This window comes from Zootoca vivipara, chromosome 15, assembly GCF_963506605.1.
Source record: "Zootoca vivipara chromosome 15, rZooViv1.1, whole genome shotgun sequence".
NCBI lineage: Eukaryota > Metazoa > Chordata > Lepidosauria > Squamata > Lacertidae > Zootoca > Zootoca vivipara.
This window is the reverse complement of record NC_083290.1, coordinates 16,548,872-16,602,407: the sequence shown is the minus strand read 5'-3', so window position 1 is coordinate 16,602,407 and position 53,536 is coordinate 16,548,872. Positions and strand designations below refer to the sequence as shown.

The following is a 53,536-nucleotide window of genomic DNA, read 5'->3' as shown; positions in this document are numbered from 1 at the left end:
GCTTAAAGAAACATACATAGTCGTCCCCTGCATTTTCTCCCCACAACAACCCTGTGAGGTAGGCTAGGCTGAGAGGCAGTGACTGGCCCCCAAAGTCACACCCAGGGAGCTTCATGGATATTTGAACCATGGTCTCCCAACTCCTAGCTGACACTCTAAACCAAGCATCCCCAAACTTCAGCCCTCCAGATGTTTTGGACTACAATTCCCATCTTCCCCAACCACTGGTCCTGTTAGATAGGGATCATGGGAGTTGTAGGCCAAAACATCTGGAGGGCCGCAGTTTGGGGGTGCCTGCTCTAAACACACACACACACACACCCTTGCAGTCCAGCCTGCAATCTTGGAGCTGAGAGGTTGCCATCGTGTTCTGCGGCATATGAAGACCAGGCCACAGAGCCCTCCAGCTCTTTTGGACCACCTGACCCAGCCAGCACAGCTGTAGCTGTGAATTGTGCATTGCACAGGATTGGGCTAAATGACTCTTTGGGTCCATTCAGCTCTACAATTATATAATCCTATGAGATACAGTGGTACCTCTACTTACGAATTTAATGCGTTCCGAACACACATTTGTAAGTCGAAAAAAATTGGAAGTCAAATCCCATAGGAATGCATTCGTAAAATTCGTAAGTCGAAGCAACCCTATCTAAAAATTTGTAAGTAGAAAAAATTCCATCTAAACCGCATCCAAGATGGTGGACGGAGCTCCATTCGTAAGTAGAAACATTCGTAAGTAGAGTTATTTGTAAGTAGAGGTACCACTGTACTGGGACCAATTGGAGTACACAGCCATGCTGCCCAGGGGCTGATGGGAGTTGTAGTCCAAAAGAGCAGGAGGGCACCCGGCTGCCCTAGATTATTGTGGCTTTGCCTTGCCTTCTGGGTTCGGGATCCTTGCTTTCTCTTCCTCCCTCTTCCCTCCTCTGCATAAGCTTGCTGGCTCCTCACAGAGCACTGCCTGGTGGTAGCTCTTTGAAACTTGAACCCCTCCCAGCCTCTCTGTCCATCTATTTCTGTGAAATTCCAGAGGAAGATAAATTTGTCTCCCAAGGATCAATCTGAACAAGTTCTTCCACCTCAGCTATAGCTCCCTCGCTATGAGCGTAATGGATGCAGCTCAAGCTGGGGCAGGTGCAGGCATTTCTGGAGGGGCAAAGCTCCTCCCTAGAGGCAGGTTTTGGCCGTTAGGGGCCGTTAGGAGTGCAATCACAGGCATTCATTCAGGGGCTGGCTTGACTGGGGTCCCCACAGCCCATCCCACCAACTTTATCCATCTGCCCAACTCTTGCCCACCAAGCCAGGCTCTTTTGGATGGTGGGGCTCCTCCTTCCCCTGCAGACTCAACAAATCTTTGGCATCAATCTCTGTTGGCCAAGTGTAAGTCATAGGAACCAGCCTTGTGCTGAGTCAGACTTGTGCTGAGTCAGAATGAGACTACCCTGGCTGGCAGCAATGGCTCTCCATTGAGGCAGAGGTCCTTTGGCCAACCCTACCTGGAGATGCTGCCAGGGACTGAACCTGGGACCTTCTGCATGCGAAACAGCTTCTCTGCCACTGGGTTGCTGCCAATCCCTGTTAAGTCAGGAAGGCAGGCAGGGGGTGTAGCCAGCGGGCTGGCCAAAAAAGGCAGATGGACAGGGTGGGGTGGCTTTTCTCTGCTTTATATCCTGTCTCAGATGGGACATTTGAAGGCCTTGCAGCACAAAGTGATTGCAGGTTTGTTCCAATGGATATGTAACATGCAGGGGTCCTCCCGCATTATCATCACCTCTTTGGATGCCTGGCCCAGAGTCCTCTCCCCCCTTGTTGTTGTTGGCATCCATCTGTCTTGAGAGACAATGAAGTGTGCCTCCGGGGGGTGGTCAAACCGCTGCATTACCAGCACTGAAGTGACCTCCCTGGGGTACAGTGTATACTGCTGGATGACAAGACCCCCCCCCCTCTTGGCCTCACTGATGTGGTCTAAAGGAAGTCAGAGCAATATGTTTGGCGCTAGCTTGGCTGCAGGAGTTGCCAGAAGTAGGCATGCAAGACACCATCTTAGGGACTCCACTGTATTTGTTACTCCTTAGCCTTTTGTTCTCCCGAAGGCATCCCGAAAGGTAGGTTTAGGACCAGAGTTTTCCTTCTCCTAGATGAGCTACCTTCCCAGGTTGACAAGCCCCATCTTCTCCTCACTTCACAGCACATTCAGACGCCACCTTCTTGGCCATTGGGCCCACTATTGGTCTCGTCGTTCAGTGTTCTAAAGCCTGTCTTCGCATGCAGAGGAAGCCCCAAACTTCCAAGGATTTGTGACCCATTCGCTATCCTCCCTCCCCTGGTTTAGCTGGTCAGTCAAAACCGTTCCTGGGGTGTGCCCCCTGTCTCACTCTGACAGCTTTTAGGAGCCACAGGCAAGGGCAAGGTGGGGACCAAACTATCCCAGAAGAAGCACAAAGTGTCCCCTAGCAGAGGTACTACCCCACCCCTAGCACCCCACCCTCTTACTCATATGTGCTCTTTCTTCCTGGCATTCTGTTGCTTGTCACTCTCTGCTCTCATTGGAAAACATGGGAAGCTGTCTTATACTGAGTTAGACCCTTGGAGCCTTTCTTGCTCAGCATTGTCTGCACTGACTGGCAGCAGCTTTCCAAGGTCTCTTTCAGCCCTATCTGGAAATGCTATCAGGGAGATTGAAGCTCCTGTATGCAAGGCAGCTGAGCTACAGCCTTTCCATCCTTTGGTTATGGCCTCCTGGTACCTCTTCTGGCCATGCCACCTTGCTTCTGCTTGTACTGTGCTATTGCCTCCCTCTTTTCCTTCCTCCCACCAACATTCCTCAGGACACTGTCAAAAGGGGGCAAAGAGCAGGGCTGGATAACACAAGGGCCTCAATCTGCAGGCTTGCTGGAGGCAAATGGAAGAGCCTCGGCCTCCTTCCTCTCAGCTCCAAAGATGGCTGTGCCGGGATGCCTCCCGGTCCAATCCTCCCTCCTTTCCTTGTGCAGGTTTCTAAGCCCAACTGGCAGGGAGGAAGTGAGCTGCTGCACAGGTGCCAGGAACCACAGTCTCCCAGCTTCCTGAGATATAGCCTTGCCTGCGTCTGCTGCCCCTTCCATCCCAAAAGGACTCTGGGCAGGCTCCCCATCCGAGTTCTATGCCTCCTTTCTTCTGTCTATTGATATTGGAATCCCTTCCAGGGCTGCGAAGAAAGGTGATCTGTCCCTCCACCGAGAGCATTTTGCCTTTCCCCAAAAGACTTCCAGACCTGGCGAAGGGAGGGTTGCCGATGGGAAAGGGGCCATTTCAGCAGGCAAGCAACCAGGCTGCTCCCCTGAGATGGGTTGTACATGCAGCCAGGACCCTCTCTAGAGCAGTGTCTCCCAACCAGTGTGCCTCCAGATGTTTTGGGACTACAACTCCCATCATCCCTAGCTATCAAGACCAGTGGTCAGGAATGATGGGAGTTGTAGTCCCAAAACATCTGGAGGCACACTGGTTGGGAAACACTGCTCTAGAGCACCTTTTCCCAACCTGAAGTTCTCCAGATACGACTGCAATCCTATCAGCCCTAATGCAATGATTTACCTGTGGAGCAGTTATATGGCAAGGAGCTTCATCCATCCTGCACTCATCCTGACTTGCTTGCAAGGTGCTTATATGTGTCCCTGTTTGTCCCATACTTTTTAAAGTTCCCAGTACATGCTTGATGGTCTGGAGGCAACCTTTGTCTTCAGAGGTTGAACTGGTTTCTGGGGCTTTGAGCCAGGAAGAAAATCTGCTTCTGGAAACAGCCTCTGAATGGTGAGATAGAGATGGACGATGACATGAAAAGCAAGTGTGTAAAAGAAGGAGTGTCAGCAAGTGGGGCTGGTCACACTCGGTCCCAGGTACAGCCCTGGAGCCCTTGCTGCCCCTGTTTTCCCTGCAAGCCCCGCAGCTCATCCACAGGGCCAGCTTCCTTCTGAGATGGCTCCTGCCTAAGGATAGGGCAACTCACATAGGAGCAGAGCTAGTTAACATTTGGAGCCAGATGAGAAGGGTTAGTAGCCTGGCAGCAAGCAAGGGAGGGGAGCCAGCAACCTCCCTCAGCCTTGGGCTCCTACTTCCCCCCCCCCAGTGCATTTGGGGAGCAGCCCCTTTGAAAGGGTCCCAAGGAGATGTGTTGCATATGAATGATGGTCCACCACTCTGTGCCTCGCCTGATAGCCTGGCTTGCGAGTTTAAAAGCGCGCATTGACTCTGAAAGCCACATGATTACTCTTCGCCAAGCCTTGGTGCCTCTGGCCAAGAGCAACAGTTTTACATATTAAAGCTGAATTAAATTAAAAGGCATGCATTTTGTGTTTGTGTGTCGTCAGGAGCCTGTTAACTCTTGCCTGCCTCAGCGACGCACAACTTTCAGAGAGGGGCAGAGAAGGCTGGTCTCCGGCAGCTAGAACATCAAAGACTAGTGAAAGCGCTTCCTCACTCCAGTCAGTGGAAGTTTATGCCATTGTTACATGCATGGCAGCCTCCAGAGCGAATAGAGGTTTTCAGGGGTCCCAGCACATTCCCCAGGGTGGATTCCTTTGAATGGTGTCACTGGAGAGACTTGCAGTATTTCTGTGATGCAGTCCAGCAGCTTCCTAGGGAAACATCCAATAGCCTCAGAGAACCTGTCAGGACACTGTGGCTCCAGAACTGCTTGTCTGCTGCCCTCTTCAATATACACATAGGCAACTCAGAATCATAGAATTGGAAAGGATCCTAAGGGTCATCTAGTCCAACCCCCTGCAATGCAGCACTTCAGGAATACCATCTCCACAGCGGAAGGGGAAAGACAGACCTTACATATTTTGCCATGCTTGAAACATCTTTATTTATTTAGTTCCTCTGGCAATATGCTGCTCTGGCTTATTAGTTTATTAATCACATTTATATCTCACTTTTTCTCCCCCTCCCAAAAGGTCAAGGTGGTGCACCTGATTCTCTCCCCCATTTTATCCTCACAACAACCCTGTGAGGTAGGCTTCAGCCCAGAGACAGTGATTGGCCTGTGAGTTTCATGCTGAGTGGAGATTTGAACCTGGGTCTCCCACGTTCAGCCCCAGATGTGGATGGGCTCTTATAAGTTCCATTCGCTCCAGCATGGCCCAAGGGTGATGGGAAGTTTTGCAGTCCAGCAGCATCTGCAGGGAACCAAGTTAGCTACCCCTGCTCAAACCACAGCATGCTCCCAGGCTTTGAAACTCCCTCCCTAGCAAAGTCAGACTGGTTTCCTCCTTGCTGTCCTTCTGCCAGCAAGTGAAGACAGGCCTTTGGGAACTGACTGGTTTTTTTAAGGAAAGGGCTTTTAATACCACTGCTCTGCTTCTATTCTCTGCATTTTAATTTTTAAATCACTTTAATTCTATTAGAGTTTAATTACTTTTTAATGGTTATCTTTCATACGTGCTTAGCTTTTAGTATTTCTTCTGTGTTGCTTTAAGGCACCTTGAGTCCCTGTCAGTGGAAAAGGAATACAGTAGTAGTAATAATAATAATAATAATAATAATAATAATAATAATAATAATGGTTTTCCAATTCCCCCTCCTGAAAAAAAATAGTGTTTATCTTTGCAATATCATCTTCATTACATGAAGTGTTTTCTGACCCACTTTTTCCAGCGGGACAGAATACTGTAGCTTTATCCATCCCACCTGATCCATGGGATGGCGCCATCTTTGAATCTGACTGGTGAAAGTGAGAGAAAGGCAGGTCCTCAGTTGCTCCCCAGCATCAGGTGTCCTAGGTGCTTTCAAAAGACTCACCCTGCCCACCTGTGCACCTGCCAGCCCCTTTACTCAGCTCCCTGCTTGACTTGCAGATTTCTGAATAAACAGCTTATAACAAAAGGTGTCCTTGGTCTCCATTGTCCTCTCTCTTCAAGGAAATTGCATTCCCCTGAACTGAGATGTTGCCTTTTGTGTGTGTCTGTGGAGTGGACGCCACAGGATCTCCAACAGCTGCCATAGTCACTCAACCAGGCTTTGAAATCAGCATAGCCGGACTATTTCTCTGGGATCCGTCCAACAGGCAGAGATTTGCTGCTGGTAGCCAGTTCTTCTTAGAAGAGAACATGCGCAGGCAATGAAAGGGATGCCGCCTCTCTCTTCCCCTGTGGGAGATCCACTTACTGTATTTTTGTGGTACTTTTAAATATGCCATTTCAGACAGAAGTAGTGGCACAAGGCAAACGGACCTCTAGACTTTCTGCCACCTGTGGAAATTTTGAAGGTTGGTGACACAGCCTACAAGGGGCTTGTGGGACCCAGACTAAAACGATCCAGCTTCTGCCATCTCACCGAAATGGTGAGGCAAAGGGGATCTCGCAGCCTCACAATTTTGGATTTTAGGCCACCTCTGAGATTTTCTGGTGAGGCTGGACCAGGGAGGCACCTGAAAAATCAGTGTGATGATGGGGATGGCTGAAACCAGTTTCCCCAACCCCAGCATTTTGGATTACATTTCAGTTTAGCATTAACCTACCAAGTTAAATATTTGGTGCCCTGTTTCTCCCCTTTGAAGGGACCCAGGTGGCGCTGTGGTTAAACCACTGAGCCTAGGGCTTGCTGATCAGAAGGTCGGCGGTTCGAATCCCTGTGACGGGGTGAGCTCCCGTTGCTTGGTCCCAGCTCCTGCCAACCTAGCAGTTCGAAAGCACATCAAAATGCAAGTAGATAAATAGGAACCGCAACAGCGGGAAGGTAAACGGCGTTTCCATGTGCTGCTCTGGTTTGCCAGAAGCGGCTTTGTCATGCTGGCCACATGACCTGGAAGCTGTACGCTGGCTCCCTCGGCCAATAATGCGAGATGAGCGCGCAACCCCAGAGTCGGTCACGACTGGACCTAATGGTCAGGGGTCCCTTTACCTTTACCTTCTCCCCTTTATGTATTTGTAAAGGTCCAGATTTCAGCATGGGTAGTCAAATAGTCAGCCTGGATAGCTCCATTGGTTAGAGCGTGGAGCTGATAATGCCAAGGTTGCAGGTTCAATCCCCATATGGGACAGCTGAGCTATAACTTGGATTAGGGCTGCCATACGCCTGGATTTTCCCAGACATTACCAGGATTTCAAAGGCGGGGTTGACGTTGGGGGGGGGTGGTTCCGAAAGGTGGCACCTTGATTTGGATCTTAGGCATTTCAATTTAAAAACCATGGTCTTTTGGCTCAACAACTTTGGGAGTTGTCTTTAAAAAGCTCAACAACTTTCAGGGTGTCCTAAAATACGTCAACCCTAGCTTGGATGTCACCCCACTATGGAACTCTTTGCTGCAGGGGGCAGTGATGGCCACTAACTTAAAAAGAGGATTTGACAAATTCATGGAGGAGAGGGCTATTGATGGCTATTAGCCATGATGGCTGTTAGGGGTGCCAACTTGAATAAAATAAGGGGGGCCAAGTAAGCCCTGTCCCACATAATCACATGATGCAGCACACACGTGCTATTTGAATGGCAATGCCCACCAACTGGGGGGGGGCTGACCCCCTCAAATATTTCGTGGGGGGGGAGGGTGAAGGGACCTCAGCCTCTAGGTCCCACTGCATCATACATGGAATCATAGAATCATAGAGTTGGAAGAGACCACAAGGGCCATCCAGTCCAACCCCCTGCCAAGCAGGAAACACCATCAAAGCATTCTTGACATATGGCTGTCAAGCCTCTGCTTAAAGACCTCCAAAGAAGGAGACTCCACCACACACCTTGGCAGCAAATTCCACTGCCGAACAGCTCTTACTGTCAGCAAGTTCTTCCTAATGTTTAGGTGGAATCTTCTTTCTTGTAGTTTGAATCCATTGCTCCGTGTCCGCTACTCTGGAGCAGCAGAAAACAACCTCCCAAATAGTAACCCTGTGCACATGGCATTGTGTTCCCTTTTCATGCACCCATGAGTTCCACAGGCCAGTGTCGCTTTCGGCCTGACACCGACTCAGGAGAGATCCAAGAGCAAGGACACTGAATCCCTGGAATGACAGGAGCCACGGGGGGACCATCTGTGTCATGAGCTGGGTGCAAAAGTCCCCCATATCACAGAAGTAGGGCTCTCCTAACCACCCCCTCAATCAATGCAGCTGTGTTGGGAGGGGGAGTTGCCCGTTTTTGCTGGATTATTTGTGTCTAAGAGGAGGAGGAGGAGGCCTGTTAGGGGCAGGCTGGTGATTAAATATTCTGTTTATGATCAGCTTTTGCTGAGCAGATCCCAGCATCTCCCTGGTTCTTGCCTACGTGTGACACATACATAATAGTCCCAGGCACTTAAACAGAGGCTGTTTCATCTTCAAAGCCGTTTTCTAAAGATGCCCTAATACATTAAACATGCCCACCCCCCCTCCCCTTCCCATGGAAAGAGGAACAGCCCTCTGCTTGTCTCCAGCTGTCCTTCTGATGCAGTCTTCTGCTTCCTGCTTAAAAAAGGATCCCAGAGAAAGACAGATCTATTTTGCTGCTTCAAGAGTTCTCAGAAGGATCCTTGGGCTCACTTAAAGCCTATGGGGCTGCTTTAAAGGGGCCTGTAGAAGCAAAGATTAAGTGAGTTTTTTTGTAGAAGGAATTAAGTGGTATATAAATTCGGTTAATTAAATAAAGACCTAGGATGGCTTTTGACATGACAGCTGCACCCAAGGAGGTGCTTTTGGGTTTAATTCTTGTGCACAAGTTTGCAAGTCTAGATAGCAAGCAGGGATTTGAATGGCATTCCTGACCGCTTTGTTGCGCAAAATTCCCTGCTGCATTATCTGTGCCCCTTGGGGCAGATCTCTCTAGGTTTCTGCCACCACTAGGGGGCTGCCCACCATCTCACCCCTAACACTCCCTGGTTAGCCCCCTAACCTTGCCTCCAACTCTAGGGAAGAAATGGTTCCTGTCACTGTTTGACTTACACCCGTGTAGTGGGACTGCTTTATTTCAGGGTCCAAGGTGGCATTTTCCTGTTTGATGCAGAACCACAAATGCCAAACAGACCCCTCCCTAGGTCAAGGGGTGCAAAGTTCCCATGCCTGGCTCCATCATTTGGGCACCCAGGAGAGAGAAAACCTCACAAGCGCAACTCTCCCTGGGAGTAAACAGAGAAGCCAACTCACAATTTGCTCGTCGTTTCTCATGGCACAACTGGCCAGTTGCTCAAGGAGAGGGCTGTCCTTGGATTAGGAGTACAAAAACTTCAGCCACTTCCAAAAATTAACTGGGAGCCTCGTGGAACCACCTTGGGGGGCGCCCTTAGAGACATACACACACATACCCCACACACTCATACACAAACTGAATCTGGTGCTTTTCGAGACAGGGAGAAGAGAGGGAAGGCGGGGGGGGGGGTCGATAGTGCGGGCTGAGCTTCACACTCTGCGTCGACCTGGCCATGTCTTCGCTCTGCCACTCACACGATGCCGCTTCACATGTAAGGCTCCCGCTCCAATGACTCTCCCCACCCTTGGCAGCAGCAGAAAGGAAGAAATAACATAGGCTGGCAGGGGCAGGGCAGAGTGCAAGCCGGCTTGAAGAAGCCGACAGCGCCTCTGAGCCCGCGCAGAGCGCCGGCCCGGCAGGGCTTGCTGGGAGGCGCGCTGCAACTTGGCTGCCCGAGCCACTGCCGCCTCCCGCTCCTCCTCCTGCGCTCCGCCCCGCCCCGCGCGGGGTGTGTCCCGCCGGCGCCGGGCCCGCCTCCCGAGGGTGTAGCGGCGCTGCTGGCGCGGCGGAGGCGCCCACGAGCGGAGCGCCGGCCGTGTGGGCACACGGGGAGCTGGTGACGCGCCATGCGGTGGCGGTGATCGGGAGCGGCGGCCGGCTCCGTGGTGGTGGTCGTCGCCGCCGCGAGGCATGGCCGGGCTGCTGCTGCCGCTGCGAGTCCTGCTGGCGATGTTGGTGGCGGCGTCCCCGGGCGCCCGGGCGCTGGAGCTGCTGGGCGGCGCGGGCGTCGGGGCGTACGACGCGTCGGAGCGGCTGGGCGGCGGTCGCGGCTCGGGGCGCTGCCAGGCCATCGAGATCCCGATGTGTCAGGGGATCGGCTACAACCTGACGCGCATGCCGAACCTGCTGGGGCACGAGCACCAGGGCGAGGCGGCGCTCAAGCTGCACGAGTTCGCGCCGCTGGTGGCTTACGGCTGCCACGGCCACCTGCTCTTCTTCCTGTGCTCGCTCTACGCGCCCATGTGCACCGACCAGGTGTCCAGCAGCATCCCGGCCTGCCGGCCCATGTGCGAGCAGGCGCGCCAGCGCTGCGCGCCTATCATGGCGCACTTCCACTTCGGCTGGCCCGAGGCGCTCGACTGCGACCGCCTGCCCACCAAGCACGACCCGCACGCCTTGTGCATGGAGGCGCCCGAGAACGCCACTGCCGAGCCCCAGCGCGGAGCTGGCATGCTCCCGGTGGCCCCTCGCCCGGCCCGGCCCGCCGTCGAGGGGAGGCCCCCTCCGGCAGGCAGCCCGCCCGGCTCGGCTCCGGGAGGCCCGTGCGCCAACGGCGACAAGTTCCAGTTCGTGGCCAAGAGCGCGTCGTGCGCCCCGCGCTGCTCACCGGGAGTGGACGTGTACTGGGCGCGTCGCGACAAGGACTTCGCCTTCATCTGGATGGCCGTGTGGGCCACGCTCTGCTTCGCCTCCACCGCCTTCACAGTGCTGACTTTCCTGCTGGAGCCCCAGCGCTTCCAGTACCCGGAGCGGCCCATCATCTTCCTCTCCATGTGCTACAACGTCTACTCGGTGGCCTTCCTCATCCGCTCGGTGGCCGGTGCAGAGGCCATTGCGTGCGACCGTGAGGACGGGCAGCTCTACGTCATCCAGGAGGGCCTGGAGAGCACTGGCTGCACCCTGGTCTTCCTCCTGCTCTATTACTTCGGCATGGCCTCATCCCTCTGGTGGGTGGTGCTCACCTTGACCTGGTTCCTGGCGGCGGGGAAGAAGTGGGGCCATGAGGCCATCGAGGCGCACAGCAGCTACTTCCACCTGGCCGCCTGGGGGGTCCCCGCCATGAAGACCATCGTCATCCTCACCATGCGCAAGGTGGCTGGCGATGAGCTGACGGGCCTCTGCTATGTGGCCAGCCTGGATGTGGCTGCCCTAACAGGCTTTGTCCTCATCCCGCTGTCTTGCTACCTGGTAGTGGGCACCTCCTTCATCCTGACAGGCTTCGTCGCCCTCTTCCACATCCGCAAGATCATGAAGACGGGAGGCACCAACACGGAGAAGCTGGAGAAGCTGATGGTCAAGATCGGGGTCTTCTCCATCCTCTATACCGTCCCGGCCACCTGTGTCATCGTCTGCTACTTCTACGAGCGCCTCAACGTGGAGTATTGGACTCTCCGGGCCTTGGAACACGGGTGCCTGCCTTTCCCCGGGCGTCGCAGCCTAGACTGTGCCCTGGAGGCCTCCGTGCCCACTGTGGCCATCTTCATGCTCAAGATCTTCATGTCCCTGGTGGTGGGCATCACCAGTGGGGTCTGGGTGTGGAGCTCCAAGACCCTGCAGACCTGGCAGAACCTCTGCAACCGGAAACTGGGGGTCAGGACTAGAGGGAAGCCCTGCAGCGGGGTGACTTGTACGGGCACCCACTGCCACTACAAGGTGCCTGCTGTGGTGCTGCACATGACCAAGACGGACCCTTACCTGGACAACCCTACGCACGTCTGAGGCAGGTTGGGGCCTCCAGGAAACAGCCATGCACATAGTTTGTAGCAGGTCAAGGAGCAAGGAGCTCCCGAGAATGTCTTGGTGGGGGGAGATGATGGGAGGCAGAAGGAGTGGCTGTCTGTGGCCATCTAGGGAGGGCAGGGGAGCATCTTTGTTACGCTGTGGGTCTGAAAAGAGCAGCTAATGGAAGCCCCCCCCTTCCCTCCCTCCAACCCACCCACCCCAATCATATATATATCTACGCTTCCCAGCCTTGCGGGATGGACACCTCCGTTGCCAAAACCCAGCCAACTATTTCAGTGTTTCGTTTCGGAGGCGAGATGGGAGAGAGCATTTGTCCAAGTTTATTTAATTCTGTAATTTATTTTAGATTTTTTTTTATAAAGAAATCCATTAGCTGAAAGAAATGGAAAAAGCGGGAGTGGGGGGGGGAGAGAGAGAAAGAAAGAAAGAATCCCCAATAAAACCTGGCTGTGTTATTTCAACTGAGGTCGATGCTGTTTGCAGGAATTCAGGAGGCTTTGGGAACAGCTGTTCCAAACGCAGCATGGAGGGGAGGTGGGGGATGAAGAGAGTTTTTTTGGGGGGGGGAGCCTGGATGTCTGCAAGAAGGAGAGCAGCGGGGTAAATCCTCTCACAGCTGGCCTCAGCTTTAGGCCTTGCCACCAGTGTGGGGAGATGGCTAGTCTGCCTTGGGGAGGCCTCCCTGTCCCCCCCCCCCCAGCACCACCGCCTGCCCAGTTGGGGAGCTTGTACAAGTTGTTTCGAGCAGCCAAGGCCAAGGACGGGAGGCTGTCAAAATATTTTTAGCCTGGCTGGAGAGTGACAAAACTGAGCTGGCTGTGCCAAGGCTGTGCGAGTCATCATCCAGCAGCAGCAGCACCCCCCCTTTCTCTCCCTCGGAGTCCCCAGCGGCTGCCCATGCTGTGACCTTCAGCCTCCTCTGCCGCTGAGATCCAGGAAGGGGGTGGCTGCCAGGGGCTTGGGGAGAGGCGACTGCCTCCAGTGCCCTTTGGGGTCCGGCCAACCGACAAGCCGGCCTCCAGAGAAGCTGTGTTGCATTGGCCCAGGACATTTCAGAGGTTTTGGGCTTGGTGAAATGTCTCAAAGGCTCCAGGGAAACTAGGAGAGTGTGGGTCGCCAGCCCCCACCTCCATATAGTGCCGGGTTGTGGTTGTAGTGGCGAAGCAGTGGCTTCCCACACACCCGGCTGCCACACCATTGCAGATGGGTTTGGCCCCTTCTTGCTGAAACGCCACCCAAAGCCCCCTTTCCCCTTCCACTCCCCCAGGCCCCCATCCCTGCCTCTCACTACAGCAGGAGGGCAGGGAGCTCCCACTCCCCCTTCCCCAGGGAGGCTCTGGCCAGTAGCCAAGAAGAAGCCAGCTGCTGAGCGAGCCAGGGGGCCTTGTGGGGTGGGGGTTGCAGCGATCATTTGGCAGCAGCCAGTGGGGCTGGGGTGGAGGGCAGCCTTTGAGCAAAGGCCCCTTGCTCTGCCTGGCTGCCTGGGTCAGCTGCTCAGCTCCCAGTGCTGGTTTTGGCGCCCTCCAGCCCCGCCTGGAGCCAGGCCTTCCTGCAGATGAATAATCCTTTCCACCCTGGCTCCCCTCCCATCCAGGTGACTGGCCTTGGCGCCTCCAGCTCACTAGAGTCTTCTCTGGCGCTGCTAAGGGCACCAGCAGGCCTGAGGAAAGGAGAAGCCCGCAAAACCATCTGCCATAATAAATTGGTTAGTCTTTTAAGACACTGTTGTTTTTGAGGCCCTCGCCAATGCTGGGTTCCCCAACTTCCACCTGAGGGGAAGGCTCTAGAAATTGGGGTTCCGGCCCCCTTGAGTGATGAAACTGGGGGGGGGGAATGGGACCTTTGCAGGCTAATTCTGGCTCCAGACTCCTTTGCCCAGGGATGCTTAGCCACCAGCTAGAGGGGTAAAAGAGAGCTGGGCAGCCGTGTGTGTACAGAAACATGTGTTACTACATCAGAACTTTCCAAACTTTTCATGTTGGTGGCACACTTTTAAGACATGCATCATTTTGCAACACAGAAACTTGGTTTTACTAGCAAGCCGGAGGTTAAACTAACTCCATTCCAACCCCAGGAGGAGCATGGGGAGCGTTCACACGACACACTGCAGCCAACCCACTAACGTGTCACGTGCCACACAGTTTGGAAAGCTCTGGTCTGCATGGTTGAGATCTTGTACAAATAGGAGAAATGGGTGCAGGGAGTGATTTTTCCACCCTCTCCCATAGTACTAGATGCCAGGGTTCCCTGTGAAATTGATTGGAAGTCAAACACCCCCCCCCCCCCCCCGCTATGATGGTTACCGGCTTAGTTAGCTTGAAAAAGAGGATAGACGAATTCATGGAAGAGAAGAGGTTTGCTAGTAATAGGCTCCTGCTGGTCTGGGTGTATAAACAGAACCTCCAGATGCAGAGGCAGTCTACCAGGGTATTGCCTGTTGCACCAGGGGAGGCACCAGCAGAGGAAAGTTGTTGTTCTCATGTCCTGCTTGTAAGCCTCTGACTGGCCTAGATGAACCTGGGCCTGATCTGGCAGCTGAAACCACTTTGATGCAGGTACTGGATCATGCCAAGCCCTCCAGTCTTATTAGCACAGTCGCATCACCAGTCTGGTGATGCGAGGAGGGCTAGTTGGTATCCTTCAGGCGCCCAATTTGGCCCAGGGGCTACCTGTTGCTGACCCCTTTCCATGGTGGGCACTGAATGAACCAGGTGCCTGAGCTTCTTGCCTGTGGAAGATGGTCGCAAGCTAACAGCTTTCCCATCTGTTTGGGAGCGTATCCTGGAGTAAAGTGCAAGGTGGAGTTGGTTGAGGCAGTCTCCTGGGAAAAGGAGCTACTCAGAGCAGACTTCAGCAACCTGGAGCCCTCCAGTTCCTTTTGGGTTACGGCTGCTATCGCCTCTGGGGTCATAATACAGCTGTGCTGCCTGGGGCTGATGGGAACTGTAGTCCAAAACATCTGGAAGGCACCTGGTTGGCGAAACCTGATGTGGAGCCCGGCTGCCAAGAGACGCCAGAAGGGTTTTTGACCCCAGAGAGGAGCTTCCATGCTACCTGTGGCGACTGTTGCTCACACACACCTGCCCTTGCCAGCTGTAGGAAATGCCACTTGGCTAACCAGCTCTCTTCCTGGGTTAGGGGTGCAACACTTGGCAACCTGCCGAGGGACACCCGTCCTTCTGCTCTGGGTAAAAAGGTAAAGGGACCCCTGACCATTAGGTCCAGTCGTGACCGACTCTGGGGTTGCGACGCTCATCTTGCTTTACTGGCCGAGGGAGCCGGCGTACAGCTTCCAGGTTATGTGGCCAGCATGACAAAGCCGCTTCTGGCGAACCAGAGCAGCACACAGAAACACCGTTTACCTTCCCGCTGGAGCGGTACCTATTTATCTACTTGCACTTTGACGTGCATTTGAACTGCTAGGTTGGCAGGAGCTGGGACCAAGCAACAGGAGCTCACCCCGAACCGCCGACCTTCTGATCGGCAAGCCTTAGGCTCAGTGGTCTAACCCACAGCGCCACCTACATCCTGCTCTGGGTAGGAAAGAGCAAAGTGCTGCCAGGAAGGAAGGTCCACTGGGGGGCGGTTCCAGTGACACCTGCAGAGAGTGGCCTTCCTGGGCAGCACCAGGAAGGGCACCCAGGTGGTGGCAGCTGCAAGCGAGCATGTGACTCCTTGCTAAGCCAGTGACGAGAGCTTTTAATGGTGTCAACCTGGAGATGGGCTTCCAACAGGGGTGTTCCGCCCCACAATGCATGTGCACAGATGCTCTGGATGTGTGTTGCATCCTCAGTTGTCATGCCTTGCCCAAGGCACGCACTGTGACAGCAAAAACAGACTTCCCTCTTCCCTCAAGTGGTCCCAGATGTGGTGGCAACAGCGGGGTGGGGTGGGGGGAGTTCCGTTGGATTTCTTGCCACCCAAGGGAGCCATAAGCACTTGACTCTGCCTTGTGCTCCTCAACCTCTGAATAATAATAATAATATTTATTATTTATACCCATCCATCTGGACTATGAATCCCATCTGAGACTTTGGAGTGTTGTACTAGTTTAATTTCACGGCCGAGGAGACTTGCCTTAGTGTTCCAAAGTTAGTAAATTAACAAGCTGACCCTTTGTCTGTTTACACTGACTGTCAGCAGCTCTCCAGGGTGGTGGGGAGCAGGGCTTGATTTCTTTAATAAATTTTAAAAGTGGCACCAGAGGGCAAAGGCTTCACAGGGACTGTGTCATCCCTTCAGTAAGAGGATGCAAGGCAGAGGCAATTAGAAGGCGCTCTAGACAACTTTCTTCATTGCACAATGTTTGTTTTTTTTAGATCAACTTCTCTAGCCGGTGGGTGACAAAGTAGCGGGAAATTATGTCAAGTGGGTTCTAGGGCACACATGGTGAATCCAAGCTTGGGCACAACTTTCCTAGAGAGAGGACCTCTGCTTGAAATATGAGACTTATCAGACCAGGGGTTCCCAAAGTGTGGTCTGCAGACCACCAGTGGGCCGTGGTGTGTCTATGGGTGTGTGGTTTGAAGACAGGAGAGGGCCCTTCCAGTGTGCTGAATATTCATTTGGCTTTTCAGTTGTATTTTTATTATTTGTTCTATTGCATTTTGAATTTTGCTGCAACAGGCAGAAAAATAAGTGGTCTAGCAAGACCCTTAGCAATTTCCAAGTGGTCGGGGGCATTTGGCCACCACTGATCTAGATAGATGGCTAGACAAGGGCTGAGCTGAAACAAGAGGGGCTTCTCAAACATCCTTAATCTCCGTGAAAAATTCTTTCCCACGCCGGTTTTTTTGGGGTGTATGTGTTGCAAAATAGGGTGAGATTCCAGAGACAGAGCATACAGTCAGCGTTGCACTCTGATTTTGCTATACAGGCCACCGTGTGGCCAATGCTAGGTGGCACAGGTCTTGTGTTGCATTTGATCCTTTTGATCGTCTCAGAAATAAGCTCCTGCTTAGAAATAAAATGTCAAAGCTACAAATTCAGGGAGTGGGGAGCAAGCAGTGTGCAGTGCAGCACGTGAAAAAGGGAGGTAGGAGGTGCTGCAGGGAACCTTTTCACTCTGCATACCCCTCACCCAACACTTTTGCTGCTGCAAGCAAAGCAGAGGAAGAAAGGAACACACTTGTGCATGTATATGACCAGTTATACAAATTGGGGCTTCTTTAGCTGGAGAAATGTAGACTTGGAAGCAAAAGTTCAAAGACTGGTGGGGAAGCCTACCTCTAAATTGTGGAGGGCTCACTTGCCGGATCCCTCAGCCTGCAGCACAAAGCCCCTTTTGGCTCAGACCAGATGGGGCAATTCCTATCCTCCGTGCCCCAGCCACCCATGCAAGCAATACAGTTGCTGGGATTTTGAAGCAGTTTATTCTTGAAAAACCCAACAGGTGCTTGTTTCTCATAATCAGCCAGTTCCTAGGGCCCTTCTGTATGTAAAGCACTTCCTGTAAACACCTCTGTGCTGTAGGCCACAACTTTCCCCATTTAGCAGAAACGAAGTTATAGATGTCTATGGGAGAGGCAGGAACTGAACCCAAGCCCCTCAGGAGCCAGATCTCGCAACTTGACCGCAGTGCCTTGATCCCATAGACTCCAAGCAATCAGAGGAGTTTTCCCAGAGGGGGTCTGGCTTCCCTAGACTAAAACCACTAAGTTCCTTCTAGCCCAGAAAACACAGAAACATCACATCACTTTAATGCTTTAATGGGCATGCCAAGATATTTATTCAAACACCTGGGACAGTTTTGAAGATTAGATTAACCCAAAAGCAAGGTGGCTCGTGTGAAGAAGCCAAGCTGCGAACAAGAGGGGCAGCTACCTTCTCTGGGCCCATGAGGGAGTGATGCTAATTGGTAATGAGCAAGAAATTAATTGAATAAATCTTTTTTTTAAAAAAAATGATTGTGGTCTGGCAGATTTGTTTAAATATCACGTTTAGCATTTGAAGATGTAACATTTCCAGTTTAAAAGAGCTTCCCGTATTAACAGGCAGCTGGTGATATAAGCGGAGCGTTGTTTTCAGGTTGGCTGTGAGATGGTTTGAGGCTGAGGCCAGGCAATCCAATCAGTATAATGGGAGGTCAGATCTTGGGCATCAGCTCCTGTGCTCAGGCATGGCACAAGCCAAGCCTTGCAACTTACAAAGCACCCCGTTATGAGTTGAGGGTCAGATGCTCAAGCTGTACAGCTGATACATCTCAACCCTACAAGGCTACTGATCTCTAGAGTTTACACTGAAGACATTTAAGCAAAACGCCAAGAACCAGGTCCCTCATTTCATACCAAGTAATCCTGACAGAGAAGGGAGGATGGGTGGCGCTGTGGTCTAAAAACCACTGAGCCTAAGGCTTGCTGATCGGAAGGTCGGCGGTTCAAATCCCAGCGAAAGCACGTCAAAATGCAAGTAGATAGATACTGCTCCTGCGGGAAGGTAAACAGCATTTCCATGTGCTGCTCTGGTTTTGCCAGAAGTGGCTTAGTCATGCTGGCCACATGACCGGGAAGCTGTCTACGGACAAACGCTGGATCCCTTGAATGGCCTATTTGTGCTTTGGCAGCCACAAGCACAAGCTCTCTTTCCGCCCACCTCCCTCTGTGACCCCTGAAAGCAGCTGGATATCGAAGCCTGGAGAGAAGATGGTTTGCGTGTAGAGACTGCTTCCACTAGAGATGCTACCTAGAAATGGGGCTAGCACCAAGTAGCTTCTCTCTTAAACACACACACCCTGCTAGCATGAGAGGCTCCACCAATGCTGCTCACCCCACCCATCAAGCTTAATTCTTCATCAGAGTGGGACACTAACTTCCCTTGGGGCTCTCCTGGGTGGTGGGTCCTGGGCTGCACTAGCAATTCCTGGAAGTGGTGCTTCTGGAAGACCTGGTGGTCTCTGCCCTGCGATAAGACAAGGTGATGAAGGGATGGGTGGGAGGCACAGCTCCTTTCTGCCTTAAGCTTCTGAATCAACCTATTTGGGGACTCAGCTGTTAATTTTGTGCTTTTGTATGCAAACTTACAGTAGCCCAGCCAAAGGCAGCTCCTTGATGCAGCAGGCAGCCCTGTGGCGCAGGGACCAGCGAGCAAATTGGATGGCTATCTGCTAGGGATTATTTAGTTGTGATTGCTGCCTTAACTAGGTGACCCTTCCAATGCCACATGTCTATGCTTTGCCATTGAGAGCCCCTCTCCAAGCTTCTGGTTTGAGAAAGCTGGGTTTGCACAAAAGACCTTCATTGCAGCTAGAAGAGAGGCAGCTAATCAGGGCCCTACCATGACTCACAGCCCTCCTCATTCCTGACCGCTGGGTGAGGCTGGGAGTTGGGAACACAACAGGTTCCCCATCCCCAAGGCAGAACATTTCCTTAGAACCATCCCAGCCAAGGAAGAGAAGGGAGGCAGAGGCCACAGGCTTCATCAAGTAAAGATATGCTGGAGTAAAGACACCACCCTACTCTCACCAGCCAGGCTCCAAATTTCATTTCGCTTAGTTTCTCAGACCCTAGAAAGACCAGTAAATACAGGCAGGAAGAAAAACAAGCCTTGCTTTTAATATTTCCAATTTATTACAAGTACAGCCCTTAGCAGAATTCCCCCCTCCCCCAACAAACAACCTTTTCTTTAAAAAAATGTAGTCCAAAAATGTTTCATCGTGTAGAGGTTGGAAAGGGATGGGGTTGGTAGGACTTGATAAAAACAAAAAACTAAAGGGCAGAAAGTGGGAAGGTTGCAAGTGATGCCAGAGGTGTGTCTGTCAGTGCTAGAGCCCAGGCTGGAGTCCTCAGCACCACACTCTCCCATGCCTCAGGAAAAGCAAAAGGTGGCCAGGGAGGGCCCATTTCTAGGAGAGCGAGTATTCCTTGTTTGCAATCCCACAGCCTTGAATTCAAAGGTTGTGGGGAAATAAATGCTGCTCGAAATGGATGAAGGTCAAAACAGAAGACTGTGTGGGGAGCATCTTTGTGAGGTGGCCAAGGCAGAAAAGAGCTGCCTCTCCACCTGGGTGATTATTGTGCAAAGGAGACCCTCCTTTGACCCAATCCGGATTCCAACATCAGGAAAGGGGAGACGAACGAGGCAGGCTGGATGGGGTATGGCTAGGAAAAGAGGGAAGAGCGAAGCTATGAAGTGTACAACCCCAATGGGTTCCCTGGGCCAACTCCCAGCTACTTTATCTAAGAAAAAACAAGTGGTTTATAGAGGGGGCCAGGAGGAAGGAATATAAAGCAAACACATCCTCATATAAACTGTACAGTACATGTCAGAGCAAAGACAACTGTATCTTACAAGGCGTTTTGTACAAGGTCACTGCTGGAAACAAGAATCTTAACTAGAGAAAAAAAATGAAGGTTAAAAGTCAAAGAACCAGCGTTCCTCCTGCCAAACTCTGCAGGATTTACCACACTCTGTTCCTGGGGCAGGGGAGAACGGAGGGTGGGGAGAGCAACTTTCCCTCTGCTGCATCCAAAATAAGGAGGCTGGAGAGAGACAAGCACCCCCAAAGCTGGTCTGCACAGAGATGCTGGTGAAAAAAAGGGGGAGTCACTCTGGAAAAGTAAGTGCTTGCCCGCCCTCCAAGGTGGCGGCTTCTTCTGCTCAAGGGGGCTGGTCAAGAAAGACAATCGGTCAGCCTATGGGGTTGGGCATCCGAAGTGGAGCGTGGCAGCCTGGACCTGTCCCTGGCTGCCAGGACTGCAGAAGAGAAGGTGGTGACCATTCTGGTTCAGGAGACCCTCGTCCCATCCCCTGCTGTGCCCAGGCTAGAGGGGACTCCCTCCACTTATCCCCCTGGCCCTCCGGCCTCCTAAAAACCTGCAAGAATTGCCTGTGCTGCTGCTGAGGAATTACTGAGCCATCTTTCCCAGTCGAGGGCTGATCAAATGCTTTCAGGAAGTTGCTGAGAGTTAAGCTGGAGCGAGCTGAGGGAAAGCCAGGTGACCCCCCGCCGCCCCCCAGCTCCCTTCGCTGCAGGCTGCACAAAGCCGGCTCCAACCGCATCCCGTCCGGAACGTGGAGGGAGGGCGGCCCTTCATTTCTTCCTCTTCCGCCCCCTCGAGTACTCCAGTGCCTCGGGGTCGCTGTCCCCATCTGCCTCCTCAAGTCCCTGGCTGGGTGGGGCCAGAGGCCGCTTGCGTTTCCTTCGCGAGTACATGTGGCCAGGGAGGTGTTTGTGCATCATGTCAATCAAGCACTGTTCCGTCTTCTCCAGGCAAGAGAGGACATGGCTGCCATTCTGGTTGTACTGCTCAGCGTTGGCGAAAACCTGCTTGATGTCAGAAAGGAAATCCTGCACCGAGCGGTAGCTGCCGCACGAGCACTTGCTTTGCATGGTCTGGAAGTCCATGGGGCTGCTGATCACCTCAAAGTAATCCTCCGCCTCCTCAGTGGTCACCGGCTCCCTGCCAAGGAAGGCCATGGGGTTAGTGGGCAGCTAGGGCAGCACTTGCATCAGCCCAGAGGCTGCCTTGGCCTGACCCTCGCCTGCCACTCCTCCCTGTTTCTACTGTCCAAGTGGTCAGAGACTAACACTCCCTGAAAAAGTCCCCATCAAGGCACAAGAGGCACAGAAAGCAACCCTCTCTCTCTCCCCCCCCCCCAAGACCATGAGCCTAATTCTTTTGAAAAAGCCAAGAATCTCCATGCACCTGTGAGGCACTGAAAAGACACTGCACAGAATGCTGGTTATTTGTAGCTCCTGACCGGGGGGGGGGGCTGGATTACAAAGGAACTCCCCTTGGATCACCAGTTATTCTGTTTGACATGATACCCACTCTGTGATGACTTATTGTTTCTACCCAATTTGCGCAGGTAGTATCTTCCAGTGTTTCAGTACACACCCAGTGTGGAGTGTGGAAAAAGTGAATTCCATTTTGGGGATCATCAGGAAAGGAACTGAAAATACAATTGGCCGTATCACAAGGCCACTGTACAAGCTGAGGGTTGCAACTGCACTTTTAATATTGTGGACCGTTCTGGTTGCCTCACCCCAGTTTGGTTGCTGGTTTTTGGACCTTTGCCTGCCTTACCTGTAGGGCATGTAAAGGTCCAAAAACCAGCAACCAAACTGGTAAAGAGGATGCAGCAATTCCCCTATGAAAAAAGGCTCCAGTGTTTGGAGCTTTTTGGTTTAGAAAGGCTGGAGACCGGGCTGAGGTATATCAAATTATGTACAGTGTGAAGAGTTTTTCTCCCACTCATGCAATACTGGAGCTCAGCGGGGCCATCCACAGAGCTGAATGCTTGGAGATTTGGGACAGACAAAAGAAAGGACTTCACACAGCACATTGCTGAAGCAGCGCAACTTATCACTGTCACAAAATACAGCAATAGCCACCAACTGGGGCAGCTTTAAGAGAGAACTAGGCAAGTTTGTGGAGGAAGGCTGTCAATTGTTCCCAGCCACAAGGGCTAGGTACTAACTCCAGTGTTGGACACTAACCCGGAAGATGCCATTTCACTGAGCGTCAGACAACCCTGCCCTTCTGAATGGAAGGAATAGATGGCAGGAGGGCCCTTCCAGAGTGACTCCAAGTGAAACAGCCGGAACACAGATTCAAGGGGGAAGAGCTGGAGCCTGGCAGGGTGTGGGGTAGGTTCTGTGCGGGGCTCAGCGAGGGGCCCTTCCCTCCCGGGGCCTCACCTGAAAGGCCAGCTGAAGCGATACTTGACAAGCTTGTTGAGGATTTCTTCGCACTTCTGCAGCTCCAGGTTCTGCCGGCGAGATATCTTCTTTGTTGGGTACATCTGGGAGAAGACAGGAGGTGGTGAGAGAGCTCCCCTGAGGCTGACCAGAATAAACCTCCTCCCTCCCCATCCAGCCCAGCACACACCCCTGGAAGCCAAGGGAGCCAGCAGATGCTGTAGGGCACACGCCAAGCGACCCCGACTGAGAAGAGCAGGTGCGCCTGTGGGGAGGAGCAGCTCGGCAAAGCCTCCCAAGGGAGAGCAGGTGGGCAGGGACAGTCAAGATCATGGTACAAAGCGAGCGACACTCAGGACTTCCAAGGCCCACCAGCAATAAAGCCCCAAACAAACGGGGTGGCTGCCAGAGCTTTGATGGGGCAGCCAAGGAACGTGTCCCCCACCCCTACAAGCCGCCAGCTTGAATTTCAGGAGCCCTGCCCAAAAGAGAGCCAGCCGGATCGCTTTCCAGGCAGCCCCACTCCTCCCCAGGGGGCAGCAGGCGTCTTCAAAGAGCTTCAAAAGCAGCCAAGGGATCAGTGAGGAGGGAAACCGTGACCCGCCCAGCAGCACACAGCCTGCAGCAGGAGGGGACGCAGCAGGCTGTGGAAGGAACCCAGTGGCCAGCTTTGGGATGCCAAAGAGCAGCTGAGTGCCCTGCTGTGCTGGAGGGAGGAAAGCAAGGTCCAAGGTCAGCCCTCCACACACAACAAGGGACTGGAGGGGCAGCAGGGCCAGCCAAAGAGAAGAGGAAGCAGCTGGCAGTGAAAGGAAAGCCTGGCCCTTGGAGAACCAGCGGATGAACTGTCCTAGGTGGAGAGTGTTGCTCCTTCGAGATCTCAGGTTGGGAGGAGGCAAAGAGAGCAGCACGACCCACATGAGCCCATAAGCTGCACTCTGCAACACGCTCCCTGGAAGTGGCCACTAACGGATGCAGAGACAATCCACAAAAGCTGGCAGGCAGTAGCAGCCACTCAAGACACTACCAAGGAGGGTGGGGTGGGAGGGAGAGAATGAAGGCCTACAATCTTCTTTGAAATGTCAAGTGAAACGCAAGCTGGTTGAATTATGCTCAGGGACAGGCAACCTGGGCAACAAATGTCCTCCTTAGGGAGACATCTGAAGGGATGCAAGTGCTTTGCATTGCAGGAATGCCAACAACCCACCATGCTCCCCGTTCCCCCGCCTCTCGCCAGAGACACACGACTGCTCCTGCAGCAGTGGCGGCTATTTCAGAGCCTTTAACAAGCTTCCTGCTCATCAGGAGAAGGGAGACACACGCGCACACAGCCCCCCTGGAGGGATGCCTGGCATACTTGCACCGCCCAGCCTGAGTCTGCTGAGCCAGAGACCTCTCTGGACAATACTGAGGGAGGAGCCTTTCGGCAAGGGGAGATGCACAGAAGCACCTGTCACCTGGCTGGGGTGTGTGTGTGTGTGTGGCTCTTACCAGCTCATCCATGTCTGCTTCGCTGACAGGTGCCGGTCGCTGCCGGGAACTGCGGGTGCTGTGCAGGGCCCTCTTCTTCCCTTGGTGCCGGCTCCGCCTTGGAGGGTCTGCAGCTGGGCCTCCTTGCTTCCCCTTGGCTGCTTTCCTGGGCCTCACTGTAAGACAAAGAGGGCAGTCAATGAGTTAGTCATTGGGGGGGGGGTGGAGAGCCCAAGTGGCAGCAAGGAAACAGGGTGTCTTATCCCCTGCCCCCACATTACTCATGATGGACTCCAAACTCCTCGCTAACCCACCTGCAGCTCTTCCTTGATACCCAGACAAGAGGCAAATCGCACTAGGAGTGCCAAGTGACCATCTGTAGCAGAGAGGCAACTGCAGATTTGAAAGGAGGGATTTCCACCAGCAAGGAGTCCTATCCTGAAGTTAGTCCTGTGCTAAACTTCAGGGATGCGGGTGGCGCTGTGGGTTAAACCACAAAGCCTAGGGATTGGTGATCAGAAGGTCAGCGGTTCGAAACCCTGCTAGTCTGAGGACTATCGTTGTCTGAGGACTATCCCTGCCTCCAGGTCTGGTCCTGACCGGACGGATATTGGAATAGGCAAGGGATACCCACATGACCTGAAGGTGCTGCTGTGCAATGCCAGGTCAATGATGAATAAGACCACCGCCATTCACGACCTGATTGTGGATGGAGGATTTGACCTGGCATGTGTGACAGAGACCTGGTTGGAAGAAGCCGATGGGCCCGTTCTTGGCGCTGCTTGCCCACCAGGTTTCTCTTATGCACAGCAACCCAGGCCATCTGGGCGGGGAGGGGGGGTTGCAGTGATTTTTAGGAAGTCATTAGTTTGCACCAGGCGTCCTATTGGGAAGACCCAGTTCTCTGAGTGCATGTTCTGGAAGTTGGGCAATAGAGGCAGTACAGGATTCCTTTTGGTGTACCGACCTCCCCGCTGCACCAAGGATTCCCTGCCCGAGCTGCTTCAGGTCGTGTCGGATGTGCTCCTGGAGACACCTAGCTTGGTTGTCTTAGGGGATTTTAACATCCATGCCGACACGACCTTACAAGGAGCCGCTCGGGACTTCGTGGAAAGCATGGCCACCATGGGGCTGTCCCTGAATAAGTCTGGCCCAACTCATAGCCGCGGACATGCCTTGGACTTGGTGTTTACCTCTATGGATGTTGGTGATCTGACATTAAGTAAAAGCGAAACAAAAGAAGTGCCATGGTCAGATCACTTTCTGGTGCAACTGGACTTCTCCGCAACCCTTCCCCTCTGCAGGGAGGTGGGACCAATTCGGATGGTCCGCCCCCGCTACTTAATGGATCCAATTGGCTTCCAAAGAGTGGTAGGGGATGTTTTATCCCATGTCGATGGCCTTTCAGCTGATTCCCTGGTGGCCCGCTGGAATGCGGAGTTAACCAGCGCTATTGACTGTCTGGCTCCGAAGCGCCCTCTCAGATTGCATGGAGCCCGGACAGCCCCGTGGTTTTCCCCGGCGCTGAGGGCAATGAAACAGTCGTTGAGACGGCTAGAGCGCCGGTGGCGGAAAACTCATTTTGAATCAGACCGGACACGGGCTAGAGCTCAACTTCGAGCCTACCAAGTGGCAATGGCGACGGCGAAGAGGACCTTCTTCACCGTCTCCATCGCATCTGCAGAAAACAGCAGCAGGAGACTCTTCCAGGTGGTTCGCAATTTAGCGGAACCACCTGCTCCATCCGGGCCCAGTACGGGCCACATGATCTCCTGCAATGATTTTGCAAAGTTTTTTGCAGATAAAGTCGCTCAGATTCGGGAAGAGGTAGACTCCACCGTGGGAGCAGGGCCGGGGCGGGGGAGTGCTAGAGTCCTGTCTAGTCAAGTTTTGTGGGATCAATTTCAATCTGTTACCTCCGAGGATGTGGACAGGCTGCTTAGACGAATGAAACCAACCACCTGTCTCCTTGATCCTTGCCCATCCTGGCTTATAAAAGCTAGCCAGGAAGGGCTGGGCGATGGGCTTTGCGGGTTGGTAAATGCTTCTCTCCATGAGGGAGCCTTCCCAGACCCGCTGAAAGAGGCGGTTATTAAACCGCTTCTTAAAAAAACATCTTTAGATCCGGCCAATATGGCCAACTATCGCCCAGTCTCAAATCTTCCATTCTTGGGCAAGGTGATTGAGCGAGTGGTTGCGGAACAACTCCAGGCACGCCTGGAAGAAGCGGACCATTTGGATCCCTTCCAGTCAGGATTCAGGCCTCATCATGGGACTGAAACTGCCTTGGTCGCACTGGTCGATGATCTCCGGCGGGCTAGGGACAAAGGTAAGAGCTGTTTCCTTGTTCTGCTGGATCTCTCAGCGGCTTTTGACACCATCGACCATAACATCCTTCTGGACCGTCTAGAGGGCTTGGGAGCTGGGGGCACTGTCATGCAGTGGTTCCGCTCCTTCCTCCTGGGCCGTGTTCAGAAAGTGGTGGTGGGGGATGAGTGTTCAGACCCCTGGGCTCTCACTTGTGGGGTGCCTCAGGGTTCTGTCCTCTCCCCCATGCTTTTTAATATCTATATGCAGCCGCTGGGAGAGATCATCAGGGGGTTTGGGCTGGGTGTCCATCAGTATGCTGATGATACCCAGCTCTACCTCTCTTTTAAATCAGAACCAGTGAAGGCGGTGAAGGTCCTGTGTGAGTGCTTGGAGGCGGTTGGAGGATGGATGGCGGCTAACAGATTGAGATTGAATCCTGACAAGACAGAAGTACTGTTTGTGGGGGACAGGAGGCGGGCGGGTGTGGAGGACTCTCTGGTCCTGAATGGGGTAACTGTGCCCCTGAAAGACCAGGTGCGCAGCCTGGGAGTCATTTTAGACTCACAGCTGTCCATGGAGGCACAGGTCAACTCCGTGTCCAGGGCAGCTGTTTATCAGCTCCATCTGGTACGCAGGCTGAGTCCCTACCTGCCCACTGACTGTCTCTCCAGAGTGGTGCATGCTCTAGTTATCTCTCGCTTGGACTACTGCAATGCGCTCTACGTGGGGCTACCTTTGAAGGTGACCCGGAAACTACAACTAATCCAGAATGCGGCAGCTAGACTGGTGACTGGGAGCGGCCGCCGAGATCACATAACACCGGTCCTAAAAGACCTACATTGGCTCCCAGTACGTTTCCGAGCACAATTCAAAGTGTTGGTGTTGACCTTTAAAGCCCTAAATGGCCTCGGTCCGGTATACCTGAAGGAGCGTCTCCACCCCCATCGTTCTGCCCGGACACTGAGGTCCAGCTCCGAGGGCCTTCTGGCGGTTCCCTCATTACGAGAAGCCAAGTTACAGGGAACCAGGCAGAGGGCCTTCTCGGTAGTGGCACCCACCCTGTGGAATGCCCTCCCACTAGAGGTCAAAGAGAACAATTACCAGACCTTTAGAAGGCATCTCAAGGCAGCCCTGTTTAGGGAAGCTTTTAATGTTTGATGGATTTTTGTATTTTAGAATTTCTGTTTTTTTGGAAGCCGCCCAGAGTGGCTGGGGGAACCCGGCCAGATGGGCGGGGTATAAATAATAAATTATTATTATTATTATTATTATTATTATTATTATTATTATTATGGGGTGAGCTCCCTACCAGATCGAAAGCATGTCAAGTGCAAGTAGATAAATAGGTACCGCTCCAAGCGTGTGCTGCTCTGGTTTGCCAGAAGCGGCTTAGTCATGCTGGCCACATGACCTGGAAGCTGTACGCCAGCTCCCTCAGCCAATAATGCGAGATGAGCGCCCCAACCCCAGAGTCAGTCACGACTGGACCTAATGGTCAGGGGTCCCTGTACCTTTAAACTTCTTGCTCTTTGCCCTCCTTCCTTCCCAGGGTCTTGCCCTGAAGACACACAATGCAGCCACCTTGCTAAAACTGGGAGACCTCATGTAAGGTAGGTGGGACACACCTATGGTCTTAAAGGCAGCTGACAGAGTAGGGAGTGCAGAAGCCCCAACACCAGCTCTCTAGCTCCCTCAGAAAGTCATGTGCATACAGTGCTGCCTCGCTAGACGAATTTAATTCGTTCCACGGGTCTTTTCTTATAACGAAAAATTCGTCTAGCGAATCCCATAGGAATGCATTGAATTTTTTTTTGCCCATAGGAACGCATTAATTGAATTTCAATGCATTCCTATGGGAAACAGCGATTCGCTAGACGAATTTTTCATAAAACGAATTCGTCTAGCGAGGCAACCTCCGCTCGAAAAATCATTTCGTTAAGCGGAAAATTTCGTTAAGCAGGGCATTCGTTAAGCAAGGGACCACTGTACCTGCCAAGTTCCTGCCAGAAAAATAAGGGATCGGCAGAGCAGAAGTAGCGCTGCCGCCATTTTGGAACTGGGCGGAGCATGCTCAGAAGCGACTTTCGATGCTGCTGTGCCCAGTTCCAAAATGGCTACCGCGCCAGAAATCACTTCTGCGCATGTCCAGAGACTCCAGACATGTGTAGAAGGAGCCTCCCCCGGCTGTTAAGTAAACTGGGGGAAAACAAAAAAAAAATCAGTTTTTCCAGCTGGGAATGGCTGGAAAAACGGGGGCTTCCCAGGGAATACGGGAGACTTGGCAGCTATGGTCATGTGCCAGTTTTAGATGTCCCGAGAAAAACATGATTGGTTGCACTAAGCTCCATCCCAGGCACCAGCAAGTGGCTGTCCTGGTGAACTAAGCCACCGGGGCAGGCAGCTTGTGCAGGTGCTGGGTGTGCAGCGATTCCTGCCAGCAGGAACAAGGAGCCAAACAACCACCAGACAGGCCGCTGTTGCCGTCCTGCCCAAGGCACCTGGCTCCTGAGCTGGCTCTCCCTTGCGTCAAGAGCGTAGTCCAAGCTAAATGCCCAGCAGTCCAACATTCCTCAGGAGAGCCTTCAGGATCAACACCGCGCCCAGGATTAAGCGGAACGCTGCCGAAAGGGGAGATATCTCCACAGTGACCTTCCCCTGATTAAACGCCTCGTCAAGCTGGGGCCGGGGCTTAAGGCTTTATTTTTAGTGACAGCGACCCGCTTGGGCCTAGGCAGGAAGGAGGATGGACAAGTTCCGCCAGCAGGCACGCTTACAATGCATGAGGCCACCTCAGCAAAACCTCACCCTGTAGCAGCCTGCTCGCCCGGCAGCTTCCCCCATGTGATTCAGATTGCACAAAGGACATAGATAATGCAGCTCCATTTATTTAAACGGGTCCACTCTACGGAAAGCTTAATTTGGCTACAGCCCTGAGTGGATTTGATGAGAAGGGAGGAGAGACAGAGAAAGACTAAGGGAGAACTGACCCAACAAAAAGGACTTTCCTGCCACTGGGTTACCAGGTGTCATGGAAATTTCCTGAGAGAGAGACCAGATGGCCAGTTGTTTATAATAACCATTCCATTAACATGGTTACCTGAACCCATTCAAGACTTGTGGCCAGTTTATACATGCAACAGAATCAAGGGGCGAGGAGTTCCCCAGACAACAGGTAGTTGTGAGGGGAATTACACGTTTCAGTGGTCTTCTGTGGAAAGAGACTCACTGGACCTACAAAGCCATCAAGAGAAGAGCTCTCTGCTCAGCCCTCTCCCAGGCCCAAGGCTTTCCCACACACCTCAGTTCTCTAATTGGAAGGAACATTCACACACACCACCTACACACACCCCAGCTCCACTAACTGAATGAATAAACTGGCTTCTAGCAAGGCAATGGGCAGGATGTGTGTTAGGAGCTGAATCGTCAGCTACAATGTATTAAGGGACAAGTGCAACACATTCACCGTTGCAGAAGCTCTGAAGTCCAACACATTCTCCATAGGAGCTGTTAGCTCAGAGCCCCTGACACACACAATCACTTGGTTCTGCCTAAGTCAGCTTTCTGACATCTGTGCTAATAGCCAAGCCTTGGTATAGATGGAAATATGGAAACTTCGGACAACACAGCAAGGGGGAATTGCCTGGGGCAGTCCTCTTGCTGCAACACCACTGCGGCAATCCAGGGCATGTGAAATCATCCGCTGCTGGCATTTCAGAAGCCTGTGTGAGCCTGTCATAGTATTTCTGCTCCAGTCAAAGGGCAGGCTTGCACGTCAGTGACATCTCAATTGCTTCTGTACAGTATTACAGTCCGGAAAATCCCCACGCCCAAGAATGTTGGGATGCAGGTTGCAGCCCTGAAACATTTCCACCACCAAAGACTACTCTGATTAAAAACACAATGGTACTTTTCAACATTGCTGATCGTTTCCACCTGCTCCCAGAAATTTCAGCCTTGCTCCCCCTAGCCACTCTGACTGCGCACAGTTTGAATTCAGATCCCTGTCTCCACCTCCACCTCACTGCTCCAAGTGAAGCATTGCTGTGCGAGACAGGCAAGAGGGCCCTGCAATTTCAGGAATGGGACTGAGTGGGAAACCCAGGACAGACCTCCTTCCAGAGCATGGCAAAGTCCTGTTTGGCTAGCAGTCCTGCCTCAAGCAATCCAGCTATTAGCCAGAAAAGACCCCCTCACCAACAAGACTGTTGATGGCTTGGTGGCATTGGCAGGCAGCTCCTTAGCCCAGAATTGCCCGCCGGTCACCCCAGATTTAGGAGGAGGACATTTTGCCCTTCTGTGGCAACACAGGATCCCTTCACTCCCCACTGGCTAAAGGTTTACCCATTTATGGGAGAGAGAAAAAGTACGTACGTTTTAATCCAGCCACCTCATAGTCTTCCTCCTCTTCCTCTTCCCCTTCATCATCGTCTTCTTCATCAGTTTCCTCCTCCCCAGCATCACTCTCCTCTTCCACAGAGTCTTCAGCATAGTTTCTACAGGCAAGGATCAACACACCAGAATCAGGAGTTTGCTTCCTCAAAGGCTGTGGTAGACCAGAGGCCTCAGCAGCCCTGTCCTGCAGTGGGCCACCTTGTTTTCCCTTGCTGTGCCATGTCAACTTGAGGTGGGCTTTGCTTGCCAGCAGCCCAAGCCAAAAGCAGCCTCGGAATCCAATGCTCCTGAACTGGAGAACATGCACATCTTTTGGAATTGCATTCAGCCTTCCCACCTGGGGCTGGCAGGAAAAAAGCCTGGCCTGGATAGATGTGGCCAGCCCATTCATCCCAATTTCCATGAATGGTTTACCATGACCTTAAGACAGGAGCAAAGCCCACACTGAGGCCAGCTGCCATTCCTAACCAGCAAAAGAAACCTCACCTGCCCCGGGAGCTGCGCCTGGCAACAGAAGGCTGGCAAGCCGGGCACTGCCACTCGCCTTCTGGGATCTCATAGAGGGCCGGCCTCAGGCAGAAGAGATGGAAGGCCTTGTTGCACTCGTCACATAAAATGAGCTTGTCATCTTCACCTAGCAAGGAGTAGAAAGATAGAAGGATCAAGGGAGGGAAATGAAGCTCAGGTAGGAGACCACAGTCAGAGTAGGCCCACTGAAATTCCTGGTCTCACACCCATGAAGGGCAAGCAATGGAAATTTCTACTGCCCTGAGGGGATGGCAGGAACCAAATGCTTGTTCTGAAAAGCCCAGAAAGGGACTGTTGTTGCAAGGGGCCCTCACTGCCCCACCCATTTGGGAGCAGAGGGGATATCAAAAGCCAGGATGATGCTGTGGCTACAATAGCCTTGGCAGGAAGTCCCCCCCCCCCATGTCATAAAAGAGAAAGCACTGACCACATCTCTCCTACTCTCTCTGGGAGGGCAACTGCCCATTGCAACTGCCCATTCCCTCTACCTCAAGCCCTGGAGGCCCCCAGGCCCGGCACACGCACCTTTCTTGCGGCAGACTTTGCACCTGGCATTCTCGGCTGACATGTCCCACTTGATGCAGGCGTCCAGCATGCCCAGCAGCACGTGCATGCGTGAGAAGGTCTGCGCTTCACGGATGGCCAGCTTCCACTTCTCCAGGGCGGAAGCCACCTGGGGGCAGAGGAGGCTGCTCAAGAGGCATTCTCGGCCCTTCCCTGGGGCTCTTGGCAGCTGCCATTCAGGCGACAGCACACATTCCTCTCCTCCACCCCCACCCCCTGCCCAACTGCCAGCTCAGAGGCCCACAAGTCTTGCTCAACATATCCCACACAGCCAGCCTGAAACTGGGGGCTGCATTCTTGACTTTGAAATCCAAACCAAATCCTTGTCCATCAAGGAAAAACAAACAGCCGAGAACTTTAGCTGTTAATTGCAGGGACAGCTGGGGAGGCAAAGTTCAGGGGCTGGAGCCCGAGAAGAGCCTGGCCTGCCCTCTAGTGGCACCTCTGAGTAATGGTGCCCAGGACAAGCCCAGAGGTGATGCCTAGTGGGCAAGCGGTGGCAGCAGCCACCAGCCCCAAGGCACAAGTCCTCATGTCTGGAATGTTTTCATGGGTCAGAACTGTGCAGAGGCACGTCAGGTTCTAGCCCAAGCTGCCACTCAGCCAGGACACCTACCTTTTGTGACAGAAGCTATCAAGAGGCAGATAAACGGGGGGGCGGGGGAGGCTTCTCCACAACCATTGTGCCCAGCCCCCAGCCCTATTTTCCTGCACCAGCAGCGGGAAAGCTCACAGCATCAGTTTGCTTACTCCTAGTCAGGGCAGTTGAGCTTCAAGGGGAATGGCTGAGCTCTGCTGCTAGCAGCAGTTCAGGAGCCAAGCAAAACCTGGATTTCTGCAGAGTTGCACATTCCCCTCCCACTGAATCAGAGGAAGTGCAGTGTGAATGGGACACCTAAAAAAACAGCGGCTCACTCGCCCCAGTCTAGAATTCTCTCCTCATGGCTCCCAGGTTCAGTACCTGGAGCAAGAGGCAGCAGCCAAGGCGGTGGGGAAGGCTGGGAGCCTGACCAGCCTGTCTGTGCCCCCCCCCCGGAATGTGCCCAGGGCCTTCTCAGACACATCAGCTTTCCAAGAAGCTCCTCCCCAGAGTTCGGCTGCTAAGATGCTGGGCCAAGATAAACCTGCAGCAGATCCAGGCACTGGAGAAAGCATCAAGCTTCCAGTGTGGCTTCCCAGGCACTATAAAACCAGGGTGGGGGAGGGAGGGCTTCTCCCTCAGGTGACTCACTGCCCCAACCATAGGCATCTGCGCCCAGTTGGTAATACAAAAGGGAAGAAAAAGGCAGAGAAATGCCCATAGCTGAAGGGCCAAAAGGCATACGGGAGGCCCCATAGCACTAACTGCTCTTGCCTGTCTTGTCGAATGAGAACCTTTTGCAATGCCCAGCAATCTACCTTGGGCAGCAGACAGTAAGCAACAAACAAAACACAAAGAGTTGCAAGACACACCAACACTGGGATCTGTCAGCCATAAAGGTGGGACAATTCATGGTCAAGGGAACAGAAGTGTCTGTTTCAAAATGAGGCCAATTCAAGGCTATCCATCACCTGCTGTCCAGTAACCAGGACGGAGAAGAGGGCAGCCTTGGGGCCAAGTGGCCACCCAAGAGCCTGGTGGGCTGCAGTTTGCCCTTCTGACCTGTTGGCCTGGCCTCTGTCCACACAGTGTTTCCACTGGTCAGCTAAATACTGTCCGTTACCACCAATGGCCCAATAGGGAGGACGAGAAACAGATAGGTGGGCCAGGCAGCTTACAGGAGCCACAGAGCCAAATAAAAACAGCTGCTGGCAATGCAGAGACTTCTGGGAGAGTGAAAACAGTCCAGGGGATGTGAAAGACAAGCTGGAAAAGGTCTTTCATCCCCCATTCTGATATCTGAAATTTGTGAGTGATCCTCATGGAAAGTCTCTCCCTTCAGAACAGAGAATTAGCCACTTTGCAGCCCAACACTCATCAAGCCTACCTGGAAGTCCCACCCCCAATTTATTTCAAGGTAAGATGTTCAGGAATTGGAGTCAGTTTTCTCCTTCCAGAAGGCTCAACTGGCAGCAGCTGCTTCTTCCTCTTTGTTTGGTTTGACAGGGGAGAACGCATCTTCCCTGCCATAATTCTGGCAAGCAAGCAAAGGCTTTTGCCCTCGTCCCAATTCCTATCCACACCTGTAACCTGCAGGAGCAGCAACCGTTTCATGCCAGCTTCCCAAGCTTCTCTGCCCGTCCTCCCCCCTCCCTCCGACTTTATCTGTCCCAATCCAGACCTTGGCTTCTTCCGCCACCCTCTTCTCTTCATCCACCTCCTCTGCCTTGGCAATAGCATCCTCCCCGCCTTGATGTTTTCTCTTCTTCTGCTTGGGGGCCATGAAGCCTTGCAGGAACTTCTTAATAACGCTGGCCTGGAGGGCAACCACGCACTCCCCGAAATCCTTCAGGCTCTCCAGTGTGCAAACCTGATCAAAAAGGCACAAACACATTCTTATTATGATTCTCTTCTCATGTGCAGAGGGCTTTGTAGCTCTCATTTATCCAAGCAACTAAGAGGTGAGCTCCCCAGATGGGATAACTGGCAAGAACCTGGCTACAGCCTCTCTGTGCTGGAAGAGCAGGGACCTCAGAAGTCTCACCTGGCCTGGAGACATTTCCCCAGCCAACCCAGTCAGTGGCATACTGCACTGTTTTGTCTGAGCCCCTTAGTGTACCAGTTAGCAGCTCCTGAGGTTCATCAGGGCTTAAACTCTGTTACAAACTCAAAAGTTTCACCCCGTGGTCAGCAACAATTAATGTGCATCTGTTTCAGGGACCAGAATCTCCCAAGAATATTCTCCAGCTCCTAGAAGGCAGATCCTTCACCACTGCCCCAATTCAAAGCAAGTCTCCCAATGTTGTTGGCTTTAGGTACCACCAGCGAATATGACCCTTCAGAAGACAGTTTAATAGTAGGAGCTTCTGGACTTCAAAGCAAAGAGCTAGCCCAGGGCTATGTGGCCCACCCAGAGGGATGCCCAGAAGCCAAGGCCCTGTGCCAGCAAGACTACACTTGACAGCTGCTTCCAAGCTCAGAAGCCCTGCCTGGGTGATTGATTACTGTTAAGCCATCCACCTCTTGCAATGCTAGTGCTCACCTTGGCTTCGAACTCTGCCTCGTTGATGTATCCCAGGCCTCCCTTCTGCAGCCGGGTGGCCACTTCGATGAGGTCACTGCGCAGGAAGTTCAACAGTTCCTGGTTGCCGTCACAAGACTTCAGACCTGGGTTCTGCTTCCGAGCCAAGTGAATGGAATGAGTGATGTCCTGATATCTGGGAGAGGAGACAATATATGGTCATTCTGTATAGCTGACTGTCTCTCTCATGAGGTAGGGCCTTTGGAGATGCTCTGTTACCTTCCGATTTCTACAGAACAGTTGTCTAGCCTAAGCAAGGGTCCTCAGACATAGATGATGGTCAGTTACCTTGTGAAAATTGCAGAACTATCCAGCTCTATAACCTAAAGGTTTGTATTTTGACAGACACTCACGAGGATGCTTATTTGCCATTCTGAATCAGCAGTGTGAGCTCATTGGGCCAAACAACTGGTTTACCAGTGATGGTTTACACTGATACTCAGAAATTTAGGGGTTGATTTAATGCTGGTGCCTAAAAGAATTTTTAAATACTTCCAGAGTCTTGTCCAGAAGTATACAACGGCCCATAAAGGATCACTCATGAAGTGCTGCAACTGCATTGTTACGTACAATGTTTGTTAAAAGCACTAAGGCGCCTAAAAGTCTACACTTGCAGCAACACCAGCAAAACCACTCAGTAATTTTATCCATCCACAAACATTTGTCCAAGAAGTGAAAGATTTGTGCTCTTGTAAATCCCACACCCCAACAAAAGGATCATTGCGTAAGGAGAAAAGCCACAAAAAAGAACACAGAGGTGATCTGATGGCTTCAAAAAAAACACCACCCTACTCCTCCCACACTGCTCTTCCCAACCCCTGAAATGGTCCCGGCATCAAATGCCAACTTCTTCTCCCTCCCTTGCCTGACCAGCATCCAGGGACACTACTCCTCATTGCTAAAAAACACAGCCCATGAGGCCTCACCTCTTCTGCAGTCGCTCCTTCAGCTGGCTCTCTCTTATCCCCTGCGAGTGCAAGGCGGCCAGCAACTCATCCAGCTCCTTCTGGCTGTCACAGAGAAACCTGGAGGAGGAGACCAGACACCCTCCTCAATGCCACTCTCAGCAGGCAGGAAAATAAAACTCACCCCAAGAGACAGGTGGGCACCCATAACCCAGTCTCTCACCAGTCCACACCACTAACAAAGACTTCAAATCGTTTAAACATGTTTCAATCAGAGAAGACCATATTCAACTCTCACACCAAGCTGCTGTGAATTTAAATGTTCTGGATTGCCATTTTTCCTGAAGCAAAAGAGGGACTAAATGCTAATAAGCTAGGGAACATGGGCATGACTCATTGCACAAACAGGACTTCTATTACTGCCCCCTGCTGGTCAAGAGGCACATCAGCATGGGATGCATAGCTGCCAAGTTTTCACTTTTCTCGCGAGGAAGCCTATTGAGCATAAGGGAAAATCCCTTTAAAAAAGGGATAACTTGGCAGCTATGATGGGATGTCAAAACCGAACAGCTCAGCTGGAGAGAGGGGCCCAGCCATCAATCTGGCAACCCCTCAAGAGTGGGGCTGTGAGTCCTACATTTTACACAGCTCTCCAGCCACCTTTAAACAATAATTTAATTAACAGATCTTGTACCCTGCAGTACTGAGTACTTTGTACAGAGCGGATTCCAGAAGCCTTTCTGCCAATTAGCTCAAGGCTCAGCTCTGTAGCTGAGAAGCTTCAAGCATACAGCAGTTAACCGATCAAAGCAAATGTAACACATAGTGGAACCTTTTCGCCAAATGGGGGTGGTGCCAAATGCAATGGGATGCAGCAGGCCTATTGGCAAAGTCCAGGTTGCACTTCTGCAAGCCGGGAGGGGTGCTGCCTGGCCCTCCTTTGAAGATGCCATGTGCAAGGGAGCCTCCTAATCTGAAGAGCACTGAGAAACTCACTCTCCTCCCGGCTGCTGCCTAATCCCACCACCTCTAAATCACCAACTTTACAGGGGGGCAAGAACCCACACATCTCTATTGCCAAGAGCAAGTCTCACCACAGGTTCTGTCCCTGCTTGGGTGCTGTGGTCTCCACAGGGATTTCCGGGATGAGTAGAGCGCCCTGCGGAGTGTTCAAGACGCTGCCCTCCACCAGGCTCTCCTGAGTGTCTGCAAGCAACACACACACAGTGAACAAGGAGCCCCACTGTCATTGTCATCATTTGCCCACAGCTTCCTTTGAGCACTCCAGAGGCAAGGCAAGTCAACTGAGCACTTGGGGCCCCTAAATAAGAGAAGCCTTCTACAGAACACTGCTCTATGGGCTCTTACTTTAAAATAACATGCCAGCTGCTCCTGGATGGTTGCTTAGTGCACAACTTTGCTACATGGCTTCAAGCAACCTGTCCAGCACAAGAAAACGAATAGCTGGCTGACAGGGCTTAGCCTCCAGTGACGTGAACAAAGGCCCAGCGAAGCCCTAGCACCTGCTTCCCCACCAAATGGAGGCAGCTGTTTCACAGGCCATGGAGGACAATTTCTGATTAAGGGCTGCTTAATGATTAACTTGCTTGAGTTTTTTTCTTGTTGAGCAATTCAGCAACTGATACTCTCAAATATAGCAAGTGATATTCATCTATGTTTTATTCTGAGTAGACTCAATGAAACTAATGGTCCTAACTTAGCCATGTTCATTAATTTCAATCGGTCAAGTCCAAGATGAATGCCGCCCAATATATCCAGCAACTTCACCAAGAACATGTGAGAATGGTCAGTCTTGCCTTGGTGGTGGTAGTCGTCGTCCTCTTCCTCCTCTTCTTCCTCCTCCTCATCCTCATCCTTGTGGGGAGGCATGAAGTTATAGTCGATGCCATCATGTACCCAGCCTTTCTCTATGAACAGCCCGGGAACTTCATCAGAGAACAGCCAATACCTAGAGAGACCAGATAGATGCCAGATCTTTGGGTGAGAGAGGCACCAGGTACAGTGGTACAATGACATCCGAACGACTCGACTTCCGAAGTCGACAACCCCGGAAGTCTTTTCGTCGTGCGCGGTTGGCGCATGCGCGAAATTGCACTTCGTGCATGCGCAGAACGGGCGCTTCAACAACCGAAGACTTCGACTTACGAAGACAGTCGCGGAACGGATCGTCTTCGTAAGTCGAGGTACCACTGTATTATGCGATGAGCAGCTTTGCCAAGAAACACCCAGGTCACTGAGGAAAAAGCATAGGCTGCAGAACGTTGGCAGTACTGTACTTGTGGTGACTAATAGTTTTTAGGAGGGTGCCTTATAGGACCAAGATGCAGAAAGGGCAGCAACTTGCTGGCAGGAGAAACCCAGCAGGTAGATGGCTGAAGTCACAAACAGAGCAAGCAGTGAGCAGGCTGCAAAGCAGAGAGATGGGTGTCTCAAGTAGCAGGAGGAGGGAAATGAGCAGAAGCAAAGGGAAGAAAAGCCTCCTCCTTGGACTACAGAGAAGGCCCATGTAGCTCAGTGAAAAGAGCAACTGCTTTGCATGCTCAAGATCACTGGTTCAATCCCTGTCATCTCCACATGGGCGGGAAGAGACCCATGTCCCCAAACCCTTGAGAGCCGTTACTGCCAGTCAGCTTAGACAATACAGAGCTAAATGGACCAATTCTCTGACTTGATATGAGGCAGTTTCCTGTGTTCCTATGGCAATCTGCCTAAAGAAACCCTAGAGAGCTGCTGCCAGACAGAGGAGAGGATACTCAATGATTGTGGTCCTCCAGGAATGGTGGGAGTTGGGACTCCAGCAACATATGGAGGGCCCCACATTGGCTAACCACGGACTAACCATCATAGATCCCCATGTGCTCTCTGCCTCCAGGTCTCTTGTGTAGTGAGTTTTGCACTTCAGAACTTGCACTTCTTACCTCCCCCCCCCCCCCGGGGATGGGCTCTCCCCTGCAGCCTTCCAAATGTGGTTGAGTTCCCAACGCCCATCATCATTCCTGATCACTGGGGCAGGCTAGCTGCTGGGAGTTGGGAGTCCAGCAACATCCAGAGGGCCTCAGGCTCCGCACCCCACTGGGCCGCACAGCCAAATGGTCCATCCGGGCATAACAAAGTAGCTTCCCAACTGCCACACAGCTAGATTCTTCATTCCTCACCCTTACCTGTTGTGATTACGGTCTGTGCCTATAGGTGTCCTGCGCATGACCAGCTTGGCTTTGGCAATGCCATCCTGGAAGGCCTTTTCAGCTGCAGCTTTGTGCTTGCGGATTCTCTCCTCTTCTGCTTCTCTTTCAAGCTTCACTGGTGGGGAAGAAAAAGGAAGAAAACCCAACAGTGTGAGCTCTTGCACCTTTAAAGCTTGGTGAGAAAACTATCTCGCTCTCTCTCATAAGAGGGCTCTATCTCTTCCTTCAATTAAGAGCCAATAAGGAAACACACATTGTTTCAATCAGGGAAGCATTCACACACACTTTTGTATGGGGTGGGGGGTGGGGTGGAGAAAAGCAACCAAACTTAGGGTTGGTTCACAGATGGAACATCTGCCAAATGAAAATGCATGGGGCTGGGGCTGAGAGCTGGTCAGAATTTCCAAATTATCCAGTTCCAGTACACTACAGCGTCCCATGGAACACAGGTACATCTTCAGCTACAGACATGAAATGTTGAACTACTGAGCAGGTGAAACAGCCCCCATGTGACTTACCACCACCAACCCGCACTTACAAGGGGAATGAGCAAAGGACAGTCACTATGCAGATGTTTACAGTGCTTGGGTGTCAGGACTGGAGGCCTTAAGGGGCAGGATGGGCATGACAGCAACAACCAAACCTGGGAGTTCCTGGCCCAGGGGGCCTCTATGAACAAAATACTTCTGGTGAAGACCTACACAGATAGCTCAGATCTGCCTGCTGTAACAGTAGTGGAGCACAGGCCTCCAAGAAGGTTGAGCAGCAGTGGGAATCCCTCTCCACAAACTCCACCCGCCCACCCACCCACCCCCTTCCCTAGGGGTTCCACTGCAGGTTGGAATCAGAGGTTCAGCAGGAACAGGAGCTTACAGCCTCTCTTCTCTTTCCACAGTGGCATTTCTGGGCCTTGAGTCAACATTACCTCTCATCTGCATCTCCTGCTGCTCCTTCTCTTTCTTGGCCTGCATGGCCAGTAGCCTCCTGCTCTTGACGGCACTGATCATGTCTTCCAACTCCACCCGTGGCTCCATCCTGACCGCTTTCTCTGTTGCCACAGCTGCCACAGCCTCTCCTTTCTTCTTCTCCCCCTTCCCTGTATAGCTGCTCTCCTCCTTGCCATTCTCCTTGCTCTTGGCCACCATCTCCTTCCGCTTTTGCTTCTCCGCCCTCTTCTTATCATTCTCCTCCTTGAGCACGGCCAGCCGCTCCTTCCACAGCTCAGCTGACATCTGCTGCTTGGACTCCACGTGGTCCTGCACAGAATAGGTCATCAGGATCCGGTGGCAGAGGGCAGCGAGGATCTGCAGCTTCTCCTCAGAACTCAGATCAAAGAACTCTGAGGTCTCGAGCTTTTCCAGGAACTCATCCTGTACTTCGTTGTCCTCAAAAGCAGCCAGGTCCTTGTTCTCCTCCGTGTTCTCCGAGGCCACGCTCTCCTCCTGCACATCCGACTTGCGCAGACACAGGCGGACTAGCTCAGAAACAGAGTGCAGGGTGAGAGGGATCTCTGACAGCTTCATGCCCAGCTCACGGTAGTCCTCTGCAATCTCATCCTGCAGCAGGGTCTGCAGGAGAATGACCAGGATCCTGTTCAAGTATAGGAAGCCCCCCTTCTCGGCACACAGGGCTTCCATGAGGGAGACGGCCGTGATGGGGTACTGAGCATCTGGCAGAAGCAGCCCTGAATAGCAGCTGAGGAACTCCACCACCATGGCCACATCCCCAAAGAGGGTGTTGGGGAGCCCCTCAGGAGTGTCCACAAGCCTGAAGGTGGGCAGGTTGTTCCCTTTGATGTCCTGGTCCTCGTAGCGCTTCTGCTTCTCCAACTTTTCTATCATCTCCTTCACCCGCCGCTCCCTGGCTCTCTCCTTCAGCTTCTCCTTCAACTTCTCTCGCTTCTTCTTCAAGTACTCCTTCCGCTGATCCTCAGTCATGGAGGCCCATTTCTTCCGGTGCTCGAGGAGCTCGAAGCGCTTCTGTACAATCCCCCGCAGCTCCTCAGGAAGGCGGGCACGATCCTCGCTGGAGAGCAGCCTGGCGGTTTTGGAGATGATGCAGGAGAGGGCGCTCTTCCTGTCCTCGCGGTCCTTGTTCTCTCTGTAGTAGGCAATGAGGTGGAGAGCTGCGGGTGGGAGGTGCTTGGGCTTGCCAGAGGACCTGGGGCTTCCCCCTGAGCCCCGGGGCGCTCGAGATACCTTGGGGGTGCCCTTGGTCGTCATGTCCAGCAATGTCATCTGCTTCATTTTCATCTTGGAGTCCTTCCTGGGAGAGCGGGACTTCCCAGTAGCCTTCTGCCCATTCAGCAGCTTCTTATTCCTCTGTCGTTTCTTGTTGAAGTTGCCAAGCTTCCCAGCAGACATCATCTTCATCACCTCCTCCAGCTCCTCCGTGGAGATCTTGGAGTTCTTGACTTTCAGCGGAGAGCCCATAATAGACTTCTTCAAGTGCACACTGCACCACAGAGAGGGGCTTAGCCCCTGACCTGGCGCAGAGCCATCCGACTTAGGCTTTTTGGAAGGCTTCCGGTCGGGGGATGATGTGCTCTTTCTCTTGGTCGAGGGATTGAGGGTCAGGTACTGGAATTGAAGAAGAAGCAACGGTAAATGCTAGTCTTGGGGGGAAAGAAACACAAGGGAGGAAAGGGATAGGTTGGAAAATCTAACTGGGGATCTGTTTCAATGTACTGCTTGAAAGTCAACAAAACTTTTGAGGCTGCTTTGCAGCCTCAAGTGCTCCTGAGTGCTAGCGATGCAGAAAGGGACAACCACATACATTTCTAGAGAAACTGCCCTTTCCACCTTGCAGTCAACAGAATACCTCAATGGTACCTACAGCATGTTGCCGGCAACATATATCGTTCTACATATCCCACCTAGCCAAAAACGTGCTCTAGGATTACAGTAGTCACCCAGCTCAAAACATGAGACCCAATACACACTCCATTGTTTTAAACACATATTGTAGCCATCTTGACTGCAAAACCTGGCATGAGGGAGGCATAAGGATGGTTGGGGAAACCTTGAGGTTTGCAGAAGTACAAAAGAGGTGGCTCTGGAGTCCTCCTTGAAAGACATCTGCACATGGCAGTCACAGGGAAGGGAAGGCACACTGCAGAGATGGAGTGCAGGCAGACCACATGGAAGGCAATGGAGAGTCAAGTCTGAGCCATGCCAGAACCATCCCTTTGGCACCTGATGACTGGCAAGGGCTTGCTGTAGAGCTAAGATTCACCCCTGCTGACACTGCCCCCCCCAAAAGTCACCATTATGCATCAACAGAGACTCCTGTCCTTTTCCCAACCCACAACCCAAGACAGATCTTGCCTTATTTCTCACTTTATATGGGTCAAGCAAGAAGTCACTGAACTTGCTGGGAAGGGAATATTTCTTCACCAACTCATCCTCGACCACCCAAGGAGCATTCTCTCCTGTTCCAGCCCGAAGTGCATTGTGGCGAATGAAGTAGCGCAGAATCTCCTTGTTTGGCGGCCGCTCTGTACGAATTAAGCTGTCTGCTGGCACATTGCTAATGATCTTGGGAGACAAAGAAACAAGCCTTTAGACACTTCTATTCCTCAGTTTGTGGCAGTCAGCCCACAGCCTGCAACTGTACTTAAGTACCACTGTTCAAAATAGAAACAGTTACTTTTAATTGCTCCTGACCTCACAGCAGTGCTGATACCTTAACCAGCCACACCTCCTCCTCACCAACTGGCAGTCAAGGACCCTTGATTCTCTCTCACTGCACTCTAACTCCCTCTGTACTTCCTCCTAACCTTGTCTTCATTTTGCAGCTTGACATCATACTTGTGCGGTAAGAACTTCGGAGGGACCCATTTTTTTTCTTCCTTCTTCAGAGAAGTAGGAAGCTTCCGAGGAGATCGACGCGCCCGGTCACCTGCATAAGAGAGAAAGAGAGAGAGAGAGAGAGTTAGCAGCACAACATGCCCCAAAAGGCCTAGGCTGACTAATCTGAAGTACAGTACAGTACTGAGGGGCAAAGACTGCAGCTCGCAACAAAAGCACAGATGGCCAAGGAATAAACACATACCATCCAATACTGAAGGAGCAGGCAGGGAAGTTTCTAAAGGGGGATTAATACTGAGTGCCCTCTGCAGGATCAGATCACAGGTCCACCTACAACTCAGCATCCTGCATCTACAGATACCACTGGAAGCCCCCAAACAGGGCCCAGAAGCAACAGCCTTCCCCTTTTTACTCTGATAATCCAGCTCCTGGTATTTAGCTTCTCGACATGGGAGCTCCAATCAGCCATTGCACGAGACAGACCTAAGCTATTCTATGAATTTCTCTAATTCAGCTTTTTAGAAAGCAGTCTAAAGTTAGGAGCTGCTGCCGTTGCCACCACATCTTATGGCATTCAGATCTGCCATCTATCTCTCCTGTGAAGTGTTTTTATAGAACAGAACAACAACAAAAAAAAACACTACAGCGAAACAAGACACAGAACAATAAAAATAAAATACCAGCATTAAATGACAATATTGCATTAAGATTTCACATTTAATGGAATCCTGTAGCAGCAGCAGAGACTGTGAATTGCATTCCCGCCCCCCAAATGTTCTCCCAATCAATTTCATTAGGTGATCCAAAGTTTGAGTATTATCATTCTAGCAAGTAAAGTGTTTTATGTTGTCAAGGGAAATAGGACTGGCAGCCCACTAGCAGAATCTTGTACATGGGGAGGCTCCAATGCGCACACTATTTCTGGCTGCACAAAGACTTCTGACTTTATTCTAATGGAGGCACATAAAGGTAGCATATGCACCGCTAGTGAATATTTTAAATGTGTGAACTATAAAAGTCAGGGCAGAGCACCCCTAATTTTGGAAAGGAGCCAGGATGTCTGAGCACCACTAGTGATGTTGTTTGTTGCTGCTTGCAAACCCTTAAGTATGCTCAGTTAGTACACTGCTGAGACTTAATCAAAGAACGTGACAAGTTAGTTGGCTTCAGTCTATAAGTTTCCCTGCTTGCAAACAGCATACCTGAAATGTTTGCGCTGTCCAACCACACAATGCACCTTATTTGTTTGTGAAAACTTCCTACAGCAAAGCACATTAACTAGAATCTATAGGAGAAGCTGCAGGGAAAAGCATGGGCATAAAACACCAGCCAATGGAACTACTTCCCATGAAGCGCTACACAAAGGATCTACCTGCATACCATATTTAAGCTACGACCACAACTATGACTGTCTTTTCCCACAGAATGCTCCATTTATTGACCCAAAGGCCAATCAAGTGGATTATTAATACAAAAGTGGCAAGACCAAAGGCAACACCCTTCAGACACGCACATTAAAAAAGGCTGCAGCCTTGCACAGGGCCAGTGATCCATAGCAAAGGGAATGGGGGCTTCCTAATGCTTCTTCAACTAAGTATCAGTCCTACAATGACAGACACTGGAGGCCTTGACTTAGCCAGAACAGAGAGCAAGTTGGGTGTCACCAGCAAACCAAAGACACCTGTCGTCTAGATAGACTCTCTCTCCAAAGCAATCTGAGAAAACCTGGGAGGGAGATCAGCCCACAACACCCCACGCACCCTTGTGTAACCAATAGATCTTTTGAAGGCAGCCTGTACTACCCGGATAAAAGATAGTGGATCATCAACATCACTCAGGCCAGGGTGTGGCTTGCTACTCACTCAGACTCTCTCTCCGGCTATCATCTTCCTTCAGTGCCAACTCCTTTTGGTTGTCCTGAACCACCTGGCTGGAATTTTCTTTGTCACTGGACGGGGAATCACAGGCCCCGTCAGCTTTCTTCTCAGGTGCCTCTTCTTCTGTCGCCTTCTCCAGAGGATGGATTTTTACTACATTTACTCTCAGCACCTTTTCTTTCCCAACCTGATGGGAAGAGGGAAACCGATGAGAACTGGTAGGGAGGCCCAAAGTGACCACATGACTAGATTCAGGGAGCTGCTTACAAAATGGTGACTGGGGGGGGGGTGGTTCATGCAAGCAGTTGGGGGTGGTGGGGAGCTGCTAGTCACCTGGAGCAAGGCTACGTTTACCAGCCACACCCCCTTGTGCTTGGCTGGAACAGGCAAGAAGGTATGACAATCCACTAATGCCAAATTAATATACAGTGCAAATACACATTTAAAAAGAAGCACTAAACAGATCAAAACCCAGCAGCCATCCACAGCTGAAACCCAGCAATGGCTTTTATAGAACTCCTGTAGAGGTTTGCTTGCAGTCATTGAACAAGACATGGCACCTGAGTTCACCCAAAAGATGCCCTCTAGGAGATAACTGGTCACTTGTTCCAGTCATGTGACTGGAAGAGGAACCTGTTCCAAGGTAACCTGTACCCCCTTCCCTCTTTTCCAGGTATGTTGCATCTAATAATTACACTGAAATTCCTCTGGAAACCAATTACATCAGTTTGGAGGTGAGGAAAGAGTATTCCACCTTTTGGACATGGCGGCAGAAGCTGTCACAGAAAGGTGCATAAGAACAAGTAGGCCCAGAAAAGAGAAACAGCCTTGGATATCCTGATCCATTCAAGCTGGGGCCTTACCTCAAAGTCACACTCTTCTCCCACAGCAAACTTGGTCATGATCTCCAGCCAGGAAGTGTCTACCAGTTTTTCTAAGGAAATTGTGTTGTGATGAACCATTTCCAGGACAAGTTTCTCATACCAAACTGGGAATTCCTCCTTCAAGCTAAAAATATCATCAAAAGAGGGGAATATAACACATTCCTTTTAAGTGGCAACTATTACAAAACAGACAACAGTAAACTCACAGAATCAGCAGCCAACGTTCATGAAGCAATTCACAAATCCCTCTATCAGCAATGTCAGCTGAGAATGACAAAATCCACCATGGCATAGGAAGCTGCCTTACAGCTTCCAAGATAAGGGGGAGGGAAAGATGTTAATGAAGCTATGTGCAGTTCTCTGGTACAAAACTTGTACATATCAAGGGAACTGTATAAGCCTGCTCTGATAGACAATTATAAAACTTGAGTAGGAAGATTTAGTCAATCTATCAAAGGACAAGTTAGAGACAAGGTGAAAAGTTCATGGTCTAATTCTCACAAACAGCAGATGAGCTAATAAAACTGCTTCTCAATATTACCCCACTAAGACTGCAAGCAGAGGCTCATAGAACCTTGTTCTTAGTGGAGGCAAGTTGCATTCTTCCCGATCTGCTAGATTTCTATGTGCAGGAACTTTTTGACATAAGCTCCACCTGCAGACCAACACTCACAAACACACCACAGAATTAGGCCAGGAACTTTCACCTCAGACACTGGGCCCTTTGGGAGCCTGGTATGCAGAGAAAGATGTCTTGAACAAACATGCAACTGTTACCTGAGGGGGGAAATGTGCCTAGAGTGGCTTTTTTACACGAATATCCAGCACGAGATATTCCAGAAAGCCTCTGGAACAGCGTTGAGATGCTTACAAAGAGTGGTGTTCTTATTTCATTTTTGTGCAACACATCTGGATTTGATTTTAACTGCAGTATAATATCAACCGGATCAAGAACTGCCTTGATTCCTTAACAGAGTACAGCCAATTAAAAAATAAAGCATACCGGACTAAAAAAGGCAAGTTGTACATTTATAAGCAACAAGAAAAATAAGGCCCTAACAAAACAAAAGCAAGAATTAGAAGAGGCAGCAAGGTCAAAGCTAACTTGAGGCTGATCCCCTTGATCAACACAGGTGGAGAAAGATGTTCAATCCTTCTTTGGATGCTGACTCAGACTTCTGGTGATGATTTTCACAGCAACAGTCAGCCGCCTGCCAAACAACCAGCACCCTACGTTTAGGGCTCATGCCCTGGTCTCTAAAAATAGATGCTTTGGATTCTGCTACTTACAGCTCAGCGACTTCCTGCTCCTCCTCCCAGGCTTCTTTGTGTGTCAGCTGGCTGCTTCCGGTGCTTTTGCAGGTCCATATTCGCTGGCTGTATTTCTCCAGCCGTGCTTCATACTCTCTGAAGGAGCAACAACTCAGGAAAACATCGTGTTTAATTTGCAGCTGTCAGTTTATCTGCACTGCTTTACACAAAGTTGCATGGAATGATTAGTATTTTTGTTACATATATTTACTTGTTGATACTGTGCTTGGTTGCTCCCATTATATTTTTCAAAGTGCTATTATTTACTGCTACCCATCAGATACATTTTGAGCCACTTTATATGGTCACCAAACAATTTGCTTCCTTACCAAATTGGAAACCAAACAATGAAGTGGCTTTCCAATTTTAGTTTAAATACAAACAATCATTTGTCATCAGCACAATTTACCTAATCCAGATTTCACAACAAACTACAGCTACCTCAAAGCAGAATATTAAGGGAAGGAATCTGTGCCCATGAGAGGAGGGATAGCGGGGAGAGGGGAAGGAATGCATGAGCCCATAATTTGACTCTGGGCATCTGAGGCAGGGCTATGTGAACACAAATCTAAGAAATGTATACCAACGATAACAAATCCAAGACGTGTGTACAGCTAAATTGTTATCAAAGTATATGGCACACTTTTTGTATGCTTGCTAGACAAACAGGATTCACCACAGCCCAACCTGAACTTCTCTGAACTTCCATAAACTAACACCTCCAGGATGAGTTGCTGGAGAAAAGTGACTTGAAGCAGAACAACATTTGAACTCTGCACAATTGAACAGCCAAGCTCCCCATTCTACTGATTTGATCAAAAACTATGGCTGACCAGACCAGAGGCCCATTGAAGACCAACTCGCTTATGATAGCCGATAAGCTTTCAAAAGCAACTCATCTTATCATTGAAAACCTTAAAGCAGATAAGAATGGATCTTGAGAAAGTGTGGAGATTTGAGATGGTGAAAGGAAAAACATAGATGCATTCAAATCTGTGCACCACAGTCAGACTCTAAGTGTTCTAAATTATAGAGCCAAGAGGCAAAAGTGAGAGGACTTAGGCAAGCCAACACAGGTGTGCAAATACAACTGTAATTTAGCAAGATGTCCTGGAGGTGACTTGCAGGAGCATGTCACGCTACAAAAAAAGATGAACCAAGAGGAGTCATCCTTCATTTCTAGGGCATACAGAAGCTGCAGAAGCCGCACTTATAAAACTCGGCTCTTACTGACAAAAAAATCGCTCTCCTAATATGACAATGCACACACAGCCTATCTTTTTAAAGTAGAAACATGTAGCTCTGTTGCCCTTGCTAGCACTATATGCCTTGGGCTGATCTTGGGATGGAGAGCCAGGGTCAGAATAGTGAAGAAAGCAAAGAATAAACGCCGGTGTTGCTGTCTACATCAGGGGTCAGCAACCTTTTTCAGCCACGGGCCGGTCCACTGTCCCTCAGACCATGAGGTGGGCTGGACTATTTTGGGGGGGGGGTGAACAAATTCCTATGCCCCACAAATAACCTGGAGATGCATTTTAAATAAAAGCACACATTCTACTCACGTAAGAACACACTGATTCCCATGGGCCGGATTGAGAAGGCTGCCTACCCCTGGTCTACATACTATTGGGGAGGATAAAACCCACAAAAAGTGAATTTTCCTGCATTGGTGAAGAATTCCAATGCACCTAGATTCCTAAAATGCAGGCATTCTCAGCTAGTTTAAGAGCAAGTAACCCCACCAAAGCATATTCCACTCAAATTTGCCACTAACATGTATAAAAGCCCCTGTGGCCTGCAGCACAGTTGTCTATGGCATGACAGACCACAACAACCTGTGCACTGCAGTCGCCCTTACACCACCCTCCAACTGACAGCTCCAGACTGCTTATCTCACACTCACCAAGGAAATCCCCCTGCCAATCACATTCTCTTCTGACTGGCACCCTGTCACCTCACTTGGCAGTTATGCAGTCCATGTACAGATTCATCCCAAGTCATTCTTTCCTGACAGAAACTGGATCAAGACAGGCAGTCTTTGTTGCTAGCTGAGGAAGGCTATTGGTCCTGAACACACATACTCAATAAGCATGCTCCCCACAAACCAGCCCTCCTGCCAGCAGAGGGATCTGGCTAACTCAAGCTCCTCCTCACCAGGTTTGGACTTCCTTAACACCAACACACTGTGGGGGCTGGGAGTACACAGCTCAAAGCAGCCTTTCCTGCAATGGGTTTTTGTTTTGTTTTTTGGAGGGTTTTTTTCATCAGAAGGGTTCTATATCATGCTTGACTTTGCTCTGCTGCCCCCATCACAGTGGTAAGCATTTTTTTTAATGATAAGACAGAGATTGCAGACAGTCCACAGGATTCCAGTAGAATTAAGCTGGCATGAATGGGTTATGCAAGCTGCAATCCAGGCCCGAAGGAGCTGTTCCAAGGGAAATGGGCTGGGGACTATGAGTTTACTGTGGACATGCTTCTGCCTTATCCAGTCAGATCTGTGCACAGAGGCTGAAGAGCTCCAGTTTCACAAAACAGCTTCTGGTCACGTGATGGTAAACAAGTTACAAACACAAAAAGCAGAAAATCCAACTCTGAAGAAGTCACTTTCCACCTCCAATCTCTTGCTTTAGGTTATCCATCAAGACACTGCAAAAACAAAACAACCCAACCCCGGCCCTGCTTCCTAAAAGAACCTCAACCATTGATGACCAGAACAGCCCAGGCTGTTCAGACAGAACTGGGGAGGGGGAGGGGAAAGAGAAAGAAAAAGAGGAGAGGGTTGGGTCAGAGGAAAGGGCTCTCTTGGGTACAAGACAAAGAAGCGAGAATGATGGGGGGAACAAAGCTTTTCCTTGTATGGATGCTAAATTTCATTGCTTAGGCCTATAAAAATCAGCTCTTTGGGCTTTTAAGATGCCCACAACACCAACCTTCGACTAAAACTTCAGAGGTAAAATTATATTTTATAGGAGAAAAGAAATGGGTAAGTACTGTAGGTCTAGCAATGTACTGAATAGAAATTTGGAGGTGGCAGATTCAAGTTCAGTTCCCTGCTTAGCTATTAACCTCATTGGCTGGCTAACCTTGGACAAAAATCCATCTCCATCAAAGTCTGAAAAACATCAAAATAACTGCAAGATGTGTATAGTGAAGCATGTAGAAGATGAAGCCAGAGCAGCAAACAATATTGTAGTGATCAGTTCTTAAATAGCAGCTTTCCTTGAACTACACATCAATCACTGGTGGGCTTAGATGCAGACCACATTCAAATCTCTGCTCAGTCATCAAAAGATCTTTAAGTGGCCTGGGCAAGGACATATCAGGCATAACCTTTTAACACACTATTTGAAAAAATAAGTCTCTGAAGAAAGGGACAAGTTACACTGAAAACTTGCATCAGTATGGCCAGGCTTTTCCAGGCACTAGGCCGCAAATCAACATTGGAAATAAGCTCACAAAAGTGACTAGGCTGCAAAAAGAAAAAGGGGGGAAAGTAGTGACAGTCTACTTATGCCTGGCAGAGGGGTTCATGTGATTTCAACCTTGATAACCCAGGAGAAATGAGCAATAAGCTGCTCTATCCCTGCTCAGCCTGCATGCAACACAACATAACACAACACCTACAGCTACCAGTTAAACACAAGGCTGCCTCCAACATTCAGGGTTATAGTCAGCACAGCGCTATGGTGAATGTTTCATCAGCAATGAAATGTTCTCCTCCTCTCCTCCCACCACAAACCCCTAAATCTGTTCTGGAGGTTCCTCCAACAGTCCTGAGCACATATGGGACAGTGTGAGGCTCTTAGGCAGGGGGTTGCATTAGCATGAATCCTTGCACTAGCACAAATATTTTGTTGAATGCAGAGAAAGCCCCTGCACATGGCAGCCAATGGTCCTTAAACAGTCATTTTTGCCACACCACACTAATGTTTAAAGTACCAAGAATTAGGAGAAATAATTTAATCCTAGGAATCAAACCAAGAGAACCATCTGATCTAACTCATCCTTTGCCAACCTGATGCCCTCCATACGTTTCATATTACAAGTCCCATCAGCCCCAGCATCACATGGCCATGTTGGCTGGGGCTGATGGGAATTGTAGTTCAGCAGCATCTGGAAGCTGGCCTGCCAAGCTGGCAAAGGCCATTTTCAACACCAGCCAGGGAGGTGCCCAGAGCAACTCACAAGCAGTGTGTGAAAACAGCTCTCCCCTGCTGTTTGTCCACAGCACCTGGTACTTGGAGATGCACTGCCTCTGAACATGGAGGCTCCATTTCATTATTAGGGTCAACTGCTGCAGCTGAACTAATTCCATCATGAAACTGGTCTAAATATATATAAGCTAACGCCTTTCAACACTTGTGAGAGCAAGTTAATTTATGCAGACCACCACAGGAGGCAGCAACTTCCATTACTCTGAACTACCACTCACATTTCGTGAACTTTCTGCCAATCAGCTTCACTGGAGGTATTACATGACAGGAGACAGCCGCTGTGCAGGGAGGTTCTACCCTTAATTTACTTCTGCTAAAGTCAAGCAGGTCAGTGTCTTGTCAGCCTGGAGAGTGGAGACCTCCTAGTAACCAAAACTGTGCTGCTCCAGTTACTTGATATATACCGTAACTAAGGATGCATAGAAGGTTTCCCCTGGCTGGATCAGACCAAAGGGATCACCATCACCCTTTTTCCTGCACTGACCAGCCAGGAGCTTCTCAGAAGCTCACAAGTGCAGGGTCAAGGGCAACAGCCCCTCCTCCACCAACTGGTATTCAGAGGCAAACTGCCTCTGGCTATGGAGGCTCAATTTCAAACTCTCTTGGCTAATGAGAAAATAATTAAAGCCATAAAACTGCTTCAGCCTAAGACACATATGGAATTTGCATCCGCCCTGAGCCCTGACAACAGGAATTCAGGGAATCAATGAGGAAGTGATGTTCCTACCCTGCCTGTGGGAACCAGGCATGCCCCTTACAGGAAAGAAGCAGCAGGGTGAGATGGGCTCCGTTTGGTCTGATCCAGCTGCAGGACCAATTTTTAAGCAGGTGAGAAGGAAGAAGCCGAACCCTGTGAATTAACACTTGCTGGGGGAGCACCAAGAAAAGGACTGTGGGATGAGGCTTCCCAATGGGCTTCTGCCCCCGCATATACTGGGCCAGGCCTTCTTCCATCCCTTCAAGAGGCACTGAGGTCCAAACTTTAGATGGCCCGAGTGAGAGGAGCAGACTGGGCTGTAAGAATGCAAGAAAAGCCCCGATGTCGCATCAGGCCAAAGGGGGCCCATCTAGCCCAGCATCCTGTTCTCCAGATACAGTACTCTAATGGGAAGCCCACAAGCAGAAGATTAGGTTTCCCCAAGCAAGACGCAATCACAAAAGCAGGACTCTCCCCACTTGCCATTTCCTAGAACTGGTATCCTTAAGTATATACCTACTGCCTCCGACTGCCGGGTGGGTGGTGGGTTGGGGGGGGGGGAGAGAGAAGGAAGGAGTGCTGCTGGGAAAGTCCCGAGAAAGAGAAGGAAGGAGGTTTCCTGCTGCCCTGATCCGTCCCGTCCCGTCTCCCCCCAAAAAAACATCGGGAGGAGGCCCGACAGAGAAGGAGGAAGGCAAGAGAAGAGACTAAGCCGAAATAGGAGGAGGAGGAAGAAGCAGGGAGGGGAGCCGGGAGCGGAGAGACAGGACGACGTAGTGGCGGAGGCAGCCTTCCTCCTTCGCCAGAATCGGGTCAGGTCAGGATAAGAGAGGGAGGGGGGAAGGGAAGGAGAGCAGAGTCAGACACAACAAAGGCCCCCCACGCACCCCCCACCTCTCTCTTCCTTTCTTTTCGGAGGTAAACAAGGGGGGCGCCACACTCTTCCCCCCCCCTGCCTGCCCCCTCCGGTTAATGCGGTCCGTAGGATACTCGCTGGTGCGGAAGGCCTCCTGCGTGTGGGCGATGACGAAGCGCTCCTCCGCCACCTCTTTCTCGTCTCCCCCCGGCGGCTCTCCCGGCGGCGGCAAAGGCTTGGCCAGCGGGAAGGGCTTGCGGCCCAGCAGCGGTGCCATCGCCCGGCCACCAGGCCCCGGGGAGGCGGCGGCGGCTCCGGAGCTAAAAGGGCCGCCGGGAAAATGGCGGGATACACAGAAGGGGAGAAGCGGGCAGCGGTGGCGGCAGTGATGATGATCCTCCTCCTCCTTTTTCTCCTCACAAGAAGGGAGAGAGCGCGGGAGGGAGAAGCCCGCTCAGTCCCTCCTCAGCCACTCTCGCGCTCGCTCGCTCGCTCTGCGCATGCGCAAGCAACTCTTTTCCCCCCCTCCTCTCTCTCTCTCTCTCACACACACACACCAAAAAAAAAAACAGTGATAAGCAAAAAAACCACCACCACAGAAAGAAGTCAAGGAAGGGAGAGAATTAAAGAGAAGAACGGTGGCGGGTTTTTCTTCTTAATTTTAACTATTAAGGAGACCCGCCTCCTCGATTTTTCGCGCCTTTCCGCGGGCCGCCATTGGTCTGGCTCGGAATGTCCCGCCGCGCTATTGGCGGAGTGTTACGTCACTCAAGTAGGCGCGTTTGCTTGCGCGAGGGAGAGAGAGAAAAGGAGGGGGAAGAGGAAAGCAGCGAGGGAGGTCGCATTATGTAAGCGCAAGAAAGTAGCGCGCCGACCGCCCCAACGCCATTTTGTGTGTCGCTGATATTATGTCTCCGCCTCCCGCTGCCAATGAGAATACGGGGCTTCATCCGGGGATTTGAATGCAGGGAGGAGGGAGAGGGAGGAAAAGCCCGGTTGCCCGGCTTTTGTCTGGGCGAGTGGTGCGCGGCCTCTGCTTAAAGGGGCAGCGCCCT

At 51.4% G+C, this 53,536-nt stretch overlaps 2 protein-coding genes across 2 annotated transcripts; one reads left to right on the top strand and one right to left on the bottom strand.

The window, feature by feature from the left end:
- Positions 1 to 9,670: 9,670 nt before the first annotated feature.
- Positions 9,671 to 12,113, top strand: FZD9 (frizzled class receptor 9). Its single transcript, XM_035140000.2, has one exon. It carries the CDS (start codon positions 9,823 to 9,825, stop codon positions 11,629 to 11,631), a length of 1,809 nt encoding a protein of 602 aa, XP_034995891.1. The 5' UTR covers positions 9,671 to 9,822; the 3' UTR covers positions 11,632 to 12,113.
- Positions 12,114 to 19,185: 7,072 nt separating this feature from the next.
- BAZ1B (bromodomain adjacent to zinc finger domain 1B) lies at positions 19,186 to 53,000 on the bottom strand. Its single transcript, XM_035139154.2, has 19 exons — positions 52,616 to 53,000; positions 46,691 to 46,807; positions 45,380 to 45,524; positions 44,502 to 44,703; positions 42,609 to 42,730; positions 42,169 to 42,366; positions 39,756 to 41,409; positions 38,807 to 38,945; positions 37,442 to 37,593; positions 36,719 to 36,830; positions 35,646 to 35,744; positions 34,681 to 34,855; positions 33,820 to 34,008; positions 31,520 to 31,667; positions 30,953 to 31,100; positions 30,446 to 30,567; positions 23,786 to 23,940; positions 22,295 to 22,398; positions 19,186 to 21,053 (listed from the first exon to the last, which is right to left on the bottom strand). Exons 1-19 carry the CDS (start codon positions 52,756 to 52,758, stop codon positions 20,684 to 20,686), a joined length of 4,494 nt encoding a protein of 1,497 aa, XP_034995045.1. The 5' UTR covers positions 52,759 to 53,000; the 3' UTR covers positions 19,186 to 20,683.
- Between the last annotated feature and the right edge of the window lie 536 nt (positions 53,001 to 53,536).

Coding starts and splice junctions, on each gene's coding strand:
- FZD9 (XM_035140000.2), top strand. CDS start 9,823: ATGGCCGGGCTGCTGCTGCCGCTGCGAGTCCTGCTGGCGATGTTGGTG.
- BAZ1B (XM_035139154.2), bottom strand. CDS start 52,758: ATGGCACCGCTGCTGGGCCGCAAGCCCTTCCCGCTGGCCAAGCCTTTG. Junction 42,367..42,608: donor AGCTGCAAAATGAAGACAAG/GTTAGGAGGAAG, acceptor TTGTCTCCCAAG/ATCATTAGCAATGTGCCAGC. Junction 34,009..34,680: donor AGGCAGAGTTCGAAGCCAAG/GTGAGCACTAGC, acceptor CTTTTTGATCAG/GTTTGCACACTGGAGAGCCT.